Below are 72089 nucleotides of genomic sequence, written 5' to 3'. Positions count from 1 at the left end.
GTTGTTCCAAACCTGTAAACCCTTTGTTCATTTCAGAACACAAATTAGGATTATCACGAGCATGCACTGTGAATGATTATCACAAATTATCACGAGCATGCATCATGAAACTCTTTCTGTGGCGGCGCACTGCTGCAGACGGAACGAAGAGGAGAAGAATTGTTGAATAAAGTCATTATTTTTGTTTCAACAAAAAATATTCTTGTAGCTTCATAAAATTACGGTTGAACATTGCAGTTGTGTTGCTGTCTATGGAGGGTTTGAGAGCTCTCAGATATCATGAAAAATATCTTAAAAAGGTCTTACGGGTTTAGAACGACATGAGGGTGAGTAATTAATGACAGAATTTTTGGGTGAACTATCCCTTTAAGTTCCATTTGGAAAAAAGTAGTAGGTGCTTGGGTAAGTGTAAAAAGGCACAAAAAAAATAAAAATTTAGATTTTTTAAAAAAATTATTTATTTTACATTTTATTAAAACCCCCAAAAGTGTTGTTGGATATATAGTTTCAAGCTTAACTGCTTGTAAAGAATAAAGCAAGTGAATTTAGTGTTGTATCTGTGCAGTCCTGATGACCTGTAACCAACTGGATAACGGAAAATCTGGAACATGTTTTTTGTTCCCCCCATATAAATTCATTGTTTGCCTCTGATTTTCTATTATTTAGTCAGAAAATGTACTGTTGCCTAATCCTTTTTTATACAGCAAGAAATGGAGTGTAGTCTCACAGATAATCGATGACATGCATGTGTCCGTTTTATCCTCAGTGTAATGCTGCATGTTTACCCTAGTGGGGCTGAAATGTGTAACTTTGATTCTCGTGTTGAGTGACTGAAGGCTTCCTGATTGATGAGACACAGACTTACAGAGAGACAAACAAACATATGGCAGGCAAGAGGCACATACATACACACGTATCCTTTCACAAAAGCCCGTGGGTAGATTGAAGTAACTACTCACTGATACTGAGAAAAATACAGCAAGAGCCCTTGACACATTTTTATCTAACCTTAAGTGATCTGTGCTGTTCAGTCTCATTTGGCAGCCACTTTTTAATGGAACAGCCTTTATTTGTGGCTGTCAGGCCAGCTACGAGGGACATACTTGACGTTTGGCAGCTTGTCGCCTTGCTTGGCCCTGATCAGTCTCTCAGGGTCTGCTAGCAGAGTGCAAAATCATGTTGCCTAACACCGTGCTGTTTACTGCCCGGCCCACCAGCAGCCCTGCTAACACGCTGAACATCTAATAAATAATACAGCGCAACAGACGGGTGGGGGAGGCCACCAGTGTTTGTGAGTAAATAAAGAAGTAGGAATGGGTTTGGTAGAGAAGAGTGTCTATTTATTTGCGAAAATGCAAAATTCAACCCTAATGGTGTTCATGTGGCTGTCATTTTGAATTTATGACTAAATAAGCAAAAATGTTGTTTGGTCAGTGAGCAAGATCCTGCTCTACTGGAAACTATACCATCTTCTAACACAATGATTCACTCTGGTGTGCTTGGAAAGACTTTGCTTTGTTAAACCTGTGAAACAGAAATGTTTTTTTAAGGTGTATGTAATGAGTGCAAAATGTATTGATTTGTTTAAATGGTATATATTTGTTTTTAATGATACAAATATGAGAGTACGCCTATGAGGTAATATAAATAAATGTCTGTTTTACCAAAAAAAGAAGAAAAAAAAGAAAAAAAGGTTTCTTGAGTCATAGCATGTAATAATTTGTAAAGGATGATCAAATCTTAAAGGGATAGTTCACCCAAAAATGATGGGTGTTTATCTGCTTATCCCCGGGAATCCTAGATGTTGGTGACTTTGTTTCTTCAGCAGAACACAAACTACGATTTTTAACTGAAACCATTGCAGTCTGTCAGTCATATAATGTAAATTGAATGGGAATCACGGCTTTTAGAGGCAAAAGAACATACACAAACAAAACCAAATTAAACCCTGCGGCTCGTGACGATACACTGATGTGTAAAGACATGAAACAATCAGTCTGTGCAAGAAACTGAACAGTATTTAATGGTTTTCTTTTTCTTTTTTTACCTATGATTCACCGCAATGTACAAATGAATAAATAAACACAATGTGATCAAATGATAAAGATTGTACCTGCCATTATCACTTATTTTTAGCATTTAAACATGATGAATTGCAATGAGATGTTTAAGAAACAACGTAGTGCAATTTGATTGTTTAAAAAAATTATTCAATTGGAAAAATTAAAGTAGTTGCTTTTTTAAAAAAATATTTAAATTATTATTTACTTAAAGTATAAATTAATTGACAGCTATGTATTCTTTTCCCTTTTCTTTGCTTAATATCTTTCACTGTTTCTTTGTTAAGAGGCTTCACACATGCTTGTCATTGACTAAGTGTCATATTCCTAACACACATTTCTGCACCAGTGCTCCATAATATTCAGCACCTGCACAGAGCTAAAATACATTCAGCATTGCCATTCATGCTCAAACTAAATCAACTAGCATGTTTTATAACAGTTTCTTACATGTTAAAGATGTGGAAAATAAAAAATGACTGCATGTCATATAAAAGAGAAATATAGATTCCCTACAGAGAGGGGTAAGAGTTAACTAAATCAAGCCATTAGGGACTGAGTGGGGAAAAGCGAATGAAAAAACTAGCTACGGTCTCTTTTATTGTTGGGTTTAATTAAATTTTCAGCTCTAATTACAATTAAGCCACTTAGTATGTATAATAATGTTTGCATCACAGAGCAGCACAGATGCAGTCCATCAGCGCAATTAAATATTAAACCGGTGGAGGCTGCACTATTAGTGGCACAGCGAGAAGCCGTCCTGTCTGCGTGCCAACCGATGCAACCGAGACTCCCTGTACGGTCGCACAGAGACCCGCAGAGCATCGTCGCCATTCCCTGCCGCTGAGCTGTTTAGTTGTGCGGAGGTATTTTTGGCCTTCTTTCAGTTCGTAATGCTTTTACACCAAACACTCCTCGAGGTGAATATATAGGTCACTTTGAGGTGCATCCAATTGAAAACGCATTACTAACTGGGAATAAGGCGGAAAAAATACAGACACATGGGTAAACAGCCCTGGAGGGTTGGCGAGAGTGTTTCTAAGCTGTGAATCGGTGGTCTAATGCAAAATTAGTGTTGTGTTGCCAAATTATTCATGAGCCAGGAAAGAGTGCATTTTAAGCCCAAATGATAAATTTCTTGACTCATCTCTCTCTGCTTCTTTTCGTGTGTGTGCTAATGTCCTATCCTCTATTTCCAGCTATAAAGCCTCTCTCATCAAGGTGCATTGCATTATTTAGGATATGGTGACCGCCAACAACACTAAACAAGGGTTTATTTGGTTCTGCTTTGTCAAGTGCTTTGACAGCACGTATGTTTCCTTTCAAGCATTTAACAATAAAGAGGAAACTTGGTTTGGGTCACACAGGTGTTCTTTACAGTGATGGACATTCTGCCATGACCCAAGTTGTATTAATAATACCTTTCATCCACAATATTTATTTAAATTTCATCTGCAACCATTTAAAATGAGCAGCAGCTGATCAAACAGTATTGTTTGTGATCCAAATCAGTTGTTTTAGCTCGGTTTGTACAGTCCTCTGCATCGCGCTGATTGTTGGAGTCAGTGCATCCTTTGGCAAGCTCGAGCCCTTCATTATGGGCAGAGAGGAATGTGTAAGGGTGCAGGATCTTTGAACTGTAAAGTCAGGCTTTTGGCTCGGCCGACATCAAGGCATGCCTGGATAAATTTAGCAGCCATAGAATAAACCTAAATAGAAGGCTCCTCTTGGGGTAATAATTGGGTGTTGCTGCCCTACATTACAAACACTGTCAATTCCAGCTAAATATTTCTGCACTGAGACACACAAACAAAGCATAAACACAAAATATAGCAGAGAGCGAAAAAGACGGACATGATTAACCAGTGGCGGCTTGGGAGTGTGTGAAGGTTGTTATAGTTTAAAGAATTTTGAGTTTCAATTTTACAATAGTTTTAGTTTATTTTAAAAGTGTTTGACTTTTTGTGAAAATGACTAAATTTGGTTATTATTTAGTTTTATAGCTTTACATTTCAACATTACATCACATCACAATTTGTTCCATCTGCCCCTGATGACACATGTTACACTAGGGCTGGCTCCACAGGGCTTGGCCCACCTAATCATGAACTTGGCAGACCCTGGAGACCCCCAAACCTCCCACAACCACAACTGTCTGGCCTACCTTATGTTAGAGGTCTCCTCGGACAGGATACGCTGATAATTCGAAGTCGGGCTCAGTAGACTTATACTTAATCAGACCAATCAGCATAGACTAAAAATGTGAATTTCAAAAAAAAGTTATTTACATTTTATTTAGTTTTCTTTTTGAAGAAAATGAATGCTTCTTTTGAATTTTCATCAAAAAATCCTAAAATCCTAAAAAATTGTATCAATGGTCTGGACAAAAATATTAAAGCTGTGGTAGGTAACTTTTGACGCTCTAGCGGTTAATAAACAGAACTGCTTGCGTCTTGCGGAAGAACATTGTAGCCGAAACTACTTCTCTCTGTTTATGTCTATGAAGAATCACAAAGGTACTGGGTTACTCCGCCGCGGTACCCCCGAAGCACTCTAAAATAGTCCGAATATAAACACTTATTATAGGTGCACCCTAGTGATTCAGGACAAGCTAAAACACGGTTTGGAAAATGGATTCATGGTGTACTCGCTTATTATATACATTTTTCTACATTTTGAACACAAACAAAGTTACGGACCGCAGCTCTGATTGGTTGTTTCTTAGCGGGAGCGCATGACTTTCTGCAAATGGCAATAGGACCACTGAGAGGAGCCAGAGGAGCTTGATTTTTTTCACAGATTATCTGTTTCATATTCTACTGTCAGGACATAATGACATGTTTAACAAATATGTAAAAAATATATTTTTACAAAAGTTACCTACTGCAGCTTTAAGCAGCACAAGATTTATTAAAATGATTACTGAAATGTTTCTTGAGGATGAACAGATTTCTAAAGGATCATGTGACAGTGAAGACTTCTGCTTCTTCACATGAATTATTTACATTTTAAAATACAGAAAACAGTCATTTAAAATTTTATGACTTTTATGATTTTGCTTTTGTATTTCTGATAAAATACATGCAGCTTTTTGATTATAAGAGACCTATACGAGACCTGACCTCAAACTTTGGACAGTAGTGTACTACGGATATGAGTGGATATTTCCGTATGCGCTTTTAAATGTTGGAATAGAACTATGTGCATGAGATGAAAAACTTAATGTTTTCATCAAAGATTTGAAATGTTTAGGTTACAGAGTCAATCTAGGGGTAGCTATTACACACAAACACACACCCTTCACAACAGCTAAATAACATGCGGTACCTTCTGACAGACAGAGCGTGGCACACACAAACATATTCATAGAGCTCTGCTGTCCCATGAAACACTATACCTGGATGTCAGACCCGTTCTGCACAACTTCCTTTGACTCATTACACTCTTAAAAATAAAGGTGCTTCACGATGCCTTTAACATCTGAAGAAACTTACCGTTTCACAAAAGGTTCTTTGTGGTGAAATACTGTTCTTCAGATTATAAAAACGTAAGTAAGAGATGCTTTAAAAAAAAAAAGATCTTCGACTGAATGGTTCTTTGAGGAACCAAAAATCATTCTTCTATGGCATCGCTGTGAAGAACCTTTGAAGCACCTTTATTTTTAAGAGTGTCCCGCAAACAGCAAGCTCATGGGTGAATATCTGTCAGTAAATTATGATATCCCCTTGTTTTTGTGTGGTTTTCACGTGATTGGCCTAAAATGTCTTGTATTTATTCAAATATGAAGCTTAGGTTGCATTTATCACAACAATCAGCATCTTTTATCGGTGTGATAAGCTGCTGTTTATTGATCCCTTTAAAAGTGTTATCTATCTTGCAATCTATCTGTGTGTGTGTGCATGTGTGTCGGTGGGTGTGGGCTAGATGGAGATGTTTATGATGAGGGATTATCCAGCAGTCCAAAGGGCACACGACTGTCTTTGAGTTTCATCACCCTGCAAAGCCAGACTAAAACCTTTCATAAGATGAGCAGCAGGGGTCATCAGTTAGAACAACACTCAAAAGTTGTTTAGTAGATCTGTTTCTATAGCAGTGATATAGCATACCTTTAAGATTATTAAAACTAGACATGTGTGTTTTCTAAGTAAAATAAAAAAGGTAAAGCCTGAAAAATTATGTGTCCTGTCTCTATAATTGCAAAAGTTAATTTACAGTCATTGAGACTCAAATCTATTGTGATGCAGGTAATTCATAAATGTAAATATGTAAAGCCCTACTTGTTTTGATCTTAGCTGAAATGGTCATACATGGAACTGGCACATGCATAAAGTAATTCACAATATAAACAATATTAATTTGATGATGCAAATACACAACTTTTCTCTCATTTGATGTAAACACATATGTGGTGTTTTAGCAAGTAATGCAAAACTGTCAATCATGATACAACCAGCACAATTATAATAACATGAAACCAGAAAAGCTCTGTTTTGGATTTAAGGATTTAAGAAGGGCTCCTCTGCAGTTTTCTTAATAACCTCTAGGGGCAGTACACACACAACGGCAAATCTGTTTTATTACCATTAAAGGCTTTGTGTTCATTGCGTGACTTTCCCTCAACTCATAATTTTTAATGCTCTCTTTGATTTTATGCTTGTAAATCTCTTTAATATTTTGTAAATGAAATGGTCCTGACAGAATTTGGCATTGTGGTATGGATAAAATTAACAGACTTATTGTTTAGTTTCAGTCTAATAAAATAAGGCTTACTGGATGAAACTTTATGTAAATAATAGTATGATTTTTGTAAACATGACACAGGAGCCAAGTAAATGCATAAATAAATCAAATAAATGCACCCTGAGTGTGCAAGATACTTTTTTCAAGTTTCAGATCATTATAATTAGGCCTAATGGATCAAAAGTAATATATAATTTGGCCGAGATATTATGACTTTTGTAAACATTACAAAGTAACCATTTTACTGCCTTATGATTAACAAGCATAAAACACCTGTGATGAAACTTTGATGGTTTGCATAGATCCTGTCCCTTTATAAGACCTATGATTAATTAAAGGTCAGTAACTCACATGTGTTCCTTTGGAAACCACAGCCAAAAAAACAAAAAAACAAAACCTTAGCCTACCGCTTTTAAATTTGACCTTTTTTGACCCCAAATAATTATTTGATGTGTACAGTACCTTTTGTTAATTGATACAAAATATGTATTCTCTTTAAATAAGCACACAGCAATCTAGACAAACAAATGTAAACCCTGTTTTAAATGCCCAACAATCTTCAGTGAAATACCGCTGTAGTTTCTCGTCCATACATTAATATTAACACTTAAAGCACATGGTGATGGGGTTGTTTGCAGTGTTGCTTGTTTTAAGACATTCATTCATACATTCATACTGACAAAAATAATGCACTATTTTATATTTGTAAGAATTGCACTGTTTAAAATGATCTATAACTTGATTTACTGTAAGTAAAATTATGACCTTAAAACTGTGTCACTGTGAGCGCATTGTGAACTAAGTTAATACCAATGTTACATTTATTGAGCGTTGCAATTATCCCTGCTCCTGGCAAGATGCTGGTAGATTGAGAGGTAGTTAATGAATGTTGGAACTACAGATTATAGTCACTCTGGCGCTTGCTCTGTACAGACTGCTTGTTAGTGGCTTGGTGTGGCCATCATGTCATGTCATCATCTTCAACCTCCAAGGTCACAGCGTCTCAGTTCTCACCATCAATGGCCACATTTTTCTTCCCCATATGATGTTCCCTCCCCTCTCTCTCTTTCTCTTTCTCCCTGTCTCTCCCTCTCTCTCTCCAGTCTCCATCTTGCCTGCTTTCCTCGCGCTCTCATTGTGCTGTATTATAATTTGCCTAACTGAAAGCAGGTGGGAAAATCATTTGACGGTGAGTGGGCCAGATGTGCTGCTCCCAAGATGTTGTCAGATTTGAAACAATTTTTCTCAGCGCTATTCAGACTTTACCAACTGACATGGCTCCGTCCCATATGCTGTTACACACACACATCTCTTCAGCTGCATGGCCCAACAGTGATTACGAGGCAGCTGTGAGTGGAGAGGACGATGTGAAGCAGTTTACACACACACAATTGCTATTAATGTCCAAGACTCGAGGGACTCCTTTATTTATTTATCTCCCACAATGGCATTGTGTGGATGTGAAGCGCGACTGATTGGGTGCTGTTGTGTGCAGCAGGAGCCACCAAACCGTGAGGGACACACCTGTTAGTGTACACATCTCATCAAGAGCTGCTCCACATTCATTCCTGGATCGATCTATCTATCTATCTATCTATCTATCTATCTATCTATCTATCTATCTATCTATCTATCTATCTATCTATCTATCTATCTATCTATCTATCTATCTATCTATCTATCTATCTATCTATCTATCTATCTATCTATCTATCTATCCATCCATCCAATCATCCATCAGTCTGTCTAGACGGTGCAGTTTATCCATGGTTAATGGGTTTTAAGAATAAGTGCCTTCAGCATTTCAGAAACTTCACAGTTGGTTTTTGGTTTGAATCCTGATCTTTAGTCAGTGGATACTTTCAGACAATGATCTGTTCTGAGTTAGTTTTTAATGGTTTGATGGTGACAGACAGTAATATCAACCAAAAGGCCCTCTAGACAAATAATGGGGAAAGAATCCCTCTATCTTTCTCTTTCTTTTCTCACTCCTTGTCTACTCTCTTGTTTAACCTCTTTAGTTCCCCCCCGCACTGTGGACCAGATGCCAGTGTTGGCCAGGAGTCTCCGGAGGCTTCCAGTAACATATTGGTTTATAATTAATGAAATTAGCGCTGTTATCTGTTGTGAAGATCCCAGCTCTGGAATTAGACACTCTGCAGAAAGCGAGAGGGAGAAAAGGCAGGAGAAGGGGTGGTGGTCGAGGATGTGGGATACCAAAATGAACAGAATGTCACTAATGAGGAAAAGGAATAGAGGAAAAGTGGAGTTGACACAACAAATGATTCTCCATCATAGCAAGAAGGACAAAAACAAGGCAACAGGGACGATCAGGAGGACAAAGCCATCTTTAGCAGAGGAGACATTTTTTAGATCATACTTGAAACGTAAATATGCATTATGTATGTTAACACAGCGGTCAAAAACTCAACCAGTCTCTCAAATCTTTCAGATGCTTCAGAAATTTCCCTGTACTTTTTTATACATTCCAGACCACATTGACTATTAATTATAGAACATCTTAAATATGTCTATGGGCTTTGAATAGCTCCAAAAATGATTTTATTTAATTTAGATAAGTATGTGTTAATTTCACTGAAAGACAGGGTTGCATAATTATTCAGCAGTTGGTCTTTTGGAAGTGGAATAAAACACTAATGACTTTCTGCTGTTCTGAAACTTCAATCATTTATATATAGACTTATCATATATATATATATATATATATATATATATATATATATATATATATATATATATATCACAGAGTAATATATACAGTAGATGGTTCTTAATATCAGAGCTGCTGTTTTACTAGTCTACATCAATGAATTGAATTGAAAATTACTTCTTTGGGTCAAGTTGGAAAAGTCTTTCTATTTTTTTTTTTTATATAGTATTATTTTTTATCATTATTTTACAAATAATACAAATTTGTTGGTAACACATTACAATAAGGTTAGGGTTACTTGTTAATATTAGTATTATTAATACAGCATTTAATATATTTTTTTTTAATACTGTTGTTCATTGTAAATTCATGTTAATTTTTGCTATTGAAAATGTTACGAATGTTTTTTAATAGATTTAAATGAACATGAACCTACATAAGGTCAACAAATTAAACCTTAGTGTAAAAAAAAAAAAAATCTGCATTATAAAAATTGCATTGTAAATCAATTAATCTAAGTTTGTCAAAAAATGCAGATTTACATGAATACAGGGACCAAAGCATTAAGGGGAGGCTGCATTTTTTCACATAATCTATTAGTCCTGGTTTGGGTGGACAGTGTTTGGTCCTGGAGGAGTTGCGGTAATGACAGGGAACAGCACACGCTCGGCACTGAATGAGACACGGCCGCGTCTGCAGACACGTCGGCCCACAGGCAGCCCTCCAACATTCAACCTCAACTGCTCCTTAGGGTCACTTTAGCCAGAGTGCGTGGTTCCTGTTCCGCCCTGTGCCGATCACTGTTCACACATACACAAACACACGCACACATGCCAACGAAGCATTGTTCTGCCTCACAGGCACATAAACGGACAGTCGCTGTGTTTTTAGGGTAATGTGATTAGTATATATTTATATGGAGGAAATAATCATGGGACAGCACAGGAACAATTGCCACATGTATTGTTGCGCGTACATGTATGTACGCACACACATACACACACACACACACAATAGAGGTTTGTTTAGACAGAGTGGGTAAATTGTTTCTGTTTGGAGGATATTTATCATGCACGGCATGGCCCTGTGGTCCAGTGGCTTCTGTAATGGCTCTGATTAATGGAGTCTTATTAACAAAAGGTGGTTTGTTCAGACCCCGCAGGCGCCATGTAATGCTGCCACTCAACACTGCTGTAATGGGCTGTTTGAGGAACACTGTGATTAAACACCATTACACGCTTACTAAACTCTTTAACTACACTCAACAGAACTGAGTTAGCAAACAATGACGCTTCAAGATACAACGAAGGATGGACGGATCAATCGACTGATATACAGATGGCTAGGAAAGTGAATAAATGGATAGATATGTTGGTATGTACTGACTGGAACAGATAAGCGATAAATAACAGTAGTAAATAACACACTTTAAATGCATTCGACTATAATCTAATATTCGTATTTGCGGTAGGAGGAGTCATTGATGCGTGTTGGCACATTTCCAAACGTTCTCTCTGGACAGACTCCTAATTACGGCTGCCCGAGCGTGTGCTGCCGCTAACCTCATTCCGCACTATCTAGTCCTCGCCGTTAACTAATCCAATCAGAGCTCATTTCAAACTTCACACTGGAGCACTAATAGAATAATGCCATCATATCAGCTCTGCACTGAAGGGGGAAGCACGTTCGACGACCTCTCGCACACACACACACACACAGATCAGTCACATTTCTGGTCCTCCCCCCCTCCACATCCTCTGGCACCACAGGGCTGGCAATAATAATTATTATGTAAATAAATACGCCAGCAGTAATCACATTCGTGCCACTGATCCAATTAGAGCGCTGATACTCATGGGCTCTGTGCAGACCGTTGCCTGATAGGTAGAGTCTATATGTCTGTCTGGGCCCCTAATGCTGGAGCCAAACTTCTGAGCTCACCTGCTCCATAAACATCCATCTACCTACTGAACACAACAATCAGTATCGTCAGTAGTATCTGGATTATATTCCCTCCAAGACTGGGTTTTATAATGAAAGGCTAACATATGAATTAAGCGTTTTTTGTCTTGTCTTTCTTTCTCTATTGTTTTTGTTTGTTAGCATGTTCTTGTTGTTTTGATTAGGATGTCGCTTTACTGCAGGGATCTCAAATTACTGGCCAGCAGGCCAAATTCTGAGAATAAATTATTTCCACTTTAAAAAGTCCTGTGAAAATATAAGACCCTTCAATTGATAATGTATTATTGAATCTGCCCCCCCCCCCAAAAAAAAAAATATTATTGAAATAATTTGAAATAATATATTTTTTTAAAGTAATGATAAAAAATATTAAATCGTAGTATAAAATAAGGATATAAAAAATGTATTTATAACAATAAAACTGACAAAGACTGGATTATTTGCTCACCAGAATAAATTGCATTTTAAAATATATTTAAATATATAATTTTTTAATAATATTTGAAAAAAAAATTAACATTAATAATTTTTTTACAAAAACTGCACATAAATATTTTATTTGTATATTATTTGTATTTTCATCAAATAAATGCACCCCTAAGCAATCTTAATGAGTCCAAACTTTTAAACAATACACGATTTTTATAATATAGTATATGTATTTTTTTTTTACACTTTTATATATAATATAACAAGCCTCTTGTACATAATTGCAGATTATGCAGTACAGTTTATGAGTTTGGCATTTGAGTTTTAGATTCCTGCTTTATTGTATACACTGCTGTAAAAACAGATAGATGCTGTTATTATAATATTATTCTATCAGCATTGCTACAACATGTCAGTCTTATTTTTTTAAGAAGCTCAACGCTGAAGGTACAGTACTTGCTTTTGCCATCACATCTGCTTATAATTTTTGCAATTTTTAGTTATGTTTATAGTGACTCTGAAATGTGCCATTGGATGTGTTTCATGTATACGAGGAAACTGCTGTATTGAGTTACTCACAGAGAAGTCCTGCAGTTAAGGAGGCCGAGCGTAGATGCAAAGGTATTGCTTATGGCAAATCACTAGTAGGTGGCAAAGTCACTAATCAGCACAACAATTCACAAGTAAACAAGAAACAGCACAAGCACCTTCGTTCCTCCAGAATGAATATGAAGTAATGGGAAAGGCCTATTAGTTTAAGCGATCCCTGTTTAGTGTGCACAATGCCACTGGTCCTGCTGAGAACACTATGGTTAATGCATCATTCTAACGAATGGCTCCCAGAGCCGAGTCCCTGCCTTTTACATCACAATCAGGTCATTCCTGTTTATTTATGTATTGTACAGCAGGAGGGGGTGGGGATGAGCCCAAAAGAATATAATACATTTTTTTCTCTATATTTAGCAAAAAGCTTTTACAATGACTGTGTGCATCCCTACGTATCCAAGGTTTGAAATTCCAACTCGATCTCACGGCAATTCGTAAAATTTTTCAAGAGGTGGCTTATTCGTACGAATTCGTACGACCAAAATCATACAAATTCATACGATTGTTGCCAAATCGTACGTATTTTACAAGTTGCACAATTCGTATGAATTCGTACGAATGACCTACACCTAACCCCGCCCCTAAACCTAACCGTCACTGGGGCTTAGACAAATCATATAAAATCGTACTGAGTGAGGTCGTACAAATTCGTACGAATAAGCCACCTCGTAAAATACGAACGAATTGGTGGTGAGATAGCGTTGGAAATTCCCCATGCCCTCAGACAAAGAAAAAATGCACACATATACGAAAAAGAGAGGGCAGAGGGGTTAAACAGATAAAAGAAATCTTATATACAGATGTGGAAAATGTCTGCATGTATTTTCCCCATATGTATTCTTTATATCTACCCTTTCTCGCTCTCTCGCTCTCTCTCTCTCTCTCTGCCTCTCTTTTTTCTCTTATATCCTTCTTTTTCCCAGTTGGTCGCACGCTATTAAACAAACACTCTTAATATTTGGGCTGGCTGGCAGTTTGAATTTCATCTCATGGACGCATCTTGTTTCTTTCAAACCTTGACTGTTTTGACATTCGCTTCAATTAAGATATAAACAAGCAGGCCTCTTGATGGTGATGGCGGAGCCACTAATTTGCCTAATTGTTTGCAGTTGTCTGGGAAGCAGGGGCCTGATCGGGCTGAACCAGAGAAGGGGAGACGAAGAAGGAGAGAAGGAGAGAGAGAGAGAGAAGAAGGAGGAGGAGGAGGAGGAGGAGAGACGTAAGAGAGAAAGAGAGAGAGAGAGAGAGAGAGAGAGAGAGAGAGAGAGAGAGAGGGAGGGAGGGACTGAGTGATTAAGGCTCTAAAGACTTCCTTCGCCTGTTTATGTGCTAGATCGGCTTCAAACACGGCCATTAGACCACAATTACAGATTTGGACAACGCAAGACGCTCTGGGGAGGCAGTGGAGTGAGGATGTGGCCCTGGAGGGTGGGCATCACAGACCCAAGGGACTAAAAGAGCCATCCAGATAAGCACCTCCAGTAAAGTGCTGATAAGAATTTATCAGCTGCTTAAACAGGCGAAAGAGTCGAATGACAGAACTGGCTCTGAGACCATAAGTGTGCTCTGATTTTGGATTTTAAAAACACTGTTTAACACTGTTGACACAATCTTTATTGTATAAAGCACTATATAAATATAAATATATTCTATCTTTTCACGCAAAGAACAACTAAATATGCAACATATTTTCATGTACACAGACGAACGTATATCGTGTGGAGAAAATTGTGATATTGTAAAGACACCATCTTTACAAGATTAAATTATTAACTTCTATTTGGCATTGTACTATATTCAAAATAAATGATTGAAATATTATCTGGAAAACATTTACTTTGTGTGAAGTTAACACTGCATCTTTATTTGCACCCAGTATTAAAACATAAGAGAAATGTTTTTAAGTTTGTAACAGAACTTTTCACAATACATTTCATTCTCAAACAGGTTTAGCGAATTTTTTTTCATTCAACTAGTGACTAGATTGATAGTAAAAGGAAAGCTTCCTAAAAAGTTACAGCACAAATATAAACTGCTAGAAGAACATACTATATGTGCCATAAAATAGAGATGAACATATGCTAGTAACAATTATTTTGCCCTAGAAGTAAGCACTCCTAAAATTTCCCTGTAGTTAAATGTCTTGTTGTCAATAGTAGCTCATATGGATTTTTTTTTTTTTTGCATTGTCTAAACCAACATCTTTCCAGTTACCAGCCTTAAGCTTTGACTACTGTGCCACACCACCTAACAATTAAAGATGCAAGTGTAATGTGTCGACTTGACCATATGATGCAGAACAGAAGTCAGTCATGAGAAACAGTGGTGACCTTTGGCTGAATTTGTCACCTCTTCCCTGGTGAAAGTGTCCTTAATGAATAAACCAATGATTCATTCACAGATAATGATGTGTGTTGGGTGAGTGATGACTGTTTAGGTGGTCATCTATTAGGGAGAAGGTCGTTGCCCTTCAAAAGCCATCCAGTGCCACTCAAGTGTGGAATCAGCTTCATCATTAACACACACACTTGAGCTGTAAGTGAGAAGAATCATTACCCTGAACTGTTGATAATGCAAGTTACCTTCCTGGCCTATTTACTACACTGTAACATGTTTAGTATGCGCTGTAAATAAAGCAAAGATTTGTGAAATATGTATTAATATTTCAGTATTTCTACTTTCATGATTTCAAGTTTAATAGAATGTGTTACATGCTGTTTCTTTCTGATTATTTATATTTAATAGAAACGTTTTATTTAAATTGATTCAATGTAAATCCCGTTTTTATTCATTGTACCAGAAAAGGCAGGAAAAAGAAATAAGTAATCCCAAATAAGGATTATGGCTCAAAGTACTGTATCTAAATACTAATACAGACTAGGCTTCAGTGCCAACAATATTTATATAGACAATTTAATATTGTTAATATTGTATTTCACATTATAAGCTGTTACCCAAACAGCAAGCAGTTTTGGCCCAGATCCGGCCCAGATCCGGCCTGCATGGATTTCATCTGGGCCAAAACTGCTTGCTGTCTGGGGACACTATAAATTATTAACATATGAGAGGAAGCATTTGCATTTAAATCTATGATGTTTGTATTCAGGGAGGAAAAAAAACACTCTTTTCAGCCTTTTCGCTTAGCAATGTATTCTTAAGATACCTTATACCAGTTAAACTGTTTGCTCTGATTAAGTATCAAGTTAAAAATATGGTAAAGTTTAATTATAATCAGACTTAAAATATCCAAAAGAGAAACATAGAAAACAATTTAATTTTGACAGTGGATAAATGATATTCTTCGAAAGTACTGGAAGCAAATCCTGATCCTAGGACTTTACTGTGGATTAGAGGAGGATTTTTTCCTGTCACTCTTCTGTTGACTAACCATAGTTAGCAGTGTTGACATTGTGACCAAAGTTTGTTTTCCCCCTATTGTGACTATTTCATGCGACCCTAGCCTGTGTGACCTCTGCTTTGGACAGGCCACAGTAAGGCAGTGGGTGGCTGGAGATAGTTCATGCCCTTACTTGCTTGTGCCTGGCATTGGGCCGGGAGATGTGCAGCAGATGAAAGTGTCCCGGTGCAGCTGTGAATGCTATCATCGCAGCCATCTGCAGACAGAACGCTGCATGCTGGGGCTGAAGAGGAGACAGCAGCTCAATGCTATCACCGGGGCCATCAGCCAATGGCAGCAAACAAGAGAGGCAGCCCTGCACGCGCTCAGTGGCGGCTAATTGAGTGTGACCGCGGAGACATGAGGCATTGTGCTGCACAGGTGAGCTAATACAGCCGCCCACACGGGGTAATGCAAAGACAATGCCCACACGCACGATCACACACACACATACGGCATGTACGCAAGACTTAAAATAGTGTACAATTCAAAATATCTCACACTGAATTGTAGCATGAAAATGAATAAATGAACGGAGTGTGAGTATGGTCTGTATCTTATAGCCCTCTTCTCTGGTTGTCATTCTCTTTTTTTTACAATGATGGAAAATTTCCGTGATTCATTTGAGTATCTTTATGTAACCTATACAGAGAGTGGAAAGTTAATACCAACAGCACTGACTGACTTAATGACTGACATTTAGCCATTAACTACTGAGGGGTCAAAAATCAGCAGTGTTTCTCATACATACCGGTCTGGGAACTCATTAATCACTGCTTAAGGGGATGAGAGAGAGAGATGCAAGCAGAGACTGGTGTCAGAAAATGTTACATATTGATTTACATATGTTTCTTAACGTTTTTTGTTATAGATACCTCTGGTGCCCAAACAGTAAGGTCCCTTTATCAACACCAAAGCATTATCATTAATAGAATTACTCATTGTTAAAATGAAGCTTACTTGTCTGTCACAGTTTTGGCAGCTCTGGGGGTGATCATGGACAACTTTTGAATGGGCAAATTTAATTTTTATGAACTTATATAATGTATTATAATTAATGTTGTTCGTGGAAATGGTAGACAGGTAAAACAAATTATACAAATGACTAAACAAAAAACTTGACCCTATTTACATATTTGATTAATCTGATAAACTGAGCATTATATTTTGAGCCTGTAATATAATGTGTTTAGTGTTATGTATTTATTTACATACCTCATGATGTTTTTCACAGTTTGCATGGCTGATAAAAAAATTTAATCAAAGAATATATAGTATACCTAAATGTTAACTTTTTAGGCACTTCAGTACAGCTTTTCTGTTATGAATAATCTTCTGTTATAAAGACTAATTAATTTTTTAAGGCAAACTAATAAGAACATCAAGTTTTCTTCCCCAAATAGGCATATACTGAAAACGTTTTTGTGGTTCAGTCCCATTAACCCACTTCCCAGCATGCACCGGGGCATAGGATATGTGGTTTCTTTGTCTGAATAAAATTTGACAGTTTTATTCTTTATTATTATTATTTATTTTTTATTTTGTAGTTTCAGTTATTTTATCATGTGTTAAATTTTCTCCTCTACTGAAAATGATCAATAACTGAGCTTACGCAACCTTGTCACGTTTCACAAATAAAAGGTTGAATTCTGTATGTGGTCTCAAGTTTTTTTTTTTTTTTTTTTTTGTGTTAATGTGATGGTTTTGATTTTAAGAAAACAGGTTCTTTTTGATCTGCACATCACTCAAAGAAAGACAAAGTTCATTATATCTAACATTTGAAAAGTATGTACAGTACACAAAGTTAGCAGTTTGAATACATCTCTTTTAATCTGATATAATTTAATGTTTCAGTTGGCTATTGTTAAATGGTGGTAGTTTTTATTTCATGGCAACTTGAAATTTTAAGAAAGGAACTTAAGATAATGAAGTGGAAATGACTAAAGCAACATCCTTGCAAACCTTCATTTCTTCACCCCTTTTTTTTAACAGAGCTTTGTATCAGGGAGTGCCGCTCTTCTCTCTGCTTACTGGACTTGGGCTATTCTGAGCCCTGTTTACGAGCTCTGTGTCTTTTGCTCGGCTTTCAGTGCTGACCTTTAATACCATGAAGAGGCACAATACGCACCAAGCCCATCATTATTTCCTATTTTTTACACAGACGTTCCTGACCCACAATCACTGGAGCCCACAGATTGTAAACGGCACCATCCGCCACAAGTGTCCACAGAATGTGGCCTCACGGGCGATGTTTGAGACAGCTATACATAGAGCCCCTCCAAAAAACCTCCATTCCACAGTGGCTGGGTTAGCGGGAGGGGGAGATCGGAGACATGGCGGGCTCTTGGGGTCGGTCTGCTCTGTCAGATGTTAACCAGCGTAGGGTGATTGAGTTGGTGGAAGAAGTATATTATGTGACAGCTTGCTGATGAATATTGAATAATGTGTGTAAAGCTACATTAGCGTGGGATTGTGTGGTAATGTGACAAGTGTATGTGTGCAGCACACATATACAAAAAGGGTTCAAATATTTTGTGTGGGTCTGTGCATGTAGTGTAAAGATAAACTGACCACATGGCCTGGTGCTTGATGGCTAGAATCTTGGATTATTCAAATGCTTAACAGTCAAAATTACATGCAAATATGATTCTTTCTGCAAGTTACATTGCCTCACCAGTAGGTGGCAACAAGTGACATTATAAGTGACTTTAGGAGTCTTTAAGTAATTGAATTATTCACTCAACCAATTCCTACAGAACACTGATGCATTCAGAAACAAATCAAGTGACTCTTAAGTAAACCATTTAATTATTTTTTAAAGCATCCATTTTTACTCAGGGGTTTTAAAACCTCAGATTCATTCAGGAAATAATAATAATAATAATAATTGTATGAGTGACCCATTGAATCTTTTACTCAGCTAATTGGTTCTGAAACACTAATTCAATCAGTAATAAAACAGAGGATTCTTTTTTTTTTTTTTTTGTGAATCATTCATTCAGGTGTTTTGTTCTAAATCACTGAGCATAAACAGACAAAGTAACTGGCATTTTTATGTGTAAAAATACACTACTTATTGTTAACTTCTTGTTTATTGAGATCTTATATTAAGCAATATCACACTTGCACTAGGAATGCAATTTTACAGATCAAAGCTTATTATCTTTTACTTGCATTAGGTGCTTGGTAAATTCTATTTTGTCCCTCATCATATTCCTTTACCACAAATATGTTCCATGGTGATAATACATTAACCATTAACAGATCTCAAGCAAACCAAGCGCTGCCCTAATTATGTTCACGCAAGATATCACACTTTAGTTCTTGGTATAGTTATTTTTGCATAGGAAATCTTTACAAAGTTTTTGCTTACTTTAGATACAAAGGAACATATTAAAACAGTCTGCGGAAGAAACACTCTGATAGATAAAAGAATGACAGCCATCAGTCAGACTTTAATAAGGTAAACAGTCAAGGGACAATCAGTAATGGGGAGATGGGCTGTGCAGTCACGTCTGGTATTGTGATTAATGTCCGAAGTGAGTCCAGCACTTGCCAATGTCACGTCTGAGTGGGTCAATCATTCATGGATGATGTGTCACTGCATAAAGAGGATATTAGAGGGAGCGTATTGAAATCCACTGAGAGAATTAAATGTTAATGGACAGCCCATTGTTTTGATACTATGTACACATTTTAGCTTTGTTTGTTTTCGGGTGTGCTGAGGAACTAAGCTAAATGGGGAGTAGTATATTGATCTTTCATGTTTTCTCGAACCGAACAGTGTTATTTTTTTCTTACATTCTTATTGTTATGTTTAAGGATTTAGAAATTTTGTAACATTTCAATATTGATTTTGTTGTCAATAAAACAAATGTCCAAAAGAAATGGCAACAAAGTACTATTTTGAACTGTGATAAATTTTACAGCTTTGTCTCCCTAAGAGTCCTTGCCTGTCAGAAAGCATCAGCTATAGATGGGGTGAAGGCACTTCACCCCGGGACCCCCTCGGGCAGGCCGGCTCTGCACACCTGTCATTGTGCCCTGGACGCCTTTGGGCATGAGAGGCGACTGTGATGGCATCTTAGAAGAATCCTGTAAAATGCATTCCTTTATCAGTGTCATTCACATATACACTATTCCTATTGATTTTAACCTGGGACAGGTTCATAAACGAATCTGATCAAAAGACATTCATAGGAAAGTGTCATATTATTTTATGTAGGTAGGTGTTTAATTTTCTGATTTTTCTTCAAGCTGAAAAATGTTGGCCTTAATTCTGTCCCACTAAAGGCACCAAACAGAATTGCAAAAATAGTGTTTCCAAACTGTTTTCCAAACACTCACACTGTCTGCTGTGCTTTCTGGACTATCTAATTAGTAACCAATTTGCTAATATCTAAGATTTAGCCAGGTGTACTGTCCTCTTTTTCTTCTTCTCAATACTCTGGAATAGTTTACTTGGCAGCTGTATAGATAGGCATAATAGTTATAATAACAAATAACTCCAGAATTTAGGTTAGTTTAACAAAACTTTCTTTTGGCGAAATCTGGGGATGTCCACTTTTGGAAAAAGTATAAAGAAATATTTTAATCAATCAATCAATCAATGAATTAGTCAGTCAGTCATATTTTTGCATCTTAACGATTACACAGAGCATACATTTCACATAAATGTGACTTATGAAGACTAAATATATTGTCCTGTATTTTCACTGATGTTTAATTTTAATAGCAACAGTTTTAATCGCAACTTGTTTTGCTAAATCTAAAATCACAAAGCCTTGTTTTATGATGATTTTCATTGACTAACATTACTATTAAGTTGTCTTTTCAAAAATATTTTATTTAAGTCTCCCCCATTTAATATGTGGACTTTAAACTAATCGAAATAATGCAACAATCTTACAATACCAACGTACATTTTTGTCAATCATTTTTAATACTGTTTCTTTTTGAATTACAGGAAAATTGCATATTCGGAAAGTTAAAAGACCCCATCACCTGTAAAACTGAGAGGAAAGTGGGCAGCGCAGGATAAATCACAGATAGTATGTGACCGTCTAATGTTTGAGTTGGTGTGTTTGTTCAGGTTTTTGATGGATGAAATCATTACATTTCCTCTCATGTTTTTTTCATGTTGCAGAGACGATTAGTTATTCTGGGATTTAGAGAAATGTGGCGCATTATACATTTTTAATTGCAGCAGCTGTTTGGCCTCTTATATTGAATATTGTGCTTGACGGGGATACTGATCAAATCAGACAAATCAAACCCACTGCAACCCTTGTTGTTATTTTTTTATAACAAATAGCTTTTTTTTTCACATGTACCTGACCCTCCTATTCAGACTCCATAAACTCACCAAATCTTAATATCCTACTTAGTAAAAAAGTTTTCCATCAGATCCCTGCTTTTGAGGTCAGATACAGTATTTAACTTTGCGAAACACAAAATAAAAGTATTCTTGTGTTTGTCAGAAGCCATTTCTATTTTTGCTGTCAAGCTAATTAGGGGCACCGATCAAATGGAGACAGTTTTGATTTTCATGCTCGGTTGAGGTAATTGAATGTTTGTTCATGAGAGCTGATTGGGTTGTGCTCATGTGAATGTTGTTGTTTGGTGCATTAGTGTCATCGTATGACACTCTGATACGGGCCAGTGACAGATGCCCTGCTTTAGCCCGATCTCCCTCGGGACGTCATCATGACAGCTCACATTTCCTCCCATCTTCAATCTCTCACTCAAATGATGAGCAGGAACTCCACTGAGCTTCTCTGACTCTTTTTCCATCTTAATATCATTTCTTAAAGGCAAAGTTCATTCAAAAATGTATATTCTGTCAAAATGTCTTCCCAAGCCTGTCCGGCTGTTTTTTTTATTCTGTGGAAACACTAAATATTTTGTACAATTTATTTTTTGTCACCTGACCTTCATTTAAGCGGCAAAAACAGTTAAAACATGTAAAAAATATATATTAAGAAAGTGATGCAGGTGGGGGTTTATAAATGAATCAGTGTGTATACTGAAATTATTCCGATTTTGAATTAACATTTTATTGTTTCTGTTTGCAATCTAATTTTAGTTTAAGATTTAGTAAATTTTTACTATTTAGCTTTTTTGTTTAATTTTATTATTTTATATTTTAGTTTTATTCTAGTTTTGGAAATGTTAGTGCTTAAACTTATTTTAATTCAGTTAGTTATCAGGACAATATACATTATAGTATACTATGTAAATAAAGTAAAATATATATATATAGCTATATCTATGTATCGGCCTATATGTTTTTTTTTCATATAATATTTAGATTTATTTTATTTTAGCTATTTTTATTTTTTTTATTTTATTTTTTTAGTTTTAGTGAACAAAAACACTGGGCAGGATTATGCATTAAACCTTGTAAGTAAACAGCATCCGATTAAATGGGTTGTTTAATGTAGCTATAACTTTAATAAAGCAATGCATTTGAAAAACTGTATTTGTCAGAAAATCACTTTTAGAGACATAAAATGTGAGAGAAAGGCCAACTGGTTTGAGAGGAAGGAGCCGCTCATATGAAAGTGTGCTCTTGGTATTAGTTTGTTTATCAGTGTGTGTATTAATGTGCGGGAGTGAGATTAGGGGGGTGGGTAGTGAGCGTGCCAACGGGAGACCACAGGTGTGTGTTAACGCTTCACCCCGCTGAATTCTGGGTAATAACAGGCATTGGTGCACCTGCGTCCTGTGCCACCCCCTTTCTCTCACCTCTAATGGCCCCTTATCACGGTGCCATCAGGCCCTAATACCCCAGCAGCAGTGCCCTGGCAGCTGCCCCCTCTCCCCTGGCAGAGAGCTGTCAATCTCCGTTCATCTGTTCTCTGTCCATCACCATCCATTCTGTGTCTAACCGCTCAGTTTCCATCTAAGACACACAACATCAAAAGTCCATAAATCTCCAGGCGAAGCCAGGCTCGATGTGTATTTAATGTCATGCAATCCCATAGTGTTGCAAACCATTGTTTTCCAGGATGTTTTTGTCACTTAATCAGGAAATACGAGTCCCTGGCACAATTTAAAAAGGATTAACGAGGGCTGATACAACAAACAGAATCAAAGTATTTGTCAAAAAGGCCACACACAGACCTGCTCGCAGACACAATGATGTAAACACAAAGCAACACAGGGAAACCGCATACAGCCACGACCTCACAGCTCTCCGTCACATGGAGTGCGACATCTAAACCTTTCCCACAGAAACAATGATGCCTTTTATTGTGTCCGCTTAAAGCCCTTGGCCACATGGGCCCCTTGAGTTTCCTCACACGCACTTCTTCTGTGGTTTGATAATTACAAACAGACAGCACAGTGTTAGAAATTTGAAATGGTGCTATGGAGGGCCAGTATTTATTCAGGGGTGCATGTTTCGCTCATACCAAGTGATGCCCACTTACCCAGAGGCCCTGACCTGATTGTCATATTCACAAACCAAAGAAGTTGCTGTGATCCCTCCAAACAGTGTTGATATGAGTGTTGATGAGGTTTCATAGACATTTGTCTCATTTCACTGCTTCATTGCTTCGGTGCTCATAGACATTTCATTGCTTGTTTATGAGGCTTCATGAGTTGTAGGATGTCGCAGACCCTCCGGTATTAAACCTCACAGCTAGTCTCACAGCTTATTCTGTCCAATAACCGCCTTATTAGACAGGTAGAGACCGTCGGACAGACAAGTGACCACTCAAATAGTGCTTTTCCACCATTCCTTAATTCCGCAGACATTATTTAGAGAACAAAGTGAAATACACTATATAGATCTATTGAAAGTCTTTTTTTTTTTTCATTTATTTGTAGCACCCATATATTCTATAAAAGACTAAATAAATAACTAAAACATGTACATGTACAAAACATATTATATGTAAATATAATCATAACATATATTTATCACAATAATAATACATTATCAAGAATTTTTACAAACAAATCACAAAAATATTACTATCAGAAGAACAAAAAACAAATAAGGGGGTGTATGCTATATATCTTACTATTCATTTTGCCCATAATTTATATAATTTTTTAATAATAACAATAAATTGTGGGATGCACAAGATGTGATATATTGTTTTAGTGTTTCTTTAAGGGCTTGATTCCCATAATGTCTGCCCATCCCCAAGTCTCTAATATAGGTAGCATTCTTTCGACTGAGAGATATGGTATTTGAGGACTTCATTGTTCAAGCAAATGAACTCAAGGAGCAAGCTTGGATTCATTTTAGCACATTTTCTTATATGACTTATCTGACACCTCTAAAGCTGCACTTTACATTCTTATCATTTGGCATTGGATAATATCCATATAGTTATAGAACCCTGTCCTATTGATATGTGATAAAGAGTGCACACAACAGATTTCGAACAGATTTTAGTTGACGTCAGAGATGAAGAGACAGAGAATGAATGAGCAGAGAAAGAGAGCGATCCAGGTCGCCAAAGCTATCAGCTGGGACTAAAACTCATCAGCCAGAAAACAAACTGGGCCACACATCCCTCTCTGGGTGGTCTGGCTCCACTGCACTCATAGAATGAGCCCTGACTCTTTTCCAGCGGATGCAACTGCAAATCCTGCCAGGGACCACGGGTTTATAGCTGTACCCCTCCAGCTCCCGACGCTTTCGCTGCGAAAATCGAAAAATCCTCTGGCTAATGACATACAGGCCCAGACCTGGAGGGGGAGAAAGGGTTAAAGCAAGCCAATTAAGCGAATAATAAGTTCAATTTAGGAGATTGGAGGGCTGGTGTGGAATGAAAACCAGAGGACACCACTGCAAGCTGTTCTAGAGAGAAGGGGAACCATGGAAAGGAGGGAAGCCTGGCAGGTGGCCAGAGAGAGGACTCTGAGTTCGGCGGTGGTTTTAGTACTGAGGTCTACGTGCGGTCAAGGGACTGATGGGGTTTCATGTAATTAAAGCAATTCTTATCTTTGCACAGAATAATAAATGATAACAAAAAATGTCATATATGCTGAGGCAATTCAGCAGAGTTAACCCCAGTGGAAGTTCATCACTTGTATGCAAATGTGCATTTCATAACCCACAATAAGCCCAAGAGAGCACACAATAGAATGAATGCAAAGAAGCCTGCAGCAATCAGGTTGTAAAATGCAATAAGGCGTGGAATTATTGATGCAGGAAACTTTTCCTCAGTGTAGTTCTTGTTTATTGTGTTGAAATGAAAGTCAGGTTTGTTTTCAGTTGGGACAAAAGGATATTTTGAATAATGTCCGATTCTAAGGAATTTACTTATGCAAGTCTGATTTATAGAGACACTTCAGATAGACATTGAAGCAATATGCTTGAATATTTTTCATTACTCACCAGATTGCAGTATCAAGTGATTTATTTATTCAAATTCTCCTAAATGGATAAGCACGAAATGCTACATTGTCATTTCCAGTAACATTTTTTTCCTATTATGGTTTGTTTGATTACTTTAATGTACAAGTGAAACTGTATTTTGTTTCTTTCCACTCATTTGTCTCCACTTCTAATCCCTCTGCTCAATACAACATAGCATTGTGTATTAGTCACTGCTTTCTTTTAACTTCTGTGACCATAATGTGGACTAAGGATAAAGTGATTTGACTTGAGGACCACCCAGTTAAGTCAACAGTCTGCAGGTACAACAAACCCACACGCAAATGTCCCATTTCCTTGAATGCACTTTATTTAAACAACAGCATTTGAAAAAAAAAAAAAACATTGTCATACAAACAAAGAAGCCAAATGATGCACATAAGTTAATTATCACTTAGTGATAATGACAATGCATTCGATTGACAAGGAAAGTACCAATTCAGGAGTGGCAGTCCTGATTCACATTGTAGGCATTTATGAGTACAAAAACAATGAAAACTGATGAAAATTATGAGATCGTCTAATTTTGTCTTCTCCAAAGCAAAGAACTGGAGCATTGTGCTTAGTTCAGAGGCACTGTATGATAAACAAAAGCATTAGCAAGATGAGCATCTTTCCTCAGAAATTTATGGGGTATTGAAAATCAAGATTGATCCTGTTTTTGTTTTGTTTGGGACATTCTTGTGTACCCGTAAATTTCACATCAAAGCGATAAATTATAAACACTTGGAGAGTCAAAGTTTAGGTCATCCCAATCGAATTGTCTAAATAGGGTGTGTAAATACATGAAAGTGGCATTCAGTTTTTCCATTCAAGACTCAACCTAAAAAAGTCAACCTAATGTGATAGTGGCTTTGTAGGCGACCAGACACCAAGTCAGACCAAACCTTTGTCTTAACTGCAACACTTCTCAGACATGCCTCTCAAGGAACTAGCCTCTCCACAAGGAGACATGATCACCTCCACTTAACCTCGACACCACAGCATGGGAGACAACGATTACTTTCCCGCCTGGTGAACGAGAAAATGAGGAAACGGAGAGGATGGTAGAGAGAACTGAAAAGACAGAATGAAAATGAAAGACATGGGTAATTGGGCAGTGACCTTGACCTAGTGCTCATCAGGGACTCTTGGAATCTTCTTTGTTTCTCCTCTGCGTCACTCTCGCCACTAACTCTGACAAAGACGGAGAGGAGGGAGGAGAAGAAGTGTGTGGTTGTTCTCTCCTGCTGAGTGGTAAGCCACCCCCATGGTAGGTTAAACACCAGTCTAGGACACACAGACACATGCGTGCACATGCTTTCATCATTTATGAGGGTAATTTGGGAGGTGTATAGGGACGGACTCATCAGAAGTGCTTGTCTCCAGCTGATCTAGACTTGGCGGGGTGGCAGGATTTGGAGTAGATGCTCACAGTGTAACGAAAGGGGTGGATGATTGACAGGCTTAAGTAAGGTGTAGATCAAGCAGGCGATCACTACCATGTTATTAAAGACCTTTTGCAAAACCTGCAGGTAACCAAGATTTCATAGTGTAGATTGTGTATCTCGTCATTCGGTAGCTCTTTCCATTATCAAATGCAACTTCTAACATTTAAAGATGATACGTAAATGTATCTAACCTTAAAGGTTTTAAATGAGTAGTAAGAGGGTGAAATAAACAAAAAATGTCAGTGATCATGAAAAAGATATTATTAGGTTGTTTGCAGTAAGATTTTTATGGGAGAAATGATAAAAGACAAGGAGGTACATCAGGTCTGTATAATCACTTATGATTGACCATAAAGTTCAGATTTGGGTAAATGCAGACCAGGGTGCAATCAAGCAAACACAGCAAGAGTGAAATTGAAATGAGGCGATGATGCAAATGGGTGAATTGGAGAGAAAATGGTTCAAATAATTCAATCTCTCTGGAGAGTTGAACAGCAGAGAAGCACATCATAGTCTAAGGCTGTCTAGGTGTCAACAGTTACTAGGTATAAAGCACACCAGACTATTTTGCCACCTGCACATCTTATTAGAGAGCTCTTGTCCTTGATGCCTTTGTCTGGTCTTCACTTGAATATTTGTGAGAAATGCCGAATGGTCACAATGAAATCATAACCAGGTACAAATGATCAATGTACTAGAGAACAACTTCTCACGGTTATATACAGTACCTTCTGATTGGAGTGCCATCTTCTATACCTTTTGAGAATACTATGTGTATCCCAATTTTTAACTAATGTTTTGCTGGAATGTGTTAGTCAAAGGCATGTGCAGGTGTGGACACTGTGCCTATGTGAAAGAGTCAGGATGATCAAAAGACCTAGAAGAACCACATCAGCATTTTTTTGTACATTAAAGATTCTAAAGAAAACATTTCCATTTGTAGTGGACAAAACATGGACATAGACCACAATTATCACTAGTTTGAAACAAAAATAGTTTAAGGGTTAGTATAAGGTTTACAACAATATTTTGTCTGTGAAAGAGTAAGTAGCAGCTGATTCTCAAAAACAAATCAGAACCCTGGATCCAAGAGTTGCCACGGTGTCATGGATGATTTGCAACAGGTGGCCTTGTTGCCTCAAGTTATGCTAATCAAATTTTCAATCAGAATGCATGCTTTGCTGAGTTCTGATTGGCTCAAAAGAAGGATTGTCATCGTATGCACAAAAGGATCATAAAAATTCCAATGATTCCTCTTATTTCTATTGTTTTAATATTCAACACCTCATCTGCAAAGTGGTGTTCTCTTTGGAAAAGTACATAATGCGGACAGAATTTGCAATACATATCACATGATTGACTCAGTAACTTCAGTAACTGCTTCCAATTCGTTCCTCTCTGTTTTGGCAGTGTTTCTTTCTTTCACAATGTCTCTCATTACCAAAACATCTGCTGCATCCAAAAGCTGATATTAGAACATGAAAATATAACTAAAAATAACAGCAAGAACAACCATAATAACAATAATAACAATAACAACAATAATAATTGAGGGTGAAGATAGCAATAAATAGTGCTGTGGAGTTGGAGTTGGATGTGGGTAAGTGTGGTCAAATCAGGACATTGTGGGCATCAGTCAGTAAAAGAGAAAGCTGTGGGAGGTGACGGAAGAGAGAACAACTACCGCACTTCCACACAAGCGCAGTTGCTGGAAATGCTTTGCTCTTTTCCACTAGGCCAGAGGCAGATGCAGTTAGACTGCACCCTCACCAGTGTCCTTCCGTCCGTAGCAGTCAATCCTCCCGCCAATTATGTTTTATTCTCACTGTCTTTTAAGTGTAGAGAGAGCAAACCTGGAATGAAACCTACGTTCTAAACATATCTGTATAAAGCAAACCTTCAACCAGTGGACAGGAGTGATGGATTGGGATGTTGTGCACAGTCTTTATTGGGTGTGCATGGGTGGTGGGGGTAAAGGAGTGATTTCTTGAACCGTGTAGGACTGCTTGGAATGACGCTTGTGGCTGGCTGTGGGAAGGATGGCGTGGTCTTCAAAAGCGCCACTGGGCTAACTGTGGACCTTTCAGCACACCACATGTGTTTATAGTAGGGTTCCTAGGCTGGGCTGATGTGTACACCCAAGATCTCATATGTACCTCCATCCCAACCGACCACTTAACAGTCAAGCATGGCCCTCAGTTGGCAACCGCCAGAATGCCCCGTCATGGAGGGGAAGATGAGGACAGCCACAGCCACCCACTAGACTCCCTGGCCGGACAGGAGTGAAGTTGTTTGTGTCCTATAGGAGATCACTGGCTCATCTAAAGCACTGTCCCTGCCATCTTAACCCTGTATAGATAAAAAGGGGGCATGGATAGTGGTATTTTGTGAGAGACCCCCTGCTCTCAGATTAGAAAGCCTGGCCTTCTTGACATTCTTAGCATGCAAGTTTGAATACTTGTGACATCTTAGGGTTGAGGCAGCTATCTTGCCTTAATTTGATGATTTACATCTAGAAAAAGAATGCTTTCCAGCCAACCAAATTCTTTTCTTGTAGCTCGCCATAGGGATTGCATCTGCACCATGCCATCCCTGTAAGTAACTCGTGACATATGAGGCCAGGAGTAGATCACAACCCATCTTTCACCACCAGAACTTTACATGTCAGCTTAATCAAAATGCAGATCTTGTCTGGTCTGGTTTGCCTTTTACAGGTCCTCAGAGGACACTGTGTCTTTGTCAGTAAGTTTCTAAGCTGTCTCTCCTCCACTACAGAATAGTTGTAAGTGCTCACTCCATGCCTTTCCCCACCTACAGTATAGTCTTTGTTGAGACTGTTTTATCTCTGATATTCTGCTTGATCTCGGGGACTTGGGGATGAACCACATGGGGGCAGGGAGCTGGGTCTGGCTGATCCCAGAGGCAGGCCTTTATCTTTATTCTCATCCTGGCCTGAAGAAACAGCTGGAGTTGAGACCGAGTTGACTGCTCCAGCTGGTGCGCTTTCATGCCCACTGTAGATCTCCTCGTGGCCATCTTCACTGGATTCTGCTTCCTCCGAACTGGACAACAGTTCCTCATCACGATATTCGGCTACGTCTACACCACCACCCTCAGATCCAAGCTCCTTCAGTCGACCATGATGCTTCACGTGATAACGCTGGTTCTGGAAGAATTTAACAATGGTGTGTTTGGGCAGATCTAATTGGGCTGAAAGGGTGTGGATTGCTTCCTGGTCAGGATAGAGGCCCACATCTTGGATGAAGCTCTGTAAGATACCTAGAGCCTCCAGAGAGATTTTGGTGCGAGAGCGAGGTTTTTTTGTGACGTTGCTGACCCCTCCGCTGTTGCCTGAACCTGCGTTAGCCTGGGGGTTCTCTTCAGCTCCAGAACTGGGAACAGGTTCTTCTCGAATTGGAGAGTGTTCCTTCAGTGGCTGTATGGGCTGTCTGTGAAGTGCCTGGTGGGAAAGTTGGAGAGTTATTAGCTGGGCCAGAGTGATCTTTTACCTAAACTTATATACAAGAGTCAGCAGTATGGAATAATTTTAAAACTACTTAAAAGTTCAAAGTGTCCTTTCAATGAATGTCTCTTGAAGTTAATGTCCTCTGTGCACTTGAGTATGTTATCAACTCTGGTAAAAATCCAACCAAATTGCTCTGGGCTATGATTGTTTAACTATGTATATTGTACACATAATTCCACAAGATTAAATATTTTGTCATTGCATCATGTTTTGAGACCATCAAGGCGAATGACAGCATCTGAGCTGACACATCGACCACATAAAATTCAACAGAGGAAGAAGCTGAACAAATACACACCAAAACCAAAATAAATTACATCAAAAGATTCTGTTATAAAGAGATGTGTTTTGAAACAACCATTTGAAGTATAGTGGCAAGTTGGTTTCATCTGTCATTTTGACAGGGATGAATTCCATCCCAGTTAGCACAGACTAGTGACTGCTAAATTTAACAAATAAAAAAGCACAGACAGTAAGAAATGACACTTTTGACTTTGAGATGTGAGATTGTTTGCATATGCTATTTTCTTGTACAAACACAGTGTAATCATTAGCGTTTTCCAACAAGTTTGAAGACTAAAAGAGCTACACTATTGCTTTTACAGAGGTTTCCAGATTTCTCAATAAATCTTCCATTTTGTTCTAGTGCGGGCGCCAAAACAGGGAAGGGGGACTGGGGGGACAGAGTATGAAGTGGTTAAGTGGTATATTAGGATTAGGAATAAATAGCAGATATTTAGTGAGAGGGAAAAAGAGGTATCTGGTGAGGTCTGATACAAGAGAAGGTGCAGTGTGTCACAGCTAAGCTATCGAAGTCTGTGGCGCTGTCCTGCTGAGTTTATGACCAGGGTGGGGTGCCCAGTGCCTCCACACTGGAATGCTAAGCTATAAATCTGCGGTGAATTAAAATTAAAGGACCTACATAAAGATAATAGTCATGCGCCTCTCTCTCTGTCTCTCTCCTGCTCTCTCACTATTCCCTAAATAATAACAGGGTATTTTTTAAATAATATTGAGGGTAGGCCAGACCATGAAATTGCTCCGATTTCACTTGTGGGGGCTGTTTTGGGCTGGCGCTTTACAGGAAGTGTGTAGGTTTGTTCTTTTTCTTCTCTGTTTCTCCATAATGTATTACTTTCCATGTCTCAGAGAAACAAACAGAGGCCACAAAAAAGGACGTGAAAAAGAAATGTCAAAGAAGTTTGAAGATGGTGAATAATTAGATTGACCACAAGGCATAACAGCGCAAAACACCCATTAGCTTAGCTAAAGAGACCACACACACACACACACATTCACAAACTCATTCATCCTGTATATGTTTGCTTGTTGTGTATATTATTATATGAAATTCTGGGAACAATTAAGGTACGTTTCAAAGACATATATACAGTACACTCCAAAATGCACAACAAAAACATTGAGTAATGACGTTGCGCATTTACATACCATTGCTTTGGCATCCTATCAGATATTTTCAAATTCAGAGACGGAGTGAGTCCTCCAGCAGCCCATTCAAAGTAAAGTGTCTAAGATGCCTGTTACTGCACTCTTAACGGTGGACGTTAATGAAGAGCTCTTCTGCCAAGCCAGAGGAGTGACTCCATTTCAAAACCCTGCTTTAGCTATAAAGCCAACCTCCGATTTCCTCCACCATCCAATTAATTCACCTACTCAGTTCTTAAACAACGTCTTCACAACCACAGGAGTCACATTTGGACACAGGGCCATTTTTCCCTGCACGCCTTTCTTTTTTCAATATTTATCTCCACCATTTCCTTCTTTTCTAATTCCAAGCTGGGATGGGTCTGTGAGTTCACTGCATTAAGAAAAAGTATATTTTTCCCCTTTAAACGCAAATCAAGGCAAATTATGGAGAAGAAGTATGAAAGAATTATAGAACATAAAACATTCAGTTGATTCTTAATGAGGACTGGCCCTCGTGGGGACAAAGGCAGGATTAAGGGGGGCTGTGTTGCCACTGGAGACGCCATTAACAGGCAGATTAATATGTAATGATGAGAAAGACACTTTCCTGTTGGTTTGCTTGTGCATGACTTCACCTTCTCCAATTATCATGTGCATCATAATTTTCTTTGCCACACTGCAATACCTCAGGAATGGGTGAGTCATGTATATGTGTGTGTGTGTGTCTTCATATTTGTTTCAGAAGTTTAGTCAATCCACAAAATTAAAATGCATTACTCACTATTCCTAGTATGGAAGGCTGTTACTCCCTGAGCAGAAAAACACGTTAATTCAATTTGATCTCAAAATTGACTTTTTTAGTAAATGTGACATCTCACAGTGTAACTTTAAATTGAACATTTGTGACTTTATTTTTTATAAAAAATTTTTTTTTAACTTTATCTTACAATTATCATTTTCCTTTTACCCCAGCACTCAATTGAGGTCCCAATCCACATGGCAGGGTCTAGAGGGCACTCCACTTCAGCATCCAATTTAGCAAAAACAAAGAAGAAATTATTCATAAGAAGTGTCTTGCCAAATGAGCAAAGGGAGGCACTTAAGACCATACACACGCATTGCAGAAACAGCGTGAAGACAACGTGGGACCGGATCAGCAATCTAGTGTGCGTTAGTTTGAGTGTATCCCTGAGGTGGGGCGAGCTGCACCCAGGGACTCACATGGACATGTCATGGAGTGGTTAAAAAAATTATTAAAAACATCACACACAGCGATGTCATGATTCATGATTTAAAGTAGGATACAGAAATTTGTGGGGAGGGGGGGTTGATTTTTACAAAATCAAACATTCTATATAAAACTGCTTTAGAACATGTTTATGCTCATGATTTATGCTCTGTATAAATAAACATACATTTTTCTTCAGATCTAAATCAGTTCTCAACGGGTAATAACAAGATTTAATACAAGATTTCACTTTATTTTTGACCATGTCAAAGTTGTAGGATTTGTGCTGATATTTTGAGTCACGTTTGATGTTCTTATAAGGGTCAAATAAAACATCAGTGAATTCTGTTGGTCACACTGAGGTGGTATCGGCTTAAAAAAAACTGTTCACATGTATGTGCTGCATGTGTTCATTAATTAACATGCTCATGTCTGCATAAGCAGCTGGGACACATGTGCTGTGGTGGCAGGCAGGCTGGAGCCGAGGGGGCTGCTGGGTATTTTAATTTGAGGAGGGTCCCTCATTTCTACTACTACTCCCAAAAAGAAAAATAAGAAAAAAAGAGAAGAAGAAAAAAGAAACATGCTCATGTATGGCATTTTCATGTTGACACAGCACAATATCTTGTAATTTATGTATTTTATTGTATTTTTATTATTTTTAATTATGTTAGACATGTTATAGTATATTCTATTTAATATGATATTTATGCTATGTATTTGTATTTATATAATATTTGATATATTTAATATAAATTTAATAAATTAAATTTATTTATTTTTAATATATTTGTATTATTTCAATATTATTACTAATTAATACAACAATGCTATATATGTGCTCAGTATGATATGTACAGAATAAATAGAATATTTTTTAAACAATTTTGTAATATATATTCACTGTCAATAAAAGTCTCAAAAAGTCATGAAAATATTACATCACATAAAAAATCCATACAGTTAAAAAGAAAATGTTATGTTATATTAATATTTCTTACATAAGTTTGTTTCAATTAAATATAACAATATGAATATGAATACAACAATGATATATATTTGCCCTTTATGATATATAGAGAATAAAATAAATAAACAAAAAAAAAGTTCCTTTGTACATAATTATACTTTTAGTTACATGTTGCTTTAGTAAATGCACTGACTATCCTCAACATATGTTTTTATGATCAATGTTGTGCAAGAGTTCATGGTCAAAGCCAGTGTAGAGTTACTAAAGAGAGTTACTGTAGTGAAGTCTCTTGAGTCATTATGTGTGTGTGTGTGTGTGTGTGTGTGAGTGTGTGTTCCCTCTCTTCCCGTAATTATTAATATCAGGGCTGTGGTGGCACTGTCTGTCAGGGTGTGTCCTAATGGGGCATTTCCTTCTGCGCCCAAAACACATAAATGAGTATATTTACACACACACGCACAACAGACTGTTTATTCCACTGACATAAAAGAGAAAGCGAGCAAGAGAGAAAGAGACGTAATGGGCTAAGACAGTAACAGAGAGCCACTCTGTCTCCATTTGTTAGTACTCAATCTTAATATGGTTGCTCAACTTAAGTTAATAAATGTTAATAAACAGCAATCATTGTGAGTGAATTAAATTGCAATGCTTTACTGGCAGGGTGAGAAAGAAGAGTAGGTTAAAGGAAGGTGGAAAGCATTGATCCAAGTGTTTGTAGATTTATGTGTATGCCATTTGTGTGTGCATGTATTTACATATCAGTATTAGTGTGTAGATGTGTGCCTGTGTGTGTACACTGTATATGAATGCATGTCTATGGTAATACTGGAAAAGTGTGTTTCCACAGTCTTTACTATAATGACCCTGGCTGGCATAGGGGAAAGTCCATTTAATCAGTAGCGCGTTATTTGGAATTCTCTCTCTCTCTCTCTCTGTGTGTGTGTGTTATTAAAGAGGCTGGGGTGTGCGGGGTTATTAGATGTTGGCAGGAATGCTGCATAAATGATGCTGATATTAAAACTGAAACCTCAAAGAAGTGTGCACAATGAACACATCTATATGATCTAAAGAGAATTATGCTTAAAACATTCAGGCAGATCTTGAGATTGTTTTTACTCTTTCCTTCAAATCTTATACACTTAGCAGTCAAATCATACATTTTTATTTTTAATGTTAATCAAAGTTTCTTGTACAAAACAATTTCCATCTTAGAATTATAATTATAATTATAAAAATTAAATAAAACACAATAAATAGGTAAATGACATTTTACTGGACCATTCTTGATCAGGAACAACTTTCTTTGTATTTTCCAGGGGCTTATTTTGATGCTGTGCCTATTAAAGGGACTGTTCAACCAAAAATGACAATTCTGTCATTATTTACTAACCCTCCACTTGTTGCAAACCTTTGAGTTTCTTTCTTCTGTTGAATACAAAAGAAGGTATTTTGAAGAATGATGGTGACCAGACAATTGACATTAGCCATTGACTTCCATATTTTTGTTTATTTATTTATTTATTTTTCAATATTGTGTATGTCAATTGTTTCCGTCAACGGTTTGGGCACCAACATTCTTCAAAATATCTATCGTATTCAACAGAAGAAACTCATACAGGTTGTTCCAACAAACTCAATGCAAATCCTGCTTTACATATTTGTAATATAAAGTATATGCAATTTGAATAGTTTCATAAACTTACCTGAGGGTCAGTGGGCAAGTGTAGTACAGTGTGCATCCGTTCACTGTGGTGATGGCGGGACTCTTCCTCATACACCAGATCCCTGTCCGCCTGTGGAAGGCTCAGAAACCTCCGGATGGTACACAGGTTCTCCCAGAGAGTCCTGTTCTCGGGGCTGGGACTCTCTTTCCAGCGAAGCAGCTCGCACAGCCATCCCTTGTAGAAAGGATGAGTGTTCATTACACTTTTCGATTTGGTGAAGGAATTTTTACAACAATATCATTAAATAATAACAACTTGCTTCTTGCCTTCTTACTGGATTACCCACTAAAGCACCTGTACAGAGTCTTTCTTCTCTTTTTCGGTCATTTATATCAATTATACAGGGGACATTAGAAAAACGTAAGGAAATGATCAGCAGAATGGGATGTGGAACCTTGAATTCACTCCTTTCCTTGGATATGTTTATTTTATGACTGTAAAGTTTACTTTACAAAAAAACAGCTAGCACCACAAAGCATCACAAGTGCACTGAGAGAGCGGAGAGTGTGTAAAAGAGAGAGTGAAATGGTGGGAGATTAGGAAGATTTGATTATCTCTGCTAGACTGGGCCAGTCTTTGACACCAGCTGTTGTGTGCAGCCAACCACTTCCAGCACACATTGTTAATGACCTGAGCATCTCTCTCTCTCTTTCCTTCTCCCTCAGCTCCTCCTGGCCAGCTGCAGCAGATGGGCGCGTTCAGCCATAACCCCCCCACCCGACCCCAGACCTGTGAGACCTAACCACATCTGTCACACACACACACACACATTCATATATACACACACCAACAGAGCAGCTCTTTGCTGACACATCTCATACATGCAAACATGCGAAGACGCCCCTAACACATGCCTCTAGATGAGGTGGCAGCACCTGCAAAGCCATGCTGCAGTAACGCAGAGCTCCTCAGTAAAGCAAGCAGCAGAGACTGAAGCTCTCTCAGGCTATTACATGGTAAGAATTAGGCTCAGCTGGGAGTGGGATCATATTTGACTAAATCAATTAGCCCTCTTTCATATAAATGAGACAGAGACAAACAAATGGTCCAAAAGCTTAAAAAAAAAAAATTATCAACACTCTGAAATTAATGACATGCTTTTCCAGTTTGTGTTAAAGAATAGGACTGTTGGTGTCCTTTTACACTGTGTGGCATGGGTCCAAAATGATTTCCCACCCATACCTTTACCATCCATATACACATATGGAAAAGAAAAGGAAGAAAAACGTTTTTGGTATTGAATAAGAAAAGGGTGCCAAATATGTATTATTATTTTATTATTATTATTATTATTATATAACATATATATATATATATATATATATATATATATATATATATATATATATATATATATATATATATACATATATATATATATATAGTACTACAATTTTTACAACAGTTTTTTATTATATACTGTATTTTAAAATGTAATTTATTTCTGTGATGGCAAAGTGAATATTCATACTCTCATCATACACTATCATTAAATCATTCTAATATGCTGATGAAGAAATTTATATATAGAAACAGAAACTGAAATTGCTTCAAACATTGCGATTGCTAAGCAAGTCATTTGTATTTGTTTATTTAGCATTTGCCAAGTGTTCATTTTAGACTCTGGATAGCTTTATGAATATGCTTCAAGCTTCAAAAACCAAAAGTAGATTACTGTTATATGCTTATTATAACTGCTATGACTGTTTAATTCAGTTAGAAAATGTTTAAGAGTTTTTTCCATGGCCTCAAATCATGACTATTATACTTCTGTGACGTATACTTTTAGTCACAATATTATGCATTCTTTATACAGTTGTCTGGAAACAAGTGTCAATGTAAAAGGTAGGAGGAAAGAAATCAGATCAGTCTATGGATCACTGGATGCACGTCTGCATCACAACATGAGCGATGACTCATGGAATGGGAGAGATTGACAAAGCCATTGAAAGAAACTTTGGCAGGGTCTGGAATGGTAAGTCAAAGATGAATAAATGCAAGGCATTTATCAGGCTATCTGTTGATGTTGATGTTTTTGTTTATCAACTGCAGAGGCGCGCCAGAATCAGATATAACAGTCTGCGCATATGGACACCAGTACTTCCCCTACACTGACTGAGGAAAGAATATGTAAGCTAAGTGTTATTAACATCTTTTCAGAATAAAATAAATCACGATATGTTTAAATATCCTATCCCTTAATATGTCCAGCTCCTAAAAATATATTTTTTATTATTGTTTAATTATTTATTTGAATATTTTATATATATATATATATATATATATATATATATATATATATATATATATATATATATATATATATATATATATATTAAAAGGGTCTCTAAAGAAGCCATAAAAACCATTTAAGCTGAAAAACCTGAAAGCACCACACATGAACAATCTTATTTTTACCAGGTTGTGTATACTTCTTAGATGCATTCTTAGATGCAAACCCAGTATGCAAGACATACTTGAAAAGTAGAAGACCAGGGTTTTCTTTGTATTTTTAGTGTAAAATAGTTTACATAGATTAGGCTAGTTTAGAATTAAATTTTTTGTATTTTAGTTTTGGCTTTATGTTAGGATGGATTGAAACATGTCTGGATTATAAACCATAATGAAAAAAAGTAAATTCTTACTTGGCTCTTGTTGGCTGCCACCTTGGCAAAAAGTGCCTGAGACACTTTTGCCCGTTTCATCTCCTGCTGGATTTCGTCATAAATGGCTGAGGTGATGTTAACCAGTGGCTCCAGTTTCAGAGGAATGTCAGGGTTAGGACCAGAAGTTTTAGACTGTGTGGGTCCAGTGGTCAAAGGTAAAACCAACAAAGACATATTGGTTAGATAAATATTCATAATTGGTAAAGTACAATACAAGATAATATTCATGGATGACATTTTAGACCCTTGTTTATACCTGGAATGTACTGAGATTTTAGCAGATAAATCATTAAAGCATCCCGTTAGTAAACTCTTTGTAGTACGTGTTTTGAAGTATGGTGTATTGATTTTAGAGTGGAGTGTTTTTTTTTATTCAATGTTTGAAGTTGCCCTGCAGGCACAGGCAAGTAATCTCACATTCCCCAGTAAAAACGATTGTGAGATAAACATTTACAGACATAATAGTAATGATAATACACAACCACAATCCCTAAAACCAAAGAATGAGAACTTTGTTCTCATATCAGAAAGATTTGTATTATCTGCATGGGTTCATTCACAATTGTCTTGAGGTTGAAAGCAGCCATATTCATGATTCCTAAAAGCATTTTAGAAAGTCCACGCACCAGGTTCCAAGTCATTTAATATAAACATGCCATGACAAGAGCAGAGTTATACTTTTCTGCTTTTGTCATTTTAGAGAATCAGGAGCAAGAACTTGTGTACTCCATGTTTTAATGGGTGTGCACCATTTAAAATCAAACATGCACAAACATGTATATGGTTGTAAATCGTCAATATAAACAATACAAATCTGACCTTATGTCATAGCTTGGCTTTTATTTGCAAAATGGGGAACGTTTTGTGCATATAGTTGATCACTACAGATCTTGGAGGTCTCGGATGAGGTACACTCTATGAGGAAATGATGTGAGTGTTGATGTAATCCTCACCGAGTTTGTGATTTTGGTCTTATTCTTCCAAATAGATGCCCATGCGTCAGGAGTTAACTGTTCGTCGATGCTGCGCTCCCACAGTTTCTGCATTGGGAGGTATGGTGTGAAGTTAGCAATAAAAATGTAGCAGTCAGATTTTAGCTTTTACCCTTAGAGGGCACTGTCTTGAAAGGCAGTGTTATTGTTTTAGTGAGTTATCCGTATTCTTGTTGTCAGTGCTTATATGTATTAATATTCAAAGAAACATCATCATATGAAAATAATAGCATAACACTGTGCGTTTTAGCTAAAGATGTCATAGGAGCTAAACATTTGACCTTTGCTACCTGGCTTTAGGTTGGAAGACACTACATGACTTATACCTAGATATTTTCCCGCAGTTCCACAATCTCAAGAGGAGTCAATGCTAATGCCAATTTTAGAATGCATGTCATGAATCTCCTGTCAGAGGCACATGTCTCTGCGTGAGTTTGTTGGGTTCAGAAGAACTTAAAAAAGTCTGGTAGTGTTTGATCCTCAGTTATTTAGTCTATGTACCTATTTACAAGGTCGGCAAGTGTGTGATGCCTATTTTAAAATATGTTCAGATTTTAAAAGTCATGTAGTCAATTCCAGCCTTTACTAAATTTCAGTGTTTTTTTTTCTTGCATTTTTTAAGCTTTATAACAGAGAAGCTGATACAAAGAAAACAACAAAGTGTAAGCCAAACATAACAAGTAAACAGATCACATGAATCCAGACAGAAACATAAGCAATCTCATAGGCCTACAGATAAACAATTCAGAATCAGACCCAACATAAGCTTTCAGGTATTTCTACACCCAGTCAAGCATACAAACACAGACGCAACAGGGGAAAAGAGATGTGTAGGGGGCTGGACCTAGTCAAGGGTGGGAAAGTGGGGTACCTGAGAAAGGCGGGCGCCACCAGGACTGGGGTTTGTGCTTGGGGGCAGACTCACAGGGGGATTCATGCTGCGCTCTCGCTCTTCCTGGTAAATTCGGTCCCTCTCACTCTCAGGTAAGTTCAGGAAGTTCTGCATCGCTTTGAGGTTCACTAGCAAGGACTGAGAGGCTGAGCGTGGGTCTTCTTCTTTTCGCAAGATCTCCGATAACAGGCCCTGGTGTGCACACATAAACACACACGTAAGCACAGGGGAAGCGATTTGTAGAAGGCTCATTTTCTGGCAACACATCTATCCTGTTACTTCATCTGCACCATGCAAGTCTCTACCCATTCTTTAACGGACTGTGCACTATGTTGGATGTAATTGTGCATAATTTAGACCTGCAGTGAATTCATCAAGTGTGTTTGCTGCTGAGAGGGTGTATGAGAGGATCCGACTTCTGGATACCAGAGTAAATCTCTGACACCTTCATTCTTCTCTGTTGTTTAGTTCATGGCCAAATTAAACTGGTTTATTTCTGATTTGTAATAGGGTCTGATTTTTATATTTGGTCTGTGTTTGTGATAGGTACTAGGGCTTGGCGATAAATCTTATAGATATTATATTTTACATATTTTTGTTGACATTCGATATACTTCTTAACACACATATACTTTGTATTTTGTCTTTAAAAATCTTTAGTTTGTTTTAAAAAATTAAGCGCTGTAATTGTATGACAAAATTGAACTGAGCAACCTTTGAATTCAGGAAGAAATGTAAATTAACCCTGTGTATTTCTCAATGCATGCTATTGATTTTATTGAACAATTATTAAAGAGTCTATGTATGTATATGTTTTATAAAAATAAAAAAAACTTTCAATTGATATTGAACTGAGAGAACCAACATTTTTTGATAAAACATTTCACTTGGATGTAAGTCACAATAAAGTAAAAATGATCTGTCACTATTTCTGCTATATGACCATACTAAATGGTATTACAAAATTCAGAATAAATTCAGAAAAATTAATTACTATCAAATTGAAAACTGTTTTTTTGTTGTTGTTGTTAAATTAAATAAATAAAACAATTAATTCATTCATTAAAAAATAATATAAATAATCAGTAACTTGCAGAAACTTAATGGCCAAATAAAAGGGCATTAAAATCATTGCAATATTCCCAATATTACATAATTTACAAAAATCATTACAAATATATCAAGAATATTCAATACATCACCACACCCTAGTGACTGGTATGTTCTGAAGAGGCTCTTTGCTACTATTTCTGTTTCTATACTATACATGGTGTAGTGTCTCACTCTTTCCCAAAGTTTATCCTTGAACCTTTAAGTGAATAACATATTCTCCACCATGCAGTCTGTACTGTACCTGTGTACGGTTGAAGGCAACTCGAGCGAACACTGCCTGTGAGACACTGGCTCTTTTCAGCTCATCTCGCACCTGCTGGTAGATATCAGAGGAGACTTCTGCAGCCGAGGGGTTGGACCCGGGTTCTCCAGGACAACCGGACTTGCTAGGCCGTGGGATGGGTGGGTGATTGAGAAACTGCTGGTTAAGAGCCTGTGGGTGCTGATGCAGGAGGCGGCTGACGGCCAGCTGCTGGTTGATAAGATGAGCCATGGCTAACTGCTGCCTCACCAGCTGTGGACTAAGCTGTGGTGAGAGAAGTCCTCCGGGTGCCAAAAGAGGTTGCAGGCCGGTTGGCGGAGGCGGAGGAGGCACCTGAGCTCTTAGCGGAGGACTATGATGGAGCTGTCCATGAGATGATGGAGTTTGCGGCTGCCCTTGAGATGGAGGCTGAGACTGGGCTGAATTCTGATGCTCTCCAGATCCGCCTTTCACCAGAGAGCTGCCACTGTTCAACGGACCAAGCTGCGCCAGACCAGTCAGGTGAGGGGGCGGACGCTGGGCTAATACACAGAAGTCCGTGAGGCTGTCCCTTTCAACTGAGGAGGGATGGAGATGTGTATGAGAAACTAGAACAATCTCTCTAGTCTTCTAGTTGACAGATCAAAGACAGTGCTTTACCCAAATAAATATCACAATGTAGATGCCTACCCTTGATTTCTGAGCTCTCCCGTCCTTGCCACAAATAGTCCCCTGAAACAAACACAAGGAACTGTTAAATGACAAAACATGAAAAAACAACAATGTTCTTTCATGAGTAGAAAGTTTTATAACTTTGGTTTACAACTGTGTGACGGACACATGAGTCAACCAATAGGGTCTCTCTGCACTGGCACACACATCTGGCAATGCGGGCTATGTGTTTAGCTCTGGGAGGCAAGGAGCAGAACTAATGGAGGAGGCTCGTTGTAACTCAACACCATTTACCCTGTCAGCGTGCCGAGGATCGCTTTATTCTTTGTTGGCGCTTGCTCTCTCACTGCACTTGGGGTTTAGCCCCCACTTTGATCTGTCCTGCTGTGTAATTATTTCACTTTTTGAAGGGGCAACGAGAGTAGGAAAATTGTCACAGGCATTTGGATGCTAAGAGGCTTAAATAGTGGAGCTGTGGGACGACTCCTTGCAGAACCTGCCACTGGGAGACCCCCCTGCAGCATTTTTGGGAAAGGAACAGTGGTTTATATTAGGCCGCGAGGAGGCTTAAGTTACCCCATCCCAAGTAAGAGGAGTCATTAAGAGATAATGTATGAAACGTAGCACAAAGCTCAAGACTTGTTTATGACCCTGAATACATCACCACATGCTAGAAAAAACACATTCTCTGCATTCAAATATGCCTAGTTGCCTACTATATAGTATATGAAAAATTGTCAGATTTTACAGTATTCATAAAACAGCTGATTACCTACTTCTGAAGTGCATTCAGTGGACACTTAACTATCCTTTAAGGCCACAGGAAAAGAGTTGGCAGTCAAATGAAGCGACATAACTTGTGCCAAAAGTCACATGACAATGATAACATGGCAGATGTTGTACGTCCGGATTTCATTAACATTACACACATTAATGCTGTATAGAACAAGTTCTTCATCAAATTTAATACCTATTACTATTATTACTAATTTCTGGTTAGCATTTTTGTCTTTTTTCCACTTGACTTTAGATGGCACCAAATATCTGATGAAGAATTGATTTGAGCTGGATGTTGGTTGAACAGAGTACAAATAAAACCAAAAAGATATCAGTACAAGCCTTACCTTTAACTTTTTTGTACTTCTTGTACCAGCGACCAAACTCTTGGCACTTGGCAGTTGAGACGTTAGCATAGTAGGAGCTATTCACTATCGAGGAGATCATACTCTGGAAAAAGTAAAAGAAACAAGAGAGGTCAATAAAAAGGAAAAAATTTGTATAACGGCAGAGGATAACGGAAATAACTCATCTTAAAATTACAATGATAAATGGTCTATAAAACACATTACTGCGGAAAGCCACCCAGGCAAGGCGGATAGCGAACGCCACGACAAGCTTCGAGCCGCAGTGACACAAGTAGAGACGAAGAGCCACACACATATGCAAACAATTGATATGAGGACCAACACCCCCACAGAGTTCCACTTAAACACAACATGCACAGATACATAAATCTCCAAGATTGCTCGCTTACTTGGAAATGAGCACAGCAAGGATCGCAAATGCACACCCACATAGATACACACACAAGCATACTCTCTCTCTCATGATGAAGTAATTTCTGGGTTTTAGAAATGGCCCATGAATGTGGGGAATTTTTGAGTAAATTTCAAATTGATGAATGAAACACGCTAAGGCAATTTAGGCTACATTAACCATGCACTGACGCCACTGATTGAAACATCTGCAAGCATAATGCAATACTGAGCCCAACATTTTCATTTATGTTATACTGCTAAGTATTATGTTGTTAGTTTTGGAAGAGTTGAACCGGCAGTACATGTTTTACTTATCATCTTAAATGTCAAATCTATGTGTGTTGGATTTGAAAAAAAAAAATATATATATATATATATTATATACAGTGGGTAGCAGCTGTACCTGGGAGAGTGGACATTCTTTGGCCAGAGTGCTCTGGTTCATCTCTTTGAGCAGTTCTTTGAGGGCGTTGCGTACTGTAGCGTGATTCCACTGCTCTGATGGAAGGTCCTCCAGTTTTGCAAAGCTGTAAATCCCAAATCCCTTCATTACTCTACAGTAACTATCTTCATTTCCTAATCAATAAACCATGCAGCAGACCAGTTTAACAATTATATCACCCTGGAGACACAGGGAAACAAACCTGGATGGTACACGACTACACAAAGACTACAATCTTCTCATTTGGACCCTATGTTTATCTCCTCAGCATTCAAGAGTAAACTGCAATCATTGGGCACGAAAGAGCTCATTGAGAAGTGCAGATAAAAAGTTTACCCTGGCTCTTATGTATGCACAGGGCTTTAGAGGCTTGCTCAACTCTCTATCATTGACATAAGCAAAATAATCCCTTAATTATCTCATCACTTGTTGAGGAGCACAATATATAGAAAAGGGAAACTTTTGTATGTATTTCCTCAGTGCAAACATAAATATACTTAATATTATTATTAGTTTTTATAATTATTAAATATTATTTTACAAACTATTACAAAATAATAATTATTTTATTAATAAATTACATTTTTATATAATTAACAAATATGTTATTTTTCCATAGTTTGTAGACAGAGGACACAATATTTATCAATTTTTTTTTTTTTATTGAAATGATTTCACTTAACGTTACAAACAGCAGAAAATAAATAAAACTAAATATAATAAAATAAATACAAATGAAAAACATAAAACATATGTGTACATACACTTAAATAATGTAGTTTACACTTCACCTTTTAATTATATTTTTCAATTAGAAGGGTTATGCAACCTGACACCACAAGATAACCTGTTCAAAATCTAAAATTTATTTATTTATTTGTTTATTTATTTATTCATTCATTCATGCATTCATTCATTTATGAATGATAATAATATGTTTTAATATTTTTTTGTGCTGGTTATTTAAAACTGTTTAAGTCCAAAATAATTAATTATTTAATTACATTATACTACTACTACTACTACTACTACTAATAATAATAATAATAGGTGCTGTTGTTAGAAATATAAATATACGTTTTATATTATATATTATTTAGCGATTTAAAATGACCACTATAAAGCATATAAAGATTATAGAGAGAATTATCTTCTGAACCAAGAAATGTTATTGTTAAGAAAGCTCTGTGGTCTCTTACTTCTGTAGCTGGATGCGTAGCGTGACCATGTGGTAAACGTCCAGCAACATATCAGCAACCGTTGCCTCTGGAGCATCTGTCAGGTAATGGATGGGCAGGGGGTTCCAGCGGCCCACCTTAATGATGCCTGTGAAAAGGATGCAGAGATTGGGGGAGTCAATTAACCCCACTTGATCTCATTGTGCCACAAATTTGTGTAGCATATTTCCATGACATCATCAGAGATGGCCTCATGTCAATGATGGCTGTAATGAAATCTCAATAAAAGAATAAGTTAGGAGGGGCTCCTCTCCATTGAGTGGGCAGCTCCACCAAACCAGAACCAAACCTGGCACATTACATCACCACACCAGCACCCACTTACAGTAAAAATCAACATTAAAGGACACACAAACATAATGATTGAAAGACAGTGAGGCAAGAACATTGTGTGATTGGAAAAGAGGGGACTGAGGTAGGTGGCAGACCAACCTAATTTATAGCATATGGTGAAATACATAATTATACACATAGTTCTTAAGTGACAAGTAAGCGTAGAGGGAAATGAGTCATATATTTATCATTTACCAAATTATTTACACTACTTGTGGGTTATTGCATCAAACATTTTGGAAGTCATATATTTTGCTTTTCTTACTACTTAATTTCTACAGAGCTTCATCTTGTGCTATAAAAGAGGACAGCAAGGAACAATAGCACCAATGATAAGGCTTTATCTATTAAATACTTATCAGGTCAGGAAAAAGCAGCTAACACACATACTGAGGGCTGCACCAATAACTGTGGGCCTGTGGCTCTTTTACAGCCAAAGTATATATATATAGAAAGCAGGAGCTCGTCTAGCGCATCGCTGCCTCTGACAATTACGTCCACCCCCAATCCCCCTCTCCATTAATGGGCCGTCATAAACACAGGTCAATGATTGTATGATTAACCCAAATTGACTGTTATAAATGCCTCTTGTTGTGCAAAGGAAGAGACAAGCATTTATGGCTGAGGAGTAATCTGTAATCGGGGTGTCACTATGAGACAAAGCCATATTTCTGAACGAAGCCGTCTGATTGTTTTGTAAATACTCCAGGTAACTAAGGCCATCCCACACTGATTCTTCTTCTGCAGAACATAAAAGCAGTAGAAAATGTAATGTTAAAAGAATGTAAAAAAGTTACAGTAAAAACCTATAAATTGGTTAGCAGTAAATTCTATTCTTATATATGCTGCAAAAAAAAAAAAAACAGTTTTGATCTAACAGGACACTTAATTTAATTTGACAAAATACACTTTTCATTTTAGGGGGAACTATCTCTTTAAAGTTGTGTGGTGGTATTTCCTTTAAATATGCTGAACCTGAATAAGCTTACAGATCAGGATAAAAGCTAAGCAGCAGTGGTATCTACTGAGGGTGCCATAATTTTTTCCAAGAACCACACTGTGCTATTAAAAATGAATTAGCTGAATCTATTATGCCCTTCGCTCTATTTATTTCCAGATGTCGCAATCATTGTCAAGATGCGCCGTACATGTAAACCGGACCCTTTGCTCTTTGCATTATTAACCGTTTTCCAAACACTGCACACGTCCGTAAACACTTTTCGACACGCACTGCTCGTGTGCATGTGCAGTTGATGTACATCCCTTGCGCAAATGTATATATTCAACACATCCGACAACAGGAAGCGAACTTGACGAAAAACGAAGTGTGTGCCATGAAGAGATACAAAACACAAACTCTCACACAAAAAGTATTTCCCATGGTCTAAGGAGGGACTGACTGAAGCTGTGAAAAGTAAACATTGCTAATCACATTACTATCCACTAAATGAGACCCAGACGCTGCCCAACTTCCCTCTCTCATTCCTTTTTTTTTCTCTTTGTCTTTTTTTGTGCTTTAGGCTGTTTGTGTCATCTGAAGAGCTCCAGTTGCTCAATCACACACAGACATGCCGATGGATCACTTACCTCCATCCAGACACTGTACTGTCATGCCATTGCTGCCACTAAAGCCCGATTGAAAGAGTTAGTTTTGGACAGAATTTGCTTTCGCAAATTAGCAAGGGCTCCATTGTTTCCCTCAGTTCAGTGTTTGTGTTTTGACTAGAGAAGATAACAAGACATTCTGTGTGACCTATTCCACTCTTTTCTTCCACTATTGGATGATTGTGGGAGCTTATCAGTGTCAGAATCTAAACAAGGCCAGTGTGTTTTTGCAGAGCTTTAGACACTTAGATCATCAACATGGCTTCATTGTTTTATAAAATAGTCTTAATGTAGAACAATAGAAAGAGCCACTGCAAATGGATAAAGAAAAAGAAAACAATGCAAGAAAAAAAACTGATATATGGCCCAAATAGGTCCTATAAATGTATAAAAACACCTCAATATATAAATATAAAATAAATGTATAAATAATAACTATAGAAAAAACTATATTTAATAACTATATAGAAAGTAAATTTATCTAGATTTTTCCTATTTCTTGTATTGTACTTCTCATCAGCAGCGCCTGGATTTCTTCCCCATATTATTCTTTAGAAAGCGTGACAAAAATTATGCTTAACAGATGCTGTTTTGCCATGCAAAAGTGCTTTAAGCTCTAAACGTGCATGATTTTTTTTTCTTTCATTTTCTTTTTCTGTCAAATGTAAGCAAATTGTCAAGTCTTTGCTACTTTTATTTATGATATCAGGAAAATGTAATGATTATATGGGAAAAGGTCTAGGATTGTCACTTGTGCTTACTTAAAATGTATTTATTATAAATTATTTTGTGCACCCCCCAGTACGCTGGAGTCCCAGACAACCACTACAAGAGAAGCTGACCCTGTTGGTGATCCTTGAAACTACAGTGAACTTCTATCCTCTGATACACAGGCCTCTTGTCTTTGTTCTAAAGGTATTTGTGGAGATGTATTCTCCAGACATTGAGTTAAAGGCGAGAGGCAAGTCAGACAGATGAAGACAATTTGTGTGATTGTGCCAAGCAAGCCCCCCTCCTCCCCCCACCCCTTAAGATCTTTCCTACTTTTTCAAGTCTTTGTTTATATTACTGGTTTTGCTTTGATTTTTGAGGGACATTGCTGTTTTATCTCATGCAATGCTGTATGCATGTACACACTTCTTGAGTATTCCCACTTTGAGCAGTAGCATCAATTAAGACTGAACTGAGATGATATTAATGCTCTTTAAGTTAAGCAGTGATTCATTAAATTGCTGTAAGTGTTGAATGTCAGCGAGGTTACCTAATTCACATGTTAAGTGTTAGAGAGCTCACTGCAACCAATCTAAAAAAAAGAGAGCTCTGTTCTAATAAAAAGTGGTTAAATGTATTCCTATTTACAGTATGAGCTAGCATTACAGAGCCTTGTGGTAGTGTCATTAATGAATCATTTTTAACTTGGAAAGAATCTGTTCCTTGTCATTTTCCTCCCCCAGTACAAACCATTGTTCCCATTGCCACATTAAAATTCCTCCTCCCAGTGCTGGGCTTTAATGTGGTCGGCTGGTGGCTTGGCTAAAGCTTATGTGTATCCATACATACACACTCGCACACACAAACACAACCTCACACACAGTCTGAAAATGTTCCCCAGTACACATACACTACTCTGCAGAGCTAGTTTGGATAGATGCACTGGACTGTTTGCTGTTCTAAATGGACGCCCCACTATATGAGTCATGAAGACCACAGACTGTTACAAAAAATCATTAATAATGTATCTATATAGATTTAATAAATCAAATAGGAAATGCAGGCCTAATAACTACTATCTGTCTTTCCAGAATGCACTGTATGGTTTTACTATAATATCCTAATATAAGCATTTAACTCTATATTTTTTATGATATAAGTATTTTGGTGGAAATACTATAAATTCATAAATGATCTTTTGGGGGGCCATAATGTAAAGGCTTGTTAAAGGGTTAGTTTTAAATTAATTACAAATTAAAATTAGTCCATGTTCTACTCACCCTCAAAGCATCTTAGGTGTATGTGACTTTCTTCTTGAACAATCCAATCAGAGTTATATTAAATATTGTCCTTGCTCTTCCAATCCTTTCAATGGGGGTAAGCGGATGTTTGTTGTCAACAGTTCTGAAGATGTGAAATAAAGTGCATGCATCTGTAATAAAACGTCCCTCACACAGCTCCGGGGGGTGAATAAAGGCCCCCTGTATATAGATTCCCCTGTATATTCGCTATAGCGAATCCATGCATTTTTATGAGATAAATATCCAGATTTCAAACGTTATAACATCTGCTGACTGTGGGACGCGGAAGACGTGCAGGCGGAAGATGGAGGACGTATACATCGCATGCGCCTCTGGGAAATGTAGGAGCAAAGGAAAACCAGTCTCCTCTTGGCTTGTTTTGAAATCCTCCAAAGTTTTCTTTACAAATCCTCATCCTTTTAATACGTAACCAGCGTTTTATTTTGTTCTCTCTCCGCGCTCGTCACTAACAACACAGCGCTGACGTACTATGACATCCACCTGTACGTCTTCTGGTTCCCAACAGTCAGCAAAAGTGAGAAATAAATTGTTTATTACGTTTGAAATCTGGATATTTATCTTTAAAAGAAAAACACATGGATTCACTACAGGGGGCCAATTATTCATGCCCCGGAGCCGTGTGAGGGACGTTTTATTACAGATGGGCGCACTTTATTTCACGTCTTCTGAACTGTTGACAACAAACACCCACTTACCCCCTCTGAAAGACTTGGAAAATCAAAGACAATGTTTTACATAACTCAGATTGGATTATTCTTAAAGAAGAAAGTCACATATACCTAGGATGCTTCGAGGGTGAGTAGAAGATGGACAAATTTTCATTCTCGGGTGAACTAATCCTTTAAAGGGATATTTAACCCAAAGAGTTCTCTAATCAGATCAACCTGTGTCACCATAAAGGCTTTGTGCGATGATGATCCACCAGCTAGAGAAACAATATATTAACATAAATCGAACAGTCCAGGGGTCTCATTTATATACGTTGCGTACGCACAAAATGGGCATAGAAACATGCACAGGCAATTTTCCATGCACATATCGTGATTTATAAAAAAATAAACTTGCCGTTAATATGAATGCGGCGTACGGACATTCTAGACCATGCATATGAACTCTTTTTCCTGGAGTAAGAAAAGTAATGAAGTAAACAATGATTTTAGACTCTGTTTTCATGTTGATATATCAATTTTCATTAAATACTCCACTCAGATTAATGAAGATAAACACTGAAATTACATAATTTTACAAAAAAACATAATTTCACAATTTTATTAACAATAGGCTACATAATTTTCCTGTGGCATGCTATGTTTTAATGACAGCGAGGAGTGCTATAGGTGCACAATAATTAATCTTTAAACTAAACTACAGATATTATGATAAATATTTTAGCAAGAACAATGATTAATGATGGGCACTTACTTTGATATTATGGTGGACACTGCTGGATTCAGAGGTCGAACGGTCCATTGTCCAGTATAGGACCAATGATAATAGCTTACTCTACAACCGCAGCTTTACAGAGGTGTTGAAAACATGATGAAAAATAACACTGAATTTAAAGAATGCAACTTGAAGAAAATTATAATTTGCATGTTTTCTTTTAAAAAATGGCTATTTTGTCAGTGACGCGCCAAGACAGACAATTATATTTACACTGCAATAAATATAGACTAAAAATAGCTAAAAGATGTTAACCTTACCAGCAAAACTGCATAAATTTAAATTTGATTTGAATTGTTTAAGACAATTGTAATACTATTTGGCCCGTGGTAAAGAATGAGATCAAATCTATTCTAAAATACTTATCTGAGAACAATTTTAAACAGTTGTTTTTATATATTTTTATTCATATATATTTTTGCTAAAACATAACAAAGATACTGGATGATTTTTAACAATAAAAATTTTGTTTGGCACAAATGGCATTTATATTTATAAAGGGATTTTTACGCAGGTTCTGGTGTATGTATGTTTTTAGAAACCTGAACATTTGTGTGCATATGCAAAATCTAGCTTTTGTGCATACGTACACTTTTAGGATGAAATCTACCGACAGTTTTATAAATGAGACCCCTGGTCTTAGCCGTTTATATTTTTTTATTTTTTTGGTAACTTTTATTAAAAGTAAGGCGGTTGAAATCATAATTTCTAAATTTGGAATTAAAACCATTAGAAATAATATCAACATGCCATAGACTTATGAAATAATACTCATACCAAGCTCTTATATTGAAATAATACATAGGCCTATACTATGCTCCAGATTACAGATTTATGGATTGGACAGATTCATTTTATTTTGAAGTTTAACCGTAATATAAAAGTTTGCATGGGAAAGACCTGGCTGTCATAAATGACCAGACAAGACAGAGCATTGAAGACCCCTGGCAATAAAATTGAAAAAACTGACTTGCTTCCGATTGGCTGCCAGGTGTGTCAGACGGCAGATGGAAAGCTTACTTGCTTTGGTCATAAATCTAAAAGATTCGTTGAGGACAGAAGTAGTTTTAAATTTCATTTGATACCAAAACAGTAAGACGTAGACTGAAAAAAAAATAGAAAATTCTGTCATGAAAGTTATGTTTTTCCATTTTGCAGCTAGTTTACATTAGTTTGTGGTGCTTTCATTTATTAATTTGGTTGTTTCTGAAGCATGACATTAATCGTAAATAACGGTTTCATTATATGTAAAAGAGCAGTGTTAATACTGTCAATTTTTCACAGAAAAAAAGCATATGTTTGGAAAACACATGAGGTAAATGATGTCAGAATCTTCATTTTTTGGTGATTTATCCCTTTAAGTATGAAGCAGATACATCATCTGCACATGTTGCCACTCCAATGTTCACACTACAGTTTGGAATTAGTTAGCTGTCATTGCTCAATATTATGTGAAGGGACGGTTCGAGCCTCTATCAGGCAACAGAGCGTATTTTCATCAAACTGGCCCAGTTCGACCTGCCGTGGCTTAATGTCAAACGTGGCAGCACAACAATGCATTTGTGCTGTAATCCATCACCACTGTTAATTGTCTGAAGCCTTAAAGTACAGGTCTGTCCATACGATTCTATAAAAGTACTCAGACCCTTATAATTGAAATAAACAATATCTCCCAGTTAATTACTGGTCAGGCTAATTAAAGAAAGGCAGCGGTGCTGGGAGAGCATCTTAAATATACCACTACGAGAGAGCTATGCAGGACACAATTCAAACAGGGAGAAAATAGATGGGACTCTGTGTAATTTTGGTTGTGAACCGCAGAGGAAAAAATGTATAATTTAAGCCAGAAATTATTCATTTAACATAAACGCTTGCTTTAAAAACAAAAAGTATTCATTTGAGAGGAGAGTTCTCGTTCTCCCTCTCTCATTCTATCGTTCATTCTCTACTCATTTTAGGAATAAACTGAAGCCAGTGCAGTTCTCCATAATGAGAGAATCTTGTTAGTATGCGTCCAGCCGTATCCCTCTCCTTTTATTTTATCTGGCCTCATCTGAACTGATCACTGTGAGGGTGTGTGGATTATATTGAGCCTAAACGGTTTGTTTTCCACTGCTGGTCCTGTCCTGAGAGGTGACCGCTTGTGATTCTGTGTTCAGGGGAGTAGCGTCTGGGACTTCCTCACAGATGTGGCGCCATTGTGTGGGCCAGACAGGACTATTTTGCCTTTCCAATCATAATGCCGCTTCTATCAATTTGCATACTTGTTGAATTTTATAGCACAGAACGGTATTTTTGGAGGTTACGCAAATGGCTCGAGTCGCTGTGTGGGTAACATATTGATCTGTTTTTGGCTCTTCAAAGGAATCTCTAAAGGGCGCTTCGAGTGAATTTAAAGACACACTGTTGACCTACGCGTGACTCATGTTTTTTTCTGTTTTTGTTACTACATATATTTAGTTGTCAAAAAAAGAGAAAAGCTTGCTTATTTAACATTATTTTTGATGAATAACAAGCTTCAGTCACACACAAACACAACCACGCAGCATTTCATTTTAAAAACTACAATCACTACAAAAACGTAGCAGACATTTCATCAGCCTGACTTAAATGATCATTTAATTAAAGGTTGAAATGTGGCCTTCAATTTTCGCTCTCTGTTTTCTGACAATACTTTCAATAAACTGCAGCACTATCAAATCGCGCAACAAACTCTATTCTAGTCAGACGTACAGACCGTGAACTGTGAATACAAACAATACATAAAAATGGCAAAATGCTCAACCTATGAAGTAAATCGTGATGTCTTTTGTTGCAGCAGATCAACATAAAGTAATGACTGTTTTACATTTTCTTCATACTTCACAGAATACAAGTAAACTCTCAATCTTCTGGGAGATGACGATCATGTGTACAACAATAAATTAAAGCATTATATTGCTTCTTTGGCCCGCACACTCATAAACATTCTCCATATATACACACAAACACACACAGAAAATGAACGCGTACTATGCAAGCACAAAGACCTCGAGCTGACACAAACATGCATTGCCACAAAGTTACCACATATGCATAAATACAGTTCACACGCATCTTTTGGTGACGTGAAAACACCGCATTCTTTGCCTCGCCATATCCTTTGTTCTTGTTTAATGAGATTTTCAGACTGTCTGTGATTCAGTTATGTTGAACAAATGCTCTTCCTCCTCAGTGTTCTCAGACACATTAGCCCAAAACAGTATATCCTCCTGTCAACATCTCAACAGCCGGACCTCCTCTCTGCACTCCATGCCACTCTAATCGCTTTGAACTGTAAAGGAATTGAGAACTAGCATACTTCTTACTGCATACTGTGCAATATATACTGTACACTGCTTATCATAGTGCCTGAAATATAATCGAAAGAGTATGTTTTATGTAATGATTACAAAGATTAATTGCATGGCATCCAATTATATCAGAAATAAATAAGATTCTTTAGCATTTTCATAAGTTTCATTCCATAATAACATTAATTAATGAATTAGGTATCACAAACTAGCAATGAACAAAAGTTTTTCAGTGTTTACAAATCTCGATATCAAAAGCTTCTGTGGGAATAGGCTATAATTAAACAATCCGCCACCTGCAGGATCATCTCATGTGATAGTCGAGTATCCGGGAAACTTCTTTATGTTTACAAACGTGACGTAATGACACAGCACCATGCTAGAATTTCCCGCAAAACCTACCAGTACCATTTAAATTATAAAACATTATTTTAAGCTGTAAGCTGTAAAGTAAGGTGATAGTTTTGAACACTGGCTGGTTATGTACTTGCTCAAATATTGATTTTGATAATTTTTAAATAAAAAAAGTTATGGACTGCAGCTTTAAGTGGGAGATAAATGTAATGTTTTCAAATACTTAATTGCATTTCATTGTTATTTAAATTGATATTTTGCAAACTAAACTGAAGAACATTTTATATGTAATTTCATAATTACTTTTATTGTTTTTGAAAGATGGTTAAAATAAAGTGCCAAATGTACTGACAAACATTTATGATAAACAAATATATACCTCAATATAAATTCTACTGAATTCAATTTAGCACATTTAAAACATAAAATAAAACACTACGGGTAAAATAAAAATAAATAATTATTATATTATACTCAGGTACTTTGCTTTATTATGTTATTAAAAGATTATTAAAACATGAATGTAAAATTAACTTCACTTGTAAATGTACTTTAAAGTAAATGTTTTAATTTGACATCATTACACAGTGTACTCTTTTAAAAGTATACTTAAGTGTGTTCGGAAAAAGTCATGAAACTGTACTCTCTTAAAATATACATTCAAGAGGTCTTTTTTTCCTTAAGATTATACTGCAGTTTTTTTTTTTTTATATATACATTTAAGATTTAAATTATGCTACTAAGTGCACATTCAATACAATTTAGCACAATTCTCAGATTTTTATTAGAAATTTTTTGGCATCAAAACATTGGCAGTTTGTTAGTAAATCAAGATAAAAAGTTAAAATACCTGATATTGTTCTAATTTGTCACCGGAAATGGAAGGTCAAGTTCTAATCATTATTTTTATTTTATTTTATTAACTTTAACTGAATATAACTGAATTCATCAACTGTTTTGAACATACACTGAGTCTGGGCCAATGTTGAACTCACCATGTGCCTGGGCTGCAGAACTGTGGGAGTATCCAAGGGCGAGAAGTGCAGTCTCAACCAGCTGAGTGAAGAGGATGTCTTTCCTGACCAGCACGAACTCGGCATGTTCCTCCCGGCTCTCTCCATCTGATATCATCCCTCCATCCACCTGCTCCACCACACAGAAGACTGGAATCATCAGACCTGCAATACAGGAGAGAAACACGGTATAGAAATAATTAGAGAAACAATGGTCAAGTGAGAAGAGCTGAATTACTTCATTATTATTGGCTAAAAATAAAGTCCAGTGACTTAGCTGATATTCTACAAATGTGACTCATTTCCATACTGTAAATATTCCTGTCTAAATCTCATTCGCAACTAAAGCATGGCATTATTTTGAATAGTTGCCACATGCTTTTCACAAGAGAAGTGTTTTCATTAGAAATCATTAATGATTAATATGTTCATTACTTGCATTTGAATTAGGTGACCAGGGTCAATCGCTTGTCTTAGGTTTCCCAGCCCAATGCAAATAGTCAACATGAACAAGCCGTTCAGATTGTGTATCCAACCAGCCATCAAACCAGCAGCATTATACTTGATTAAAGTTATCATTTTTTTTTATGGTGCCTCCCTTCACTTTGTCAGTGCAGCTGAGCTGATATGTCCTCAAGTCAATGGACTGCGTGCTAACGGCTGGGTCACTTAATAAAATTAGTTGCATGAGCCTCCAACGGTTATGCAAAGCTTTCTCCCTTCAGTGTTTGAGGTTACGGCTCATTGCGCTGTAACTTAACACATTATTTTAGTAGTGTTGGCTTTGTTAACATTTTAGTTAAAAACATTTATGATTAACCTGTAAACTATGTTGGCAAGTGATTCGGTTGGTACAGAGTCCCGTCTTTTAATGGGATGTCGAGATGCATAGTCATTCACAGCTTGTTGAGAAAAAGTATGCAGAATCTAATGATGTCTGAAAAACACACATCCCACCCAAGTTTTCTCTTGTAAATCTAGGCCTAACCTATGCATTGCTTCTTTTTTTTTATATTTCTATGAAATGCTCAAAAGCTTTCTGGCTATTAATTAATACCCCTTAGAAATGATAGGTTGAAAGCATTAGACAAAATCCCAGATGTACTAATAAGAGCAGAGCGGTTCAAAACTCTCTCCTAATTTATGCACACACACACACACTTCCATACAAATACATATACATTCATGCACCGTTCCCCAAGCCCCTTGGTTTAATCAGTCAATTCCTATATTTCTATTTCCTTTCCATTAATCACCCTGGCTTCCAGTTCAGAATGCTCTTATGGAGTGAATTACAGGCCAGGGGCCGATGCCAATTCAAGTAAGTGAATTTCCCCCAACAGGGAAATATAACTGTCAACACACAGCAGCTCCCAGCAGTCCCCCTCTCTCTTTCTCTCTTTCTTTCTAGCTCCCATGGGCTCATCCCTGTACCCTGTATGAGCACGGTTTCATCATAAGATAACAGCATGTGTGTGAAGCCTGTGTCTGACTCATTTATGTGTGTTTGTGTGTGTGTGAGTGTTTCATTTCTGTGCAACACTCACTCTGAGTAAGTCTTTGGGTCTCTTTGATTATATATTTTAATGCACATTAATGCCTGAACATTTTATTTTGAGTTATAAACTTTAACTCTCATACTTTATTTAAAGATGTGACACTGCAATTGACTAAAGCAACGATAATATTTAAATAATATTGAAATATTATGAAATAGAGCAGTTAAGAACATACTGCAAGCAACAACAACAACAACAAATTTATATATTTATATAATTTTATTTTATTTTTTCTTGATTCTCATAAAGAAAGCTAAACAGCTTTAAAACAAGATACATTTAATGCATTAGATACAAATATTAATAGTATAAAAAAGAAAGGGGTAAAAAAATATAAACTTTTATATAAATATTTCCTGAACACCAGTTTTAAAGCCTTTTTTTAAAAGTAAATCCATCTTGTTTTAGGTATTTTAGCTGAAAAAAAAAAAAAAAAGATTTTTAAAAAGATTTTTAGCACTTCAGGCATGTGTCTGAGTGATTCTGCTTCAATGTCTGTTTCGTGTGTGGCCCACTCTTCAGTGTTCCATTGTGGTTTGGAGAAGACTGTTTCAAGACAACCTCTGATTAAAATTAACCATTTGACCAATCTGCCAGTGCACAGGAAGAGAAAGCCCCGCAACTTTCCTCTTCTACCTATTCCAGAACATTTGAAAGAAATGTTTGTTCACTTAGATATTTTGTCAAAATCAAATCTGCCTCAGAGGTTTACATCCAGATACTCACCCATACACACAATCATGAACAAATACAAACTATGTGTTGTTAACGTTCTGGCCTCTAAAAAATCTAATCTATATCTGATATATGGCTTTATGATTGGCTACACACATTGTTCACTGTCAAGGTGAATTACAGCTTGACCTTGGTGAATTTTTGGCCCAATGTGAGACATATAACACTTTTGCTGAGGCTGTGTGTTACTGCACAAAGACTGTATGTTTCGTTAGAAAAATATGTGTTACGTTGACATATTTGAAACAGTAAAAGCAGTATCCTGCTGTATGGTATGCTATACATCTAAAACTGTAATACAACACACACACACACTCACACACTACCATTCAGAATTTTGGAGTTGGTTTTATAGAATTATTCTCTTATGCTCACCAAAGCTGCATTTATTTGATCACAACACAGTAAAATCAATAATAATTTGAAATAATGTATTTTAAAATATAATTTAATCAACAGCCATTACTCCAGTCTTCAGTGTCACATGACCCTTCATTTTAATATACTTATTAGATGCTCAAGCAACATTTCCTTATATAGTCTATTTTGAAAGCTGTTGTGCTACTATCATATTACAATAAATTTTACAAAAGGTCTATTAAATTACCTTTGTTTCTTAGGAGAAATACAAGTGAGATAATACATATGAGATAACTGTTGATATTTTTGCCCAGAATTGTTTTTCTTAGTAGTATGATGCTTAATAAATGCAAATCTCTACTTGAACACTAAATAAATAAACTTGTCTTGAAGAAAAAATTGCAATATCTGATGTCATATTTTGTGAAAATCTTGATGCTGAATTAAAAAAAGTTCGTGTGTGAACTACCCAAGTGTAAAAACACATTTAAAAGATATTCAATACTCACAGCTGCGACTACACCACTGTATGTGGCAATTCGTTGGGGTCACTGTAATCAATATGACCCCCCTTCTGACACACGTTACTGTAGCAGTCAATAACAGGCTAAGGGGAATAAATCAGGTCTACTTAATTTACTGAGTTTCTAGTGGCCACACTACCCCCATAGTAAAGTATGGGATTAAATGTATTAAATCTTGCACAATTGGCAGCTCTTTTAATAATGTAAGATAAAATTAAGCACCAGGACAAATGCATAGCTAGATGTACAGTTTTGATGTTTTATTATTTTTTCTGAAGCTTTGACAATTATCTCACTAATTAAAAAACAATATATTTGTTGAAACATTGGTGTAGAGGTTAGAATTTTTGGTCTAGGCACATTAAGCTGCGGTGCTAGTGTGTGGTATTGCAGAAAAAACATATATGATATAAATGCAGTTACAGTAAAAGTTGTCAGTGTCTTACCACTGAGAGGTCTCTGTGGGGCCCCATTGTGGCGGCTGCGGTGACCTGTGGGACTGCCGTTGAGCTCCAGACGCCCCATCTTTGGTGGGGGGCCGCCGATATCAGGACTGCTGCTCCCACGTCGCTCGGGGCTCTCCCGTAAACGAGGGCTCTCTCCTCCGCCACGCTCCATCCCCCTCCACACTACAGGGGGAACACCAGCCAGAGGATAAGGACCTGAAACAAAGAGTCGACAGAGACCTAATGAAAGCTCAGCCAATATCAATGCATACACTTTCATATGAACAACTTGTTTTGTATATTCAATAAAAAAAAATGAGTTGGAAAAACCATGGGAATCTTAATTATACCATAATATATAATATAATTATTAATCCCCCCCACACCCCAGAAAAAATTGTGTGATAATCCAAGAAACCCTAAAGCGAATCAATTGATATAACATTTAAGTTAAGATAAAATTTTATTTAAGAACTTATAAATAACTAATTCAATTCTATTAGCATTTTTCTTCAGAAGTTTTCTGATCATGAGACTCTCAAATCAAAGTATTCTCTGTTGTTGACTCTTTCACAAACTGAACAACAGGGGCTAACAGAGAACAACACAATGACATCAAACTCTATGTCCTGAAATACAGAGAACTGTTTAAGAGGACGCTGGCATCTTATCAACACTATCACCAAACAAAAAAGCAGAGGCCCAGTGTCTCGTTCTGCTCCAGCATCTGGGGAATGTAAATGAATGTGTATGTGCATTTAAATGTGTTTGTGTAGCCAAAACGACAGACCTCTAGGCAAATATGAAAGCAAAGATGCTCAAAATGTTTTCATGAATTATTAAGTTACTTTAAGTTGTTCAAATGATATCTGTGTATGCATGCGTGCAAATATAGTATTTCTGAATGCATATAGCGCTCCATGGGGACAACTCTCGAGGGTCTTTGTTTTTCAGCCAAACCTTTAATATTGGTAATGTCCATCAGAGTCAGTGCCAGGCTGTATTAAGCCCATGCCAAAAGTTAAAGACTAGGAACAAACTCCCCACTGGAGTGCTTTTATTTGCATATTACTTCCTAAATACAGAGGGATTCTGATGGATGGTTGGATGGACGGATGGACGGATAGATAGATAGATAGATAGATAGATAGATAGATAGATAGATAGATAGATAGATAGATAGATAGATAGATAGATAGATAGATAGATAGATAGATAGATAGATAGATAGATAGATTTCAGTGTCCACCCTCACTGCTATTCTTCTCAAAGTGGTTATGCAGAAAACATTATTCTTTTCTCTGGCCCTGATGAGAAAAACATCATCATGGAACATAAAAAAGTCCAAAGAGAATTACAAGCTGGAGCTAAATTTTCAAAATGAATAATAAATTAAAAACATTAGCCTCTGCGTGATTAAAAACCTAATGCGGGTCCAGAAATCAAGTGTCTGAATTCTTTAGAGTTTAATAAGCGGGTGGGAGGAAAAACACTTTCAGAGCATTTGAATGGAAAAAAATGTGTTAGTGTGCTGCTGAGGGAACAAGAACTGATGGTCCACACTGTACTTACACACACACACACACACACACACACACACGCACACGGAGAAAAGAAATTTACAGAGCCTATGAGACAGTTTAATAGAGCTCAAGTGTGAACAATACACTACAACAATGGACATGCATGCTTATGAAAACACACTCGCATGTATATACAAAATTAATAGCACCCATTAAACACAGCTTTCCAATTAAAACTGATATTCCCTCAGTGTGCATGCAGCTATTATTTCTCATTTCTCTTGTGCTAGTCATGCCAAAGTTTTCAAAATGGATCAAAGTTTGAAAATACTGCACTTCAGTAACAATAAAACACTAAGGTCCTAAAATATAACAGATAAAACCCACTGCTATGAGTTAAAGCACTGTGATCCACTTCAACTGTATGAGGCGAACAGATCTGCATTTAATTAACAGCTCGTCTACGATGCGGGCTTGCCCATTAGACTTGCAATCCCAGGGGTAAAATAAAATCTCTTCACAAAAAGTGTCTCGAGATGTTTCAGATACTTGCACGGAACCGAGCGAGAAAATCTGACGGATGAAACCACAAACGGACACAATGGCCATTGTACTTGATGCGTTCAGTGCCATCAGTGACACTGAGAGCTTTTCATCTGTTTGCCTGCCAGTCACACTGTATTACAACCCTTAAAGTCTTTTATCGGTGTTAGTTCATCTGGCACTGATGAGTTGTCTTTGTTCCCTCCTTCACTGGGCTTCACAGGTCTAAACCTGCCTGATTTTAATGAGTCTTCCGATCCCAATCAAGACCTTGTCTGAATCGTTTCTCCCATCTCTATGCCAATCTCTCTCGCTCTCTCTCTATCTTTCTGATCCTCCTCCACCCCGGCAAATATTTGATGGGGAGATAAAACAGCTCCAGTGTGTCTGCCCATCACTCACGGATGGAGATGGCACTGACTATGCAAAGACAGTGCTGTAAAAGTTTCTTCTGGTCAATACACACCTGCTGTAACTAATCAATACAATATGGAAGAGGCACTCTCACAGTTATGATACACTACTTTGGACACTTTTGCAACAAACTACTGTGATTCAAGGTTTTGGAATTCATGAACTCAAATGTGAGGTGAAAGAGATTGTGTGATTATGCTGGTAAAAGCTCTGTAATTCAGCACCACAAGATCTCATCCAGATTTTGCTGAGCTAACGGTGAGACGGCTTCATCAAAGCTTTATCAACAGAGAGTGTATTCCTCTATTTCATCAACAGATTGGGAAAAAAAAATGACCGAATGACTCATTTATTTATTTCTAAATTAAAACGAACCATTAGAAGATTATAAAGCATAATCACATGAATTACATTAGGTTATTAAAGGGAAAGTTCACCCGAAAATGAGCCTATTTTCACTGTTTATATACCCTCATTTTTGCAGAACACAAAGTAAGATATATTGATAATGTCAGTGTTGTTGTTTGTTTCATTCATTTTTTATTCTCCACAGAAGGAAAAAAGTCATGCAAGTTTGGAACAACATGAAGGACTGAAAATGATGACGGAGTTTTATTTAATTTACAGTCATCATAAAAGTGTAATTGGACTTGTTTAATCCCCGTCCTTCCAACTGTTCAGCATCAATTAGAAATAGAGATAAATGTCTAATCAATGCAAGTTATCTAGAATAATCAACAAAGATTATGAAGATAAAAAAATGAAAACAAGATCTTGATTCAAGATTAAGAAATTGCTTAAAGTAAGGAGATTAATAGCAGGAAGAACTATGAAATATAGGTTATAGCATGTAAAATAGTACAGCTATTTTATAGCTATGCTAATAAAAAAGCATACATAGTAACCAGCCCACTTGACAAATGACACGCAACATGAAACTGAAAGATACACAGCACCTTACATTTGAGTGTTTTACCAATAGGTATTCACCACCAGATACACGGTTTCATTTTTATTTGTAATGCTTGCAGCCACACATTACAAACATAACTAATGACTGTTATGTTTAGGGGTAGATGAGAGAAGCCAGACGAGGGAGTGGAACAGAACTCCGATCCCATGAGATTCAAATTTCCAAACTACGACGACCACACTGCAGAGACTCTCTCCTAAGCATGCGATATACGTTTTCTGCTAACCCTCCTCTCCCCTCCACATTGCACTCTTTTCTTTGGCAATGAGAGTGGCCTCTGCCAGTTGTACCACACACAGGAAACTGAGGGCAGTAAACGACACACTGCTGATCTGACTATACTCACACTGTCAGTCAGTATACACAGAGAAGAGAACGATATTGAGAGACGCTGAGAAAAAAAGCAGAAGGTTGGGAAAAAAAAGAGAAGGAGAAATGTTGACTACAAAGATGACATTAAAAGCAATTTCACAAATTAGGTATGGAAAAGACTGTTTGGCAGGACAAGGGTGTCCAATTTCTTGCTCGTTTCCAACTCAGAGTAATAAAAGCCCTTTACCCGACTACAGTTAATAACAACTAATAGAGCCACGTATGCAAATGAGCAATGAGATAAAGCCGTGTGTTGTTCAGAACCTGGTGGTATCGTGGTATCTTTGTGTTGACGACATGTAAAGGCGTTAACCTTATTGACCAGGGAATAGGGCTGTGATACTCATTTATTGCAGGGTTATTAAAGCATCGGCTCAGTCAGGGTATAGATAAAGCAGGTGAAGATGGTTGAGGGATTCGTATTGAAGGCCCCTCGGTGTCTCACAGGTGTGTGCGTTGGGAAGGGAAGAATACATAGATAGCAGCTTATCACCCATGAATTTGATGACAGATCAAACTGTAACCAAGACAGATGATTACACTGGAAATATACATAAGTAAGACAAGCACGATACTGAGACTTTCTTGGATGTATGAGTAAATATTTATATATATATATATATATATATATATATATATATATATATATATATATATATATATATATATATATATATATTTATTTTATCTTATGATTATATGAACTAAAAGGTAATGTCCTGTTAGATGGAAGGGAATAAGTGTTCATAAGATATTACTGAATTGGCAAATACAGTTGCAATAATGTGGGTGAGTTCAAGTGTACTGGACATGTGTGGAGAATATGTTGATTCAGATACGAAGAGAAAGTTCGACAGATCATCCGGGAAGCACATTTAGTTTGCTAATATACATCTTAGACAGTAAAAGATAAAGAGTGAGCAGCAGTTTATTATGTTCTCCCTAAATGCCTTGCTTTCTGACTCTCACATAGACTAAAACGGACAAACACAAGTGTACACAAACACTCAACACACAGAAACCACAGAGCAGGCTCACTGCTCTGACACTTCCAGGGACCACACATTGACTCACAAAAATCACACATGGTAGACTACACTGAGCAGGGCTATAAAACACACATGAACACACACACACACAGAGTCGGTGACTGCGGTCTGGATTTAGGTATGTAGTGTTAAATGGTTTGATATATATTTATATATAAATATATGGGGCTAGCTGTCACACAGGAAAGTTGTCACTAGGATTAAATCTCAGTAAGGTTTTGAGTCAAAAATTCAGTTACAAAAATGTGTGACTTTTCTAGCAGTGGTTTTACAAGGTTTTAAACCTTTTAAATTACATCCTCTAAACTAAACTTTCAAATTTTGATACCAGTAATACCATGTTTGCATAGTAAGAGTCAACTAGCCTAAAGACATTTGGTGTGAAAGGCTGAATGGTGCCCTCAAGGCAAAAATAAATTTCAAGTTGTCATATGTTTAAAAAAAAAAGGTTTAATAATCTTACAATATTAAAGACAATATTTGTGGGTTAAAACAATAACTTGATATTTGTACAATGTAGGCCTACATTTTAAACTTTTGTTGTTTTGAGAATTTTTCATGTTTAACTGTTTGAATAATAATAAAAAAAGTTAATTAAACTAAAGAGTTAGTTGATAGGGTGCTTAATGAGAAATAAAAGGCATGACAGTATTTTTCTATGGTCAATAACGATCGAAACGATCTTAGCCGAGACTTGATGTATGCAATCCAGAAGCTGACAGTGAAAAAACATATCTCTGAGAAAAAGAAAAAAGAAAAAAAAATCCTGAAGAGAAAAAATGTATAGTTATTTATTTATTTAAAATAATAATAATAGTGTTAAACAAAATAAATTTGCTAAATTATAATGTTATCAAACTCGAAGGAATTGCGTTCAAATCCAAATTAGGCCTTGACGAGCTATTTGCTGCGAATTAATATTAAGCCTATTCTACTAAACGAATATTTCTGGTCCAGCGAGTTTGTCTTCCGGTATAGTGTTCCAATCCTGCTAAGACACATAATATAAAAACAGCAATGACACAAACACCTGTTAACTTTACAAATGTGCATCTGTGAATCACTGTTCGGAACCCTAAAGCCCGGTTTAATCCGTCAGGGACCTTCCAGCGGAAGAATGACGTTTCAAGTATTTGAATAATAAATAGGCTAATGCTTTACTGAAATTTTGTCAAATATCAGAGTTATGAAGTAGCCGGTTTATAAAAGCAACAAGGCACTGCTATTGTAATAGGCTCACGTGGTTTCTCGCTGTGTGAAGGGTATTTATTTATTTATTTATTTTGACATTTCTATGCACCTAAAAACTGTATCTGCCTTCCATATAACGACAAAATAATTAACAGGTATAGTAAGTATAGACTAAAGTAAATAGGATCTGGCGCTGAACTCTCCCTGAAGTCCCTGAAGGTATAGGGCTGGAGAAAACATGCCGTGAATAAATGCTGGATTGTCTCCATTTTGATGGGCTCCCCAAAGCGCGAGATTAAAGTATCCTCGGAGGCTTCCATCTATTGCAAAATTACTGAGACGTATAGAGCCTCTCTGTTACGGAGGCTAATTAACGTTTTGTTTTTCCTTTTGGTCCTGGTTAAGAAAACGTCTCCGTTGGCTTTTGGGGCCAAGTTTGTGCAAATGAATAATGGATACATCAATGTAACTTTAAAAAGAAACAGAATGATCTCTACCGCTGATGGCAGCTATATAGCAACCATACCCCCCTCTTGCACAGTCATGATTTTGTGAGTGACTCTTCAAATACATTGCTGTAAAGTTTTAAAGTTATGTATACATAACTGAGAGTTTGAACTGACAGGGGGAAAATATCGCATGTAATATAATAACAAATCATGTGCACTCGGCATGTGTTTTTTCGTTTTTTTTTATTTAACTATTTACTTCAGAGTTCAGTGTCTAATAAGAGTACAGCTGTCTTCGGGATTATGGTTCCATTTTTATCTAATTGTGTATTGTTTTCGACAACAGAGGGATAGCGATTCCATTTCATTTTATTTCATTTCATTTTTTTATTTTTTATTTTTTTATTTTTTTTTTTGCTTCAAGCAAAGACGATTTAGTTAACATCCATCATCCTTATACTAAAGAGAAATCCACGGGTTCTGTAAGGGAAAAGGCTCAATCTCTTCCACTTCAAAGATGTGCAGGCCTACTAAAAGAGGAATATTGTGCGTTCTGGAAAAACAGTGACATGAAATCTTTGACTTTTTATGAGTACTTCTGCGCTCAAATGATTCATACTATAGGCTACCTGCTACTTAAGCAAACGCAGATCACAGGTTTATTTCGTCTCATTGCAATTATTTCTAACTTGGGAAATTTAAACATCTTGAACTTTCAGATGATGATAAAAAAATGCATTGTCTGGTTGTCTTATTCTGATTTATTATGTGCTGCGTGTCTGTGTTAGGTTTTACACCTAAATTACTGTCTTTATAGAGTTTCCAGCCTCACTTAAAATAGTAATAATAATTAAATAAATTCGAAATATAATTTAATAGAATTTAATTTGTTTCAATTTAATCGAAACACAAGAGTTTAAAAGTAATTTTCGTTAAATAAAACGATCATAATATCATGCCTCCTCATAAAGAATAGAAACTCAATCAGCAGCTTTTTATAACAACGTGAGGTAGGGTACTTAAAACAAAACATAAACAGTTAAATATTGTCAGCTATTTTAATGTATACAAGCACATGTGACAACAATCTTAAACAACAGAAAAAACAGTGCAATAACAATATTACTAAACGAAAAAAAGTTGCGGGTAAACTAACCATGAGCGTCATTTTCTCAAGGCTGAAAATTATTTTACACATTTAACAGAATAGTAGCTTTGTTTTTAATAATAGCATAACGTTTTCGAAATTAAGTCTCAGATTCCTCTCATAGAAGAAAAAAATCTGAAAATGCCAATTACACACACACACATACACACACATACACACACAAACACAGACACAGATACAGACACACACGCGCACACACACACACACACACGACTTGAGGGCGAAGAGACCACAGACATAAAAGTCACACACGTGAAGCTTAACTTGAGGCCTAATCTTGTAGGGCCTGGAGTAAAATCGGGATTTCCCCTTAAAAAAATGCTTTCAGAATGTTTAATAGCCTAATTTTGCATTATTTCGCTAGCTTTTTGTTTGTTAAAAAAAAAATATATATTTTTTTTATTATTGTTATTAATTAGTATTATTATTGTTATTATTATTATTATTATTTAAACCAGCTCAACCTCAAGGGCTCTAAACAGTTTAAACACTCTCGTCAGTAAAAAGTTATATTTCATCAGACAATCTCGACAGGTTTATTAAATCAATGCTTTAACTTTAACCGAATATACAAATTAGGCTATATTATATTCATCAAAGAAAAGGTTACTGTTAAAAATTCCACACGATCGACAGTGCACAAGGTGCATGACTCCGGTGCTCCTCTTCTGAACTTTTGAAACATAATTACAAGATGCTAGTATTCGTGTGTTGCAATTATATTTGAAAATAAACTCATACAGAAAAAACATCTTAAATTATTATTATTATTGAGCTGTTTAATAACAACATGAATATTGTGGTCAATATCAGAAAAACGAAACGATCCATTGAACGTTCTTGCTCTCGTCCGATGCGTTTTATTTCTTCAACGTCAGTCACTCAAAGCTAAGGTTTATAACCTTGAGCAACATTATTTAATTATTAAAATACGTATAAAAAATACACGTGTCTTAAGGAAAAGTAAGCTGGAAGTGGGAATATGTAAACATGGCCTTGTAAACTGCTTAAAAGGCCTACACTTGTTTTCTTTTTAAAGGCCTCCACGAATTTACCGCTTATCTTCAAACACAACATTTATGTTCATCTGTATTCAGAATAGTTAGTTCGGTTTCGAAATGCTACTTAGTTCTAAATGGAACCTGCTGTTACAGTTACAGCAGCAGTTTACATGAATGTGAGAAGCATCGGATGAAAGTAGACTAAAGTTCTTTCTGTGGCACTTACTGCTTATGGCGTGTCGGTACCTCGGTTGGCCGTTGAGAGGGCTCTGTCCATTGATTAAAAGTATTGAATCCAGGGCTGGGCTTCTCGCTGCCTCGCGGAGGACTGAATACGGTCGGGTTCGGTGTTGGACACTTGGGCTCCGTGCACTGTGCGCTGTGACTGAGCCACTGGAACTGAGAGACTCCGAGCTGAGGGGTACAGGTAGCAGGAGATAGACAGCATGAAGAGAGAGAGAGAGAGAGCGAGAGAGAAAGAGAGAGAGAGGACAGTGCACGAGATTGAACACAGCACAGAGATCCGAGAAGTTCCGACAGGCGACCGACGACAATCTCTCCGGCAGTACAGAATCTTGCTCACCGTTTACCGCGAGTTTGAGTCACGAGTGTCCGTGGCAGAACTGAAAACCTCAGCAGCGGGCGTAAAGAGAACATCAAAATCTAAAAAACGTTCATCTATGTTGCTGCATGCACACAAAGAGAAACCGAGCTAAAACAGACGTCAACGGTCTGTTTTGTGCGATGCGGACATTACCTATTACAGCGGCGTGAAATCTCAAGAGCAACAATGTGAGTGTGTCACTTTCAATCTCTCCCTTGCGCGGCGCGCGGACTGACGGAGAGGCGAGAGAGGAGAGGGGAGTGGGAGGGGAGGAGGACTGGAGAGCAAACGTGGAAGTGTGACATGCAGGGAGGGAGGGACGAGGCTGTCCAAGGTAAGTAATTAATGCACTCCACGTAGAAGTTATCAATACAGCGGCTGAATTTCTGTTTAGCTTCTTAGTTTGACTTCTGTTTTTTACATTTTTAGTATTATTATTATTTTGGGGCGGTCTGTGTTGACATCCGTTTCAAAAGCTGGCTATAATTTTACTTCCATCATTAGCTTGCATTTCTATTGAAAAGCTGTTTCAGATCACTTGCACACCGGCATCTCTTTTCAAAGCATTTTACGCGATCTGAATGCATCGCTGTCTTGTAAATGTTCTCTTGTTAATCAAATAAAGTTACACAGACATGATGACTGTTCTGCACTACAGGCGTTAAAGATAAGAACATACAGAAGAAAGTATGCAACGTGCAATCTCATGTCGTCTGGATTTGTGGGTTAATGTTAAAACGTATAGGCTAATGAAAAAAAAACGTCTACTTAAAATACAGCTAATGTAGTTTCTGAGTCGATAGCGGAGTTGTTATTGTTTTAACGGAATAATCTTCTAATGGTTGATTTCTCTAGCACATTGGAAGTGACAGACTCATCTTTGGTGATCTTAAATCGAGAGGACAACTCACAACAGCACAAATGACACAATCTCAACAAGTCGTAAGCTATAAAGCCTGAAAATCTTCTAGATTGTGAAACGGTTTGTAATGTGCGCTGGAAGCGGTGGTGTCCAAAAGAAACAAGTAATACTGGAACACGGGCAGGGAAAAAAAGAGCATAGTGCATGTCGAAGCCCAATGTTTTAGGATCTCTCTGTCTTCATGCTTTCACCACATTCAAATCACCATACAAGCTGTCAAACCTGAACACTCGTTCTAGACAATATAAACAGATCCTACACAAATGTTTGTTAAATTCTACAACTATGCACTTAGTTTGGTAGCCTTTAAAGCCACAAATAAGATGCATCACATGGATATTAAAATGCATGCAGACGTTCAGATTTACAGGCATCATTCAAATGTTTGTAAAAAAAAAAAACCTTACCTTTGTGATGGTTTAATGAGAACTCATTAACTGCACAATGGTGTGTGCTGTTGGCTGCTCTGCTGCTTTGAGACACTGTGGGGTGTGTGAGCGAACGCTGCTGATTCTCCAACCTCATTCGTCACTATTATAATACAAGATAATGACCACGATGATGATGGTGTCGCAGCGTTGCGTGGCAGGTAAAATGCTAAATGGAATAGTGTTGTTAATACGGACTAAATCATGCAGTCGACCTTAGGATGTGGAACTTGAAATTCTTGTGTCCGCTGGTCTGAATGAAGCCACAAAAAACACATTAAAGAGTTGGATGTCACTTCTTAACTGTACTCGACGTTGAATTTGACAAAACGCAGTAATAAATAAAATATGAAGCAGAGCCTGTTCATTTCGTATAAACTTTGGTCAATTCCTATTTTGATGTATAGTGGCATTCAAGCTGGTGGTCACTGAGAGATTGAAAACATCTACAAGAATGTTCCCATAAGCTAAAGCTTGTTTCAACAACATGCTCTTTTACTTTCACAACTAATCAAAAGTAACATTATGGTTAAATTACGAATATTTCGTTTGATAAAATGTCTTTATATTACATAGGAAAACAGAAAACAAAAGTTAAACATCAATAATAATAATGTAATCATCAATGTCTCGTCCTCTTTTGAAAAACCGCACATTTTAAGCCTTTGCAATTTTCAAAGAGACAAACAAAGATCCGATCATAATTATTTACAAAATTATAATCTAAATATTTGGATAAATATTTGAATCCAAAATGATTAGATTGTTGTTCGTTATATCTTACATGTTAAATAAAAATCATAAACATCTTATAGCCTACCCTGAAATCACAGAGCGCGCACTTTCTCTTGCTTTCTCTGTAGATAGATAGATAGATAGATAGATAGATAGATAGATAGATAGATAGATAGATAGATAGATAGATAGATAGATAGATAGATAGATAGATAGATAGATAGATAGATAGATAGATTGATTGATTTCAGGCGTAATAGTCTATACAAAACTGTCACTATGCTAGAAAATATAATTACCTATTATGACCTGTATCTAAACTTATACAGTTTCAGTGTTTCTTTCTAAATTGTATTATATTATATTTGTATATTACATTATATTGGTTAAAATGCTTTGTAACTGTTCATATAAATTTATTTTTTTATAAATATTACAAAAACAATAATAAATAGCTATGACACTGATACACTCTTTCACCAATTGTGAAAGAACATTACTGTGGTTGAACATTTATTTGTCGTGGAAAATGCTTCTCTAATTAATGTGAACTTATTGCACGCAAAAGCTTGTTGTCTTGAGCACAACTAAATTATTGAGCTCTGGTTTTGGAACCCTTTTTGAACATCTTTCTTACGGTCCCCATGAGCTCTCTACTTTCAATTTCTTGGGTAACTTGGGATCTAAAATTAGCTGACTACTTCAAATCAAAACAACATTCAGGCAGAAAGAGTCAAACCGTGAAACAATTAAAAATATATATTCCCGAGACTTCGGAAACAAGAAAACAATTCAGTTTGAGAAAGTAAATAATTGAAAAGATGTAATTTCCCCGACGAATCTGTGAAAAAGACAATAATTACGTGGCGGTTTACAACTCCCTGGGCTATTGTCTCAAAGTAAATTACTGAAATCTATTGAATGCACGTTTGATCAAAGATTTAACCATTTGTTTTGGTAAAATATGGGGCCATTAATTAATAATATCTGCAATTTTCGTCCTAATAACGTCCCAGAAATATAATTCATTAAAACAACCGGGGAAACCGTAAATAATACAAAGTTTTATGGCAAGTTAATGCAGATCGACAGTGAACGACTCATTTAAAATAAGTGAAGATTTATTATTATTATAATTATTATAATAATAATAATAATAATAATAATAATAATAATAATAATAATAATAATAATAATAATAAAGTAGGCTATCAGTTTTCGCAAATCACAATACAAATGTGAATGTATCTTCACCTGACAAAAGCTAACATCAGCATAATCTCGAATAACAAATGTTAGTCGTTTTGTATGAGTTATGTCTGTGTTGAAAAGGGGATCGTGCCTCCAGGTCATTGCTTATTACACTGACTGATCTAAATGTAAATGTGGAAATAGCATCGTCTAGTGGTCAGAATCAAAACTACACCTCAAATGACCATGATTCCAGTGCAATTGTAGCTATTGTTAGTTGTAGCCTATTGAATCGCATTGTATTGAGGGAAATATTTTCTTATACACAGGGGTGAGGTGAATAGAAGGTTGTGGGAGATTAAAAATTATAAATGAATGCTGAATTTATACAAACGGATAATCCACCTGCATAGATGGAAACTCAGGT

At 36.9% G+C, this 72089-nt stretch overlaps 1 protein-coding gene across 5 annotated transcripts; it reads right to left on the bottom strand.

Moving 5' to 3' along the window:
* Positions 1-25742: 25742 nt before the first annotated feature.
* On the bottom strand, positions 25743-69848 carry LOC113108443 (DNA-binding protein SATB2-like). 5 transcript variants are annotated; one of them, XM_026271574.1, is made up of 14 exons: positions 69716-69808; positions 68009-68196; positions 59100-59315; positions 55458-55640; positions 45324-45450; positions 44086-44209; positions 43269-43371; positions 42163-42204; positions 41473-42050; positions 40098-40310; positions 39188-39274; positions 38214-38366; positions 35548-35742; positions 25743-30152 (listed from the first exon to the last, which is right to left on the bottom strand). In XM_026271574.1, exons 3-14 carry the CDS (start codon positions 59269-59271, stop codon positions 29532-29534), a joined length of 2598 nt encoding a protein of 865 aa, XP_026127359.1. In that variant the 5' UTR covers positions 59272-59315; positions 68009-68196; positions 69716-69808; the 3' UTR covers positions 25743-29531. The 5 variants fall into 5 exon arrangements, with proteins under 5 accessions (XP_026127359.1, XP_026127357.1, XP_026127360.1 ...); XM_026271572.1 differs by lacking the exon at positions 69716-69808 and adding an exon at positions 68366-69648; XM_026271575.1 differs by lacking the exon at positions 69716-69808 and adding an exon at positions 68540-69644.
* Positions 69849-72089: the final 2241 nt, after the last annotated feature.

Source organism: Carassius auratus, chromosome 9 (genome assembly GCF_003368295.1).
Source record: "Carassius auratus strain Wakin chromosome 9, ASM336829v1, whole genome shotgun sequence".
In the NCBI taxonomy this organism is placed as follows: domain Eukaryota; kingdom Metazoa; phylum Chordata; class Actinopteri; order Cypriniformes; family Cyprinidae; genus Carassius; species Carassius auratus.
The sequence above is the reverse complement of the archived record's forward strand: the minus strand, read 5'-3'. Positions and strand labels throughout refer to the sequence as shown.

What these genes read in the sequence shown, in the direction of transcription:
- LOC113108443 (XM_026271572.1), bottom strand. Translation starts at nt 68,439, where the DNA reads ATGTTCTCTTTACGCCCGCTGCTGAGGTTTTCAGTTCTGCCACGGACA. An exon ending in GTACCGACACGCCATAAGCA is followed by an intron (nt 59,316 to 68,008) that starts GTAAGTGCCACA and finishes TCTTTGTTTCAG; the next exon opens with GTCCTTATCCTCTGGCTGGT. An exon ending in TTGCCTTCAACCGTACACAG is followed by an intron (nt 40,311 to 41,472) that starts GTACAGTACAGA and finishes TGTGCACACCAG; the next exon opens with GGCCTGTTATCGGAGATCTT.